The 71,379-nt window shown below is 37.5% G+C and overlaps 7 protein-coding genes across 18 annotated transcripts in view; 4 read left to right on the forward strand and 3 right to left on the reverse strand.

Moving 5' to 3' along the window:
* LOC133723863 (dihydrolipoyllysine-residue succinyltransferase component of 2-oxoglutarate dehydrogenase complex 2, mitochondrial-like) overlaps positions 1-1,466 on the forward strand; it is a 4,174-nt gene extending 2,708 nt beyond the window's left edge. For 6 of the 9 annotated variants that reach the window (XM_062150727.1, XM_062150728.1, XM_062150726.1 and 3 more), the window contains 2 exons: positions 397-487; positions 1,108-1,466. In XM_062150727.1, the coding sequence (XP_062006711.1) occupies positions 397-487; positions 1,108-1,308 (292 nt within the window). In that variant the 3' untranslated portion in view covers positions 1,309-1,466. The other 3 variants (XR_009853315.1, XR_009853317.1, XR_009853316.1) reach the window with 3 other exon arrangements.
* Positions 1,467-9,553: 8,087 nt separating this feature from the next.
* LOC133723096 (uncharacterized) lies at positions 9,554-10,909 on the reverse strand. Its single transcript, XM_062149927.1, has one exon. It carries the CDS (start codon positions 10,907-10,909, stop codon positions 9,554-9,556), a length of 1,356 nt encoding a protein of 451 aa, XP_062005911.1.
* Positions 10,910-13,875: 2,966 nt separating this feature from the next.
* LOC133723516 (protein PATRONUS 2-like) lies at positions 13,876-20,358 on the forward strand. The gene is made up of 5 exons (XM_062150361.1): positions 13,876-14,185; positions 14,711-15,277; positions 19,198-19,297; positions 19,387-19,846; positions 19,956-20,358. The coding sequence occupies exons 3-5, from the start codon at positions 19,294-19,296 to the stop codon at positions 20,113-20,115; spliced, it is 624 nt and encodes a 207-aa protein (XP_062006345.1). The 5' UTR covers positions 13,876-14,185; positions 14,711-15,277; positions 19,198-19,293; the 3' UTR covers positions 20,116-20,358.
* LOC133723097 (flowering time control protein FY-like) lies at positions 17,098-18,258 on the reverse strand. The gene has a single exon (XM_062149928.1). The coding sequence runs from the start codon at positions 18,256-18,258 to the stop codon at positions 17,098-17,100; it is 1,161 nt and encodes a 386-aa protein (XP_062005912.1).
* A 9,343-nt stretch (positions 20,359-29,701) lies between the features above and the next one.
* LOC133721227 (heat stress transcription factor B-3-like) lies at positions 29,702-31,856 on the forward strand. Its single transcript, XM_062147780.1, has 2 exons — positions 29,702-30,255; positions 31,123-31,856. The coding sequence occupies exons 1-2, from the start codon at positions 30,016-30,018 to the stop codon at positions 31,606-31,608; spliced, it is 726 nt and encodes a 241-aa protein (XP_062003764.1). The 5' UTR covers positions 29,702-30,015; the 3' UTR covers positions 31,609-31,856.
* Positions 31,857-33,445: 1,589 nt separating this feature from the next.
* Positions 33,446-56,243, reverse strand: LOC133721226 (ABC transporter A family member 1). 4 transcript variants are annotated; one of them, XM_062147778.1, is made up of 40 exons: positions 55,865-56,239; positions 54,626-54,705; positions 54,168-54,336; positions 53,544-53,626; positions 52,736-52,952; positions 51,264-51,481; positions 51,060-51,120; positions 50,818-50,904; positions 49,505-49,737; positions 49,281-49,395; positions 49,111-49,200; positions 47,901-48,118; positions 47,708-47,820; positions 47,260-47,366; positions 46,478-46,540; positions 45,973-46,059; positions 45,411-45,509; positions 45,147-45,331; positions 44,694-44,748; positions 44,528-44,599; positions 43,393-44,100; positions 43,078-43,256; positions 42,661-42,871; positions 42,020-42,103; positions 41,659-41,700; positions 41,462-41,558; positions 40,249-40,376; positions 40,056-40,160; positions 39,344-39,487; positions 38,262-38,522; positions 38,025-38,160; positions 37,538-37,617; positions 37,147-37,254; positions 36,775-36,925; positions 35,690-35,826; positions 35,523-35,597; positions 35,105-35,408; positions 34,296-34,429; positions 33,796-33,854; positions 33,446-33,716 (listed from the first exon to the last, which is right to left on the reverse strand). In XM_062147778.1, the coding sequence occupies exons 1-40, from the start codon at positions 55,949-55,951 to the stop codon at positions 33,635-33,637; spliced, it is 5,664 nt and encodes a 1,887-aa protein (XP_062003762.1). In that variant the 5' UTR covers positions 55,952-56,239; the 3' UTR covers positions 33,446-33,634. The 4 variants fall into 4 exon arrangements, 3 of the variants coding, with proteins under 3 accessions (XP_062003762.1, XP_062003761.1, XP_062003763.1); XM_062147777.1 differs by having other exon boundaries at positions 54,168-54,456; XM_062147779.1 differs by lacking the exon at positions 55,865-56,239 and adding an exon at positions 55,448-55,665.
* Positions 56,244-70,019: 13,776 nt separating this feature from the next.
* Positions 70,020-71,379, forward strand: part of LOC133723977 (protein PATRONUS 2-like) — a 2,140-nt gene continuing 780 nt past the window's right edge. Inside the window, exons 1-3 of the mRNA XM_062150839.1 lie at positions 70,020-70,144; positions 70,948-71,029; positions 71,120-71,379. The exon at positions 71,120-71,379 is cut by the window's right edge and continues 204 nt beyond it. Coding sequence (XP_062006823.1) covers positions 70,972-71,029; positions 71,120-71,379 — 318 coding nt within the window. The 5' untranslated portion in view covers positions 70,020-70,144; positions 70,948-70,971. The remainder of the gene's footprint in view (positions 70,145-70,947; positions 71,030-71,119) is intronic.

Genomic DNA, 71,379 nt, shown 5'->3' on the forward strand with positions numbered 1-71,379 from the left:
CTATGATTTAGTCTGTTATGGTCTTGCTTCAATCATATGAAACCTCATAATTGTAGATGCCTATGACAATGCTTCGGAAATGGATTGCTAAAAGATTGAAAGATTCACAAAATACATATGCAATGCTTACAACATTCAATGAAGTTGATACGTAAGTTCAAACCAACTATATGTCAGTCTATGCACTTCCTTTTGTTTTCATATTTGCTTATTGATTTCTAGAATTTTTGGTTGTGCCTGATCTTGAATTAAACTGACAGTTGTGGCACTTTAGTGAATCTATTGCTTCAGTATGCCTGTTATAGGGACTGGCTGCGTAAACTCTGCCTCTGAGTTGTACCAACTGTCATATCTTCGTGCTCTTTTCTTACCTCAGTGATCTTTTGCTTGTGATAGGACAAATTTGATAAAGCTGCGTTGTGACTTCAAGGATGCATCTGTTGAGAAGCATGGGGTCAATTTGGGGCTTATGTCGAGATTCATCAAGGTAAATGGGGCTAAATAATACATGTACAATTGCTATGAAGCGTAATGTTGTGTACAGTGTACTTGTATATCTTTGTTTTTTTTGTTAACAAGCTGCTGTCAGTGGGCTCCAAAATCAGCCTACTATTAATGAAGTCGTTGATGGGGAAGATATCATATATAGAGATTACATAGATATAAGTGTAGCTGTGGGTACTCCAAAGGTATGCCAGAATTATTTCGAGTATTATTAAATGTTCTTCTAGAAAACTTGCACAATGAATGTCACAGTAACTGCTTTTTTTTTTTTTTTTTTTTTTGAAATAAGGGCCGGTGCGGCTGCCCTCAAGCCTCCATAAATGAAACTGTCGAATACAAGAGGGGGACATTGAGCCTAAACCCCAGATTACAATAAGAACCTAGAGTACATCCTGAAAAGAGATCCAGTAACTGCTCTAGTGTAGAAGGATTTGTCAAAATTTTTAGATCTTTTATCTAGCATTTCCATTTGGAACTTTGGTTTAACAATCTTCCGTTTATAATGTCCAAATTTTTTTGCTATGTATGTATTCATTATTGCTAATGATTTTTCTTTAAAGTACTTGTGAACTGAGAATGCATCTTCAATTTATTTCCTTGCAGGGCCTTGTTGTGCCAGTTATCCGCAATGGTGATAAGATGAATTGTGGTGAGATAGAGAAGGAGATCAATTCGCTTGCAAAGAAGGCAAATGAGGGACGTCTTTCAATTGATGATATGGCTAGAGGTTCATTTACAATATCCAATGGTGGATTTTATGGAAGCCTTATAAGTACCCTCATCATCGACCCTCCTCAGGTCTGATTCTTTATCTGACCCAATTGACCGGACTTTGATCGTCTTACTGCAACAAATGGAACTCACATCAGTTCTATGCTTAACTATATACCTAGTGAAGCTTCTTTAATTTGTAACAAAAGTACCATTTCTATTATATGACAGCTAAGTACCTTTATACGACAGCCAGTATGTATTTGTTTCTTTTACTTCTGCAAAGTTCACTCAAGAAACTTCAGCTACAAAAGCATTGTAAATGTGATTACTCGAAGTAGTTCTCCATTAATATATTGCAATTTCATTTTAATTTCCTAAATTGATGCACTAGACCATGTTGAAAAAAATCGTTGTCTCTCTGGCTAGTAGACAATGGATTTATCCTATAAATCGTTAGTAATTTACTATCTTCATCGTCACCTACAACGTTGTCAATTTAGAAACCGATGCAACAGTTCCTCAAAACCAACGTTTTTGACGAGAAATTGTTGTGTAATGTAGTTGGAAAACATTTTTTTAACTAAAAACCGATGTATAGAATCCTTCAAGCCAACATTTTTTGGGTTAAGAACTGTTGTGTTTTAAAGTTGTTGAAGGCCAAAAGTAATGTCTAAATTGTATTACCACATCGATTTCTAAGTAAAAACCGTTATTGAATAATTACATACACAACGGTAGATTTAGTGCTAATGGTATGTGCTGTGTATAGCTACAATGGTTTCTAACTAAAAGTTGTTGTGCTTTATTATGTTAGACATCGGTCAGGTACCGTTGTTGAGTGAAACTTAAAAAGACAACACTCACCTAGACAACGAAAAAATATTTTTGCAGACAACGGTGCGGAACCGTTATCTATTTTCGATTTTGTACTAGTGTATGGTTCAGTCCGTTTGGCAAGTAGTTGGTATCCTTCATGAGATCGTAAAAGAAAAAATATATATATCAATTCCATTTAGCCTATCTTTCTTTATATATGTGAGCTTTTTGTTTGTTGAAAATATTATCATCTCTCACATATATTTTGGTGAAAAAGCTTTTAAGCATTAGCCTTGATTTGAGAGAAGAAAGAGTGGTGAATCTTGTGAGGTTGAATCATACTTTTGGATACATGCTGAGCTCTACTCATCACCATTGTTACCCCCGTGTCTTACATGCTCATATGTGGAGTATATGTTTTAATTAACTCTCGAATTACTAATGATTGAATCTTAGTTGTGTGCTAATCTTGATGCTATGAAAGTAAGAGATTTCTTAGACAACAATGTTGAAGGCATAGTTTGTTTTGAGTCTTTGTTTTAGTTTTCTTGTTTTGATTTTGCTAAGGGACTAGCAAAAGCTAAGTGTGGGGGAGAGTTAATCTTGCAGGTTAGGGTAATCATGGCTGAAGTTGAAGTCTTGCGGTCGGAGTTGTAGGAGTTCGAAACTAATTTTGTTTACTCTGATTTTATTAGACTTCCGTTTTGTGGTAAGCTTAGAATGAGCGTTTACTTATTATTTTATCAAATTCGTTAACTTTGGGTAATGTAACATGTGACTCTAAATAACCAGTCTATATTGCCACTGTGGGTTCTAGACATCATTGAGTGCTTGTTTTTAGAGAAATTTTTTACAGATATTTAGTCTTGATGTTCGAACCATCAGGCCCGGTGTGTTTGTGTTTATTTAATTGTTTATTAGTTATATTTGATAATCGAGATGTGACAATGATAATATGAAAACATTGTATCATAATTTGCAAACAGAGCATGATATAGTAGTCAACCATTTTCATACACTAAACATAAATTATCAAAGAACAGTTGAGTTCATCAGGCAAGAAGAAAAAAGTAGTTGGTCTGTCTTTATTAGAAAGAAAAACTGAAAATCCCTACTTTTTACAAGCCTTAGCAAAAGAAAGGTTTTTGTATCTACCTAATGATTGTAAAGATAAAATCTTCAGTTGACAGCATGAAAAGCATCTTTCACTTCAAGTAGCTATCCAAATTTTTTTTTTTAATCTTACAGCTAATCCTTACCCTGGTATAGGAGTCATCTATCATAGTACATTTTCTCATTATGAAGAAATAGCAAGATTACATATCTTATTAGCTACTATAGTATGAGAGAGTTAGGTGAGCTGTACACTGAGCATGATAACCATAGAGTTAGAGTTACTCCAGGTTTGTTAATAGAACATGGATTTTTAACTAGTTTTTATGTCCAAAGTGAGCATCATGTAAAGTCTTGTTCCCGTCAACTTAAAGATGCTATAAATCATTATATTAAACAATGGGGAGCTATAGAATTAGGTTATATTACTGTCCGTTTAGAGTTCATTAGTATTCCATCATATCCCAATTTTTTCTTTCTAATAAAGATGCAGACCAACTACTTTCTTCTTCTTGCCTAATGAACTCAACTGTTCTTTGATAATTTATGTTTAGTGTACGAAAATGGTTGACTACTATATCATGCTCTCTTTGCAAATTATGATACAGTGTTTTCATATCATCATACTGTGCTTTAAGGCTATTATATTGTGCCTAAATTCTAACATGTTGTTCATTTAACTTAGGAATCTCCTCATATCTAGTGAGATCACAATTATTAGCCAAAAATTCTTTCTCAAGTGCTCTAATTAAGTTTTCTTGACCTCTTCTCATGTCCATTGTATTTATTCAATATTCCAAAAATTATCTAATAATACTTTTTGTCTAGTAGAGAGTGGTGCTAAACTTTTATATCTAAGGAGTAGGTTTCTAATCTCTTTCACATTGTAGCTATTAAAGTTGTGACTAATATCTTCTGATCTTGCTGTTATGCTTAGGGGATTATACCAATAGAATTCTCATCACATCAAAATAGAAGATAAGACTCAAGCATGAAGATGAAGCTTCACACTTTTCAAACAGTAAACAGTTCAATTTTCAAGCATGAAGATCAAGATGAACATCACAAACAACTAAATATAGTTTTGTCAACAATATATAGGCAAGAAGAAACAAAAAAGCCATCCAGGAGGCAAGAAGAAGCGAGAGCTGTACTCAGCCCGTAGGACAAGAAAGATATTTGTCCAAAAGCCTAAGGGCATAGTTGTCCCTTCACGGCAAAAATTGAGTTATTGTTAAATACATTTCTGAAAGTGTATCGACTGGTAATTAGCCCTACAATGTATCTAATGTCTGTAATTGCTATTTTATTAAGCACAACCATATGAATGATAAAAATCAGACATATAACATTCCCACAACATCACACGCGGCCAACTTGATGCCTAGTAACCTCTATATCAATATTGAGCAAATTGTGTCACTAGTATGGTGGTTGTGTTATGTCATAGACCAAAACTTACCTTTTTACTAGTGAATGACCAAAACTTACCTTTTTACTAGTGAATTAGAGGGTAAACAACAAAAATCTTCTCTTTTGAAACTCGTTTAACACTTTTAGGGACCTATAGGAGTGACTTTATCTTTCATTTAGTTTTTGAATTTTGAAAGAACTTCCTTCGTGAAAGTTGTAGAGCATGTAAAACTAGAATTAGACACAAAGAATTGAAAATCAGAGTTCGTGTAAATGTATAGCTTGCGGAAGTTTGGTTATTGTTTAGGGAAATATAGAAGTTTCCTTTTGAAAACTTTCCAAAACTGTCAGAAAGTGAGCAGCCCCACAGGCGACCTATCTGATGACTTCTCTACATAAATTCAAAAAAAAAAAAAAAAAAGATCTCATTGATACCAATAGTTAAACTCATAATTTTTCATTTACAAATAAAGAAGTTTTATTGCTAAAAATGGTTGTGGGTTAATCATCCTTATCTCCTTATAAGAGAAAAAAAAAAATCTTAGCTTTTCGTTATGCTGGTAAACAAAAATGGTCGTGTTACTTTTAGCATCGATAGTTTTGGACATGTCTCTATTCCGATACTTTAATGTTGTGATGTGAAAGATGGACCGGTCTCCTTACTAACAAAAAAAGATTGACAAGTCTAGGTTCTTCAAAATAACTTCAACTATGTCCAGGTTGAACGTGATTCGAAACTTGTTATCAACAGCATCAATAATTACTTCGAGATTCTTTGGAGAATTAGATCCCCATCCAAAACATTAAAAAGCTAGCTGCTCATTTTGAAAATAAATTTTTTTACCATATCTTTTTGCAAACAAATTTCACAACGAATGCTATTGTAAACATGGGGTCATAAGTATCAAGACATCAAATTAGATCAAGAGGAGAGGTACATCATCCCACCAATTGTAACCCTCGTTTAGCGCACCATGATTAGCAAGAGCATCAGCCACGGTGTTCCCTTCCCGAAAAGTGTGAGAGACCCTAAAATGAATCATACGAGTGAGAGACAAGCAGTTATACCATGCAATCCGCAGCCTCCATGGGATCAAATTTGGATTCTTAAAATACTGAACAACAAGAATAGAATCTGTTTCAAGCCAGATGTGAGTCCAACTCTTAGCCCAGGCAATCCTCATAGCCTCAATAACTGCCAACACTTCTGCATCAATTGCACACGGAGCTTCCACTTTTTGGGCAAAAACGCCTCTAAAATGACCCTCATGATCTCTAAAAATCCCCCCAAATCCTGCCATCTCAATGCTGCGAAAGGAACCATCTGTGTTAACCTTCAACCACTGAATTGGGGGAGGAATCCATTGCACTGGAATGTATTTTGGGGCCTTTACAGTAAGGGAAGAAAGGCCAAGAACCGCAAACAAGCCTTGCATGGAAGAAGCATTAGAACATGGCATAAAATGAATGGATGCAGACTCTTTCAAAGAAGTGAGAAACCAATGCTTGAACCTTGCTAAATTAAAAGTAGCCTCTTGGAACCTGATTTTATTCCTCTCTGTCCAAATACACCAAAGAGCATTGCAAAAAGCAAGGCTCCATAGAATTTTTGAAGAACTAGCCAGCCCAATTAACGTGTCAGGGGAAATAAGATCAACTAGAGATGCACCTGGCAGCAGACTGATTCGGAAGAAAGAGGCAAGCCAAACCCAAAATTCATGAACTAAGCTGCAATAAAAAAAAAAGATGATGTAAAGACTCACCTTGAGACCGGCAGATAGAACACTGAGAGCAAAGATAGATTCCCCTTCTTACCAACCAATCATCTGTTAAAATCCGCTTATTTAAAACCTTCCAAGCCACCAAGCTTTTTCGCGGTTGCAAAGCTTTATTCCAAATCAACTTGCACCAGCTTACCTTCGGTTTAGGGGGTGAAATAAAATCAAAAGCTTCCTTTGAAGTTAAAACCCCAGCAGCATTATGTGGCCAAATAACCTGGTCCACCCCATTCTCCAGAGGCAACACCACTTTAGAAATTCTTGCAGCAAGGTCTGGGAAGAAAAAATTAAAGGTAGAAGGAATTGCCCATTGCTTGTCCCTAATGAAATCACTGACCTTGACAGGCATAAGAGACCGCACCACTGGCGTGATTCGATGCATGGATGAGATTGGAGTACCCAACCAATTGTCTGAACAAAAAGAAATTCTACTACCATCTCCCACCAACCATTGAACAGACGCATAGAAGGAATCCCATAGTTTCTTAAAGCCCGGCCAAACAGAGGAACGCTGATAATACTGCAATAGATGCAGGCCGGAGGAAAAGAATCGCTCCTTCAGAAAGGCTGCTGAAGGGGAAGAGGAATTGACAATGTTCCAACAATTCCTTAGGAGCAGAGCACGGTTGAAATGAAATAAATTCTTTAAACCCAACCCACCTTGATCAAGTGGACGACAGCAAGTATCCCATGCAGTAAGCGCTAATCCTTTCTTTAAAGGATCCCCAGACCAGAAAAAATTCCGTGTCCATTGTTGCACCTTCAAAAGAAGAGGCCACGGCCAAGAATATACTTGAAAGCTATGCAAGAGCTGACTCTGAGTAACAGAAGAAATTAATTGAAGTCTGGCAGCCTGTGAGAGTTGCTTACCCTTCCAAGAAGAAAGGTTGCATCTCACTTTGTCTGCAATGGCTCTGAAGTAGGACGGCTTCGGGCATCCTTTAAAAATAGGGACCCCCAGATAAGTAAAAGGCAACGATCCTTCTCTGATGCCCAAAACATGCTGAATAAAAACTTTGCGGCGCTGAGCATATTTTCCCAAAAAAACAGATGACTTATTCTTACTCACTACCTGACCTGAGTTAATTGCATATTCTTCCAAAAATTTCATAAGAGCACGAAGACTACGAGGGTTACCTTGCATAAACACCATTACATCATCAGCAAAAAGAACATGGGAGGGAGGGTTAACTCGTCGAGGGGCTGCAATGAGATAGATTTTACCCTTTGAGACCATCTTAGACAAACCTCGACTTAATACCTCTTCCGCTAAACAAAAAAGTAGAGGAGAAAGGGGATCACCTTGTCGAACTCCCCGTGAGCATTGAAAAAACCCACATGAGTTACCATTGATTTGGACTGACAACCAAGCAGACTGAAGAATTTTGTGAATCCAGGAAATAAAAGTTGGAGCAAAGCCAAAAGCTTGAAGGACCCGGAGTAAAAAAGCCCAATCTAACGTATCAAAAGCCTTGCTGATGTCTATTTGATTGCAATATTACCCCATTTACTTTTCCTGTCAAGAAGGTTCACACATTCAGAAGTAAGGATAATAGGATCAGCAATAGAGCGACCCTTTATAAAGCCACTTTGATTGGAGGATACAATTCTGGAAGCAACCAAACCAAGCCTGTCAGCCAAGATTTTTGTGATCACCTTGAAGGTGAAATTTCCCAGTGCAATGGGACGATAATCTGAGATACTATCAGCCTCGTCCTTCTTGGGAACAAGGATAATTAGGCTGGAATTGAAATGCGGAAGAATGAAGCCATTATCAAAAAAACTATTTACCGCAACAATTACATCCAAAGCAACCACTTCCCAACACTGCTGAAAAAAGATACCCCCGAAACCATCAGGACCTGGCGCACTAGAACCATCCAAATTCAAAACCGCCTCATGAATCTCCTCCACTGTGGGTCTAGTTGTTAGACTCAAATTCTCTGCCTCAGTTACTAGGGCAAGAATTGTGCGATTAACTAACCCTGTGTCAGTAATAGTAGAGTCCCTTCTGAACAAAGCCTCAAAATGGCGTACCACTTGTTGAGCAATCTGATCCTGACCACGAAAGACTTGAGAACCAACTTTGATTGATGTTAGAGATTTATGAACGCGACGTATCTTCACCAGATTATGCAGGAAAGCCGTATTTCTATCCCCTTCAATTAACCAACGAACACGTGCTTTGCTTCTCAAGAAAGATTCCTGCATTGATAAGTCTGTTTGGTAACTCAGAGTGGCCATCTCTTCACACCTAATTCTGTCCTCTGTAGGTCCCAAATCTGAAATTTCTTGCTGCACACTATCCAAAGCAGCCCTAGAAGCTTTAACTTTTTGATTAATATCACCAAAGGAATTAATGTTCCAGGCCTTGAGCATAGCTTTCAAAGCGCGAAGTTTAGTTGCTAGAATATACATTGGGCAACCATAAATTGCAAGACTAGTCCAATAATCTCTCACCATAGCAAGGAAACCCGGATGCTGCAGCCACATACCTTGAAATCGGAATGGAGCATGGGGAATAAAATTCAGCCGAGAACAAGAAACCATGATAGGGTGATGATCAGAGGAGGCCTTGGTAAGGGCACGACACTCAAAGGCTGCCCATGCTTCAAACCAGTCAGAATTTCCAAAAGCTCTGTCAAGTCTAACATCAGTTCTGCCATTCGACCAAGTATAGAAAACTCCTTTGGTGTCAATATCCAACATGCCACAAGAAGTACACATTTGCTGGAAATCTCGACAAGCTATAGCATTAGGCACATTTCCTCCCCGTTTTTCATGTGCACCAAGAACACAATTAAAATCACCAAGCATCAACCACGGCCCCTGAATTCCATGTTGATGAATAACCGACAAATCATGCCATAGTTGATGTCGACCCTGAATTGTAGTTCTGGCATAAACTGCTGTAATGGTACAATCAACACCATCGAGAGTGCAAGAAATTGTTATCTGTTGATCAGTTGCAGAGAGAAGAGTGGGCCTGACATCAATGGGACATAACAACCACAGATTTGGGGCTTGTGACCCCCGATCATTAGTAGCACATAAACTAAGATTTAACATTTTCCAGAGAGAGCTGGGAAGAACTTCAGGAACAACAAAAGGTTCCGAAACAAAAACTAATTTAGGCTTATAGCTACGTACCAGATTATTTAATACCCGCTGCGTGTCTTCATTTGCGAAGCCCCGGGCATTCCAGAAAACAATATTCATTTATAAAGCTTTTGCTTTGCCCCCTTGTAGAGAGGACAAACTGACGTTGCTTTACCTGCCTTAGGCTTCAAGACTGCCTCATATTTCTGCAATTTTTTGCTTTTCTTGGAGATGACTGGAGTGAACTCTCCCTCTTCCACTTCCACGGTATGGACACAGGCAGAACTCACTTCATCCAGGGGAACCAACTCTTGTTCTGTTCCCGGCAAAACTCTTTGAAAACCTGGAGGCACACTTAGCGAGGAGGAGGCCTGCACTTCCTCTACTCTTTGCATTTGTGCGTCTACTGCTTGAGCCCTAATGGGTTCTGCAGACGGCTCAATAATCTGTTCAGTCTGCTGTAAGGCATTGTGCTGAGAAACATGGGCAATGGTGCGCGCATCCGGCATAGAGGGTAGGGATTCAAAGCCTGGGATTACAACCTGCGTTGATGTAGATATTGGGACTGCAGCAGAATCAGCTGCAATAGTTTTCCTTGGCTCAGATGGTTGTGCCGATTGCGAACATATAGGGGCTTGGCCAGAGTCACGCTGCTTGCTCTTACGTGATCTAACTTTACGGCGCCTGCGAGTAGTCCGCTCTACTAACCGTCCTCGCAGAGTTGGTATATCAACACTAGCCTCCTGAATAACCTGACAAGAGGAAGCAACATGGCCTACAATCCCACACTTACTACAAACAGCCGGCACTGATTCAAATTCAACTCTAACTATTACCACTTCACCATTGGCTCGAGTTATTCTAAGTTTATCCGGAGGCGATTGCGAGAAGTCTACATCAACTAGGATTCTGGCATATAAACCATTCGTACGATTCTTTGTACGGGGATCGAGCTTCAAAGGAGTACCAATCCCTGAAGCAATTTCGAAAAGGGTTTGCTGATCCCAGTATGCAAAACTCAAATCCCACAAGCGAATCCATACTTGGGCAAAGGAGTTTTTGTACGTTATTGGAGAGAAGTCAGGCGACCACTTGATTAAGCGAAGCATCCCAGAGCTGAGACGGATAGAACCCAAGGACCAAACTCGTTGCATGTCAATCAAATTGCTAAACTGAAGCATGAAAAATCCACGTCCAAGCGGCGCTACAGTCCAAGGATTGAGATTAGACCAAAGCGATTTCAGTTGCTGAACCAATTCTGGAGTTTTGGTTGGTACAGTGGCGCGACCGATCAGATTGGTCTTGCAGCGATCAAGTCCCCAGAGGAATGGCTCTTCAGAAATACGGACAGAGACCAAGCCATCTTCTGTGAAGGGTGCTGGCAGATCAGCTATTGCAAAATGGAGAGGGGAATCAGCGGCTAGGGTGGCTGCATAAGAGGGCTTTGGGGTTATGGGGCTGCCAGCCGCCATGGAGAAGAGGCGGACGACTTCCACAAGGGCTTTGGGGTTATGCTATTACGTTTGACGACTAATTCAAAACAATCTGATTTATAGCTTCTTTCTATGTGAGTAAAAAATAAACCCTAGCAGAGCTCTGCTAGGGCTGAGAGAGCGCTGCCCCCTGGCCTCGCGACTCTGCACCTTCCTCCATTCTCAATGGCAGGCTATTTCGGCATCATCTTCGATGTCATATCAATCGAGTACGGCTGTGGTCGTCTTTCATCATCCTCTGAGTTTCTCGGAGCGATCGCCGCAGGCGCAGTCTTGTACCGCGGCCTTGGTTTTGCCAATCCAATCGGCTTTCGGTGGGAGATCTCTTCCTATTGTGCTTTGCCGGGAGGAGTTTCAGGTCAGATCCATATTTGAAGTTGGTCGTTTACGACCCAAACGTGGGCGACTAAAGCCGGTGTTAGGCGGCTGCATCACCGAGGTGGTAAAGGGCGAGGGTGACCCCGTATGGAGCGAGACGGCGACTGAGTCTTCTCCGGTGAAGGTTGGAGGCATTGCGATTCTGGCATCGTCTGCGGATTGACTCGAAGACGTGCTTTTCCAGGTCAGTCGCTCGATTGCTCTCTGGCTGAGCGACGAGTTGTTTCAAGAGGGGACGGCGGTGTTGCTGCTCAGATCGGTGATGGGTGGGTGGCCTGAGTATTTCCAAACGGGCTCACTCCTCTTGGGTGCCCCATTGCCTGGGTGCGCAAAGTAGCGCTTCTTGGGCTTGGGCTCTTTTTGCTGCATCAGTTTCAATTTTGACTTCGGGTCGGATTTAGATATGCATTTGGGACCCGGGTCGTACCCTAATTTGAATCTTGGATCCGAAACAGCTGCTCATATTGTGCTTGTATTGGTTCTGGTTCTTTAGTTCGTCTGCCAACATCCGAGTTTCTGACACACTCGGTTGCTTTCGATCTCTTGGTGAGCGAATCACCTCTCCTAGGTGGTCATATCATCGGCTACGTACAGTTACAGTTACTCTTCTATTTACACTGCTTTAGTGACATATGCAGTGCAGTGATGCCTTATGGCGTCAAGTCACATGGTTACCTGGTTACCTTTCATCTCGACGCGATTGTGCATCTAGTTATGCGTTATTTTTACTTTATCATAGATGCGTTTGTGCATCTCGTTATATTTTATTGCTTTCTTTCGATGTTTTATGCATTGTTCCATGTACTCCTCAATTTCACTTATAAGTTTGTCGTCCTTCTTTCAAAAAAAAAAAAAACAATCTGATTTGAAATTTTCTTAAACTAAATTCATTGAATATTTTGGTGTAGTTATTACTGATTAAGATCCAAGATCAACTTATTTTAATTAGATTTAATCAATACATATTATTTATTTGAGAACCAAAGTATTTTCTAGAACCATCAATTGCAAAAAAAAAAAAAAAAAAAAATCTATGATCTGGATTAACAAAAAACCTTTATAATTTTTTACTTGTTCAACCCCTCCAAGAATCAATTTCTAGTTCCGTCAATGAAAGTACACCAAAAATGTAGTAGACAGCTCCCTCACAAAATTCTTCGTAACTGAATTGAAAGAGATAAAAAAAAAAAAAAAAACAAATTATTCAAGATACAAATTTAATTGTTCAAGGGTGTTTTGGTAAAATTAAGGAGGTTTACTAAGCTTGTACTTAGCTTTTTAAGTATTTAAAAAAGTGAATCGGAGGTTTATATAGTAGGAGAGGTGAAATTATCAAATTTGGAGGTCCAACTATAACGACTCAAGCAAAAAAAGAACGAATAGAAAAGAAAGTAGAAAACAAAGGTTGGCCTTATCTGACATGATCTGGTGTTGTTGTCCGTTCCATATGGAGAGTCATCAGTTTGGCTTTCTTTCTTTACTGGCGTTGATTCTCTGCTTCTTTTTATCTTTTATGGGAGAGGATCCTCTCCTGAGCATTTTATTTACCTGAGCTGCCTGAGCTTTTCAGAAGATTGAGACACATGGCAATATCAGATCTAATGGTCTACAATACATCTAAAATTATTTCCATCTCTTTTGGAGATGTTTTGAAGTAAAGAGATCAGACACTAGAAACAGAGAAACATTAGATCTGATATTGCAGGTTCTCACACTGAGAAACATGAACGGATTGAGTTGAGAGATTCATGTAAAGAGATCAGACACTAGACACTGAGAAACATGAACGGATTGAGAACTGAAGGTTTTAGGAAACTAGCTCATTGTCAGTTTGTCACCCACTCTCAAACCCATATATAAAACAGATTGTGTGATGTAAATAGACCCATCATTGTTATTTAAAAATACTTAAATCCAGTCTCGTTGCTTGTTCTTTCGTTATCCTACTTTTTATGTAACCGAGAGGTTCTTGCGTACGTCAGCCGTACCACGTGGCAGACTGGCGGTGAGGCTGACTAATTAGGATCCTAACAGGGGGTATTTTGGGTATTTCACCTTTAATAAGCAGGGGTAATTTTAGAATAAAAGGAAAATTTTCTGATTTTTGATTGGTCAGCCTCACTGCCACGTGATACGGCTGATCCTACCCAAGAATTTCTCTTATGTAACCCTATTAATAGGTTCAATACTCACACACCATTTCGCGCTCACTCGTTATTGGAGAGACATCTCTCCCTAGTGATCGATGAACAACTTCTCAAATACAAATATACAATCATCTTGGCTGAGCACCCCACTGGAATGAAAGACTTGGCGGTACCTACCGTGCTAACTCTAGCCTATTTAGAACCAACCAGGGCGAACACATTGGCTATATGTATTTCCTAATTGTAGAAGGACAAGCCTCAAGTCTCATCCTGTGACTTCCATATTGCCTAACACCTCATCAGCTCATTCTCTATTAATACGGGGTTATACCACCTCAGATATATGATTGATTCTCTTGCCTAACACTTAAGCCGTATCAAATTTGTGATTCAGCTGCCCAAATCAGATTCATGCTCCTCTGATCGTAATTGCAGGCTCATCACGATCAATTCAATGACCTTTACCTCGGCCTAATGACCTTTAGCTCCCATTTAATTATCGACCCTGATAAATATGGGGCTTTTAAAATTACAAATTATAACTGCGTAGAGTAAAACAAAAAGCCTGCAAGGCCCATGTTTTTATTTTGTTGGTTGATGCTACAAAACCCCCAAGAGGATTGCTAAACCCCAACACTGTCTCATTGCCAAACAGACCATTCTGGGTTTTGAAGGTTTCTGAGTCCGCCGCACCTGCATTTCCAACTTCTGATTGAAGCTCCTGAATTCGGTACGTCGTCGTTACACCCCTTTTGGGTTCTTCTTCTTTGTTCGAAAAGGGGGAACCTTTTTGTGTTTGGGAGGTTTTTAGCTATCATAGTTTTGACCTTTAATACTTCCGATGAACTGGGTTTATTTAATTTTGCGTTGAGTGTGGATATCCATTCCATGGAATTGATATTTCAGATTTTGTAACCGGAAAAACTGATTCTGTCGGAAATATCTTGGAGCTGATGTGATATAGATATTGTATTCATGTTTGAATTATTTAACCAAATGCTGAATTCTGTGTATGCATATTGTTCTTTGCTTCTAGGCAAATGATTGGTCAAATGTCGATTTATGTCGTAATCCACCGGGAAATGAAAAGGAAATAAAGAGTCATAATCATTGAGGTCATATCCTTCCTCTTGGGTTTGGTCATGTTGGTAGTTCATGAATGCCCAGAAAGTTAAACTGTATATGCTGTGCTGCTTATACATGCTTGAAAAGTGTATAACTAAATATAAACTTTTGAAATGTGTTTTCTCTTTAGGAGTTTTTGTTCAAATGAATTTGATGAACAGACCCTAAGTAGTTGATGACCAAAAAATCAAACAAACAATGACCAAATCGCAAGCATTCTCGTGGTCTGGTCTCGTCTTCAATCAAGCAATCAAGAAAACCCCCAATGCTCCACTCCCCTTGTACCACCAGTAGATCTCCTCCACCTTAACACACTTGCTCAGGTCCTCATCTTTTTCTTCATGGCAGACCCATTACTATTCCACGGTATCAGACAGAGTAGTCCACGACATTCTGGCCGAGGTCGAGAGAGAAAGGCACAGAGAAAGAGAGCAGAGGAAAAGGGCTGGTCTCGACACCAAAGACATTGACCAAGAAGATGAGGAGGACTACATGCGTGTCACACCATTGATAGAGAAGCTTGAGAAGGAGAAGCTCAAGACCACTGGGGATCTCAATTCCTATGAGGAGCCCTCCGATTCTGATAGTGACGATGACGAGGAGCAGTTCAGTCCCGATGCCATCAAGAAGAGGGTTGATGAGTTTCAGAGGAAGTTCACGCGACATGAGGAGTTGCTCAAGAATTTCACACAGGCTGGTACTACTCTTCTTCATTGTGTCTTTTATTTAATTTTTCATAAGATTCATCTTTCTTATTCTTGTACAATGCTTGATTGGATGCAAAGATTCGTCTTCTTCTTTTTCAGATTCTGTCTAAATGAAATTTTAGAAACAATGCAACATAGACAATTTATGTGTTATGTGTTATGTGTAATTATTGTTCTGTTTAGTTCTTCACGGCACGGGGAGTAGGAGATAATCAATCTGTGTATAACCTCTACTTGGTGCTTATTGTCTGGTTGTTGGTTCAGGCTTGATTTTCTCATTTGCATTTAATTGGGAGCTGTCTTTTCTTAGTAGTTGATAGGTAGACACACAGAAAGATAGTTAATCTAGAATGGAGGTTTAGTTTTAATGTTGACTTTACAATCTTTGGTGATAGGCATTGTTCGAATTTAGAAACTTACAGCATTGTAGAGGTCAGCATGTATGCATTTAGTTATCATTTACTTTTGTTGCCTAGCTTCAGTTGTTTATTATAAATTTTTTATTTCTTTTGTATGGATTTATTTTTGCACGATATCTTAGAGCTTTAATTAAATTGTTTTGTTTGTGTAATGTCTATAAAAGAATGAAATTTTAGAAACGATCCAACATAGACAAGCTTACTGAGAATCAAAATTGGGGAAATGTCAAAACTTGACTTGTCCGGACCACAAGAACATAAAAGAATGAATTTATTATTGTAGAGTGACTGGACTAAAAGAATACAGAAAGTCAGAAAGTAATATAGTTTTTTTATTTTATTTTTTTATGTGAAGAATGGTAGTACACAAAAAAATTGAACTGAGCAATGCAAAGAATTTGTCCACTTTTTCACATGATGTTCATTTGTCAGAAGCTATATATGCACAAGAAATACAGTTTTCTCTTTCATTGAATTCATTTAGGGTCATCAATAGAACTTCTGGATCTGTCACAAGTGATGTTGAACTGTGAATGCAGGTACATAGCAGCCATACCCTATCCCGAATGGATATAGAACTGTGAGATTGAGCTGCTACTCCTGCTAGTAATGGTAATTGGAATAATAGGAAGAAATTGCTTCTAGTAATGGTAACAGGAATAGCACCTCTTAGTCATATGCATGCAGAAACCCAATCCTTTATAGAAATTACTGGTATGCTTGAAGTGTGCCTCTTATTGAACAAGCGGTTAAGTAGCTGATCCAGATTAAAAGGCTGGAAAGTGTTCATTTGTATTGAATATTTGGTCTCCTTTCTTTGTTCATCTAACTATTCCAGATTAAAAGGCTCAACTTCATCTCGGTTTTTCTTTGTTTCCTTACTTTTAATCAGACATTGCTGGTCTGTATTTTGGTTTTGTTTTGTTCCTCATTTTTTCTTTTTTTGTTCTTTTTCTTGTTTGAACTTTGAAGTAAGCAATGTTGATTAATTTTTGGTATATTTTTTTATTTGTTTGTTTTTGGCTAAGACTAACTAAAAGCATATGGGGGCCTTGGAAAATTTGATATTTGAGACGGTTGATTCACAGCCAGTTTTTGTGGGGTGGGAAAATTGAACTTGGTCTCTTCTGGCTGGAAACTGTTCTTTTGTATTGAATATTTAATCTCTTTTGTTTGTTCAACTAATTATTCCAGATAGTTTTTCTATTTTCTCTCTCTCTCTCTCTCTCTCTTGATCAGACACTGTTGGTCTGTTTTTTGGTTTTGTTTTGTTTGTCATTTTTTTTTTCTTGTTTGTTTTTTGGTTTTGTTTTGTCTGTCATTCTTTTTCTTTTTCTTGTATGCAGTAGCCGATGTTGATTAATTTGGGTTTTTAGATTAATTTGGTCTGTTTAAACCGCAATTCCAACACCGGGTATAATGGTTCCAACACCTCCTGAACCAAGGGTTCCTTGGTCTCGAGTAGCAATAGTTGGTGGTCCATGAAATGGAAAGGGAAAATTACTTTGATTCTGACTGAATTTAGATTTATGTCCTGTTGTGCACCAAAACTTGGTGGTGCGATCATTGCTACCACTACAAATCATATGACCCATAGGATGCCACTGGAGATCCCACACACTATTATTATTGTAACTGTTAGTGTGTGCGTTAGGAATTTCAACCTGGGGAGTTACATGGCCAACAAGCCAATGGAAAATGGATCCATCACTACTCCCACTGACAAAATAGTCTTGAGTAAGAGGATGCCAAGCTAGAGCAGTCACTTGGTTCTGATGGCCGCGGAAAGATTTAAGTTCCTTCATCGCCCTCAAGTCGTAAAGCTTAATGACATGATCCTTGGAAGCAGTTAGCAGCCAGTTACCATTTGGGTTCCACTTGACAGAATGCACCCAATTTTTGTGATCATAAAACGAACAGAGTTCTCTCCGTGACCTAGCATCCCACAGTTTGACGACACTGTCTTTCCCACCCGAAGCTATTAGAGAGTTTGTGGGGTGCCAGTCAACACTGGTCACATTCCAACCATGGCCGGTCAATGTCTGCTCCTGTTGGCACCGTTCAAAATCCCAGATTTTAACACTAGTGTCATCCGAACATGAACAAAACTTCAAATTACTCCGACAGAAGCTCAGGTCCCGAACCGATTCTTGGTGAGCAGATTCAATGACAAGCACATTACTCATGTTACTGATCTTCCAATACCTGATTGTGCCTCCATCATCACCAGAGATCCAATCTTCATCATCAAAACTCCACGCCATGGACCTGATTGGTTGATCATGAGCCTGAATCCTCAATTCGTGTTTGAATGACTCACCATTCCAGAGAGTGAACTCCCCGTTTTGAGAGCCTGTAATAAGACGCCTCCCAGAAGGTGTCCATAAAACTCGATTGATCGAAGAAGCACGGGCTCTGTAATTTGTACAAGAGTGCACAAACTCGGCAGCAAATGGGTTATTAATCGAAGAACAGGCAGCCGCCGGCAACGGATCTGAGGACCACTTTCGATTCTGTGTGTATCGGACGACAGAGCCGGTGTAATCAGCCATCTTCGATTTGATTTAGGGCAAAATTTAGGGCAAAATTTTCGCAGAACCTGTTGCTAACTCTGTAATTGGGAAGAAATGCTTCTAATTTATAATAGAGGCTGCGTCTGGGCTACGCCACAAATACGCGTAAGAATTTGTTCTACGCCACAATTACGCGTAAGAAATTTTCTAATTTGGTAATTTTCCCAATTTCTTCATAATTTTTCAAGAGCGTCCAGAAGCCAACTTCGATCCTAATTTGGTAATTTTCCCAATTTCTTCATAATTTTACGAACATCAAGATTCTAGAATTATGACTTTAATGACATGGGAAATTGGAATCAGTGGGTCTAATGGAAATGGGTTTTCTTAAACGAACATCAAGGCTCGGATGGTTTCCATTTGTGGTTCTGAATTGGGTTTGAAATTATGATTCTGATCATGAACCCTGATCGAACAGGGATGAAGAATGATGGGTAATATGTAAATACACAATGTTGTTATGTAGAAATTTTATGGCTTTAGGCTTGTTGGCCTTAAAATAATGAAGAATTTGGTCTATGTTATATTCTGAAATGTTGTAATTTATGTTCAGCTTTATGGAATTAAACCGATAACTATGAACTTATAAGAAAAGTTAGAATTTTGGCCTCTAAAATAATTTCAAATATTGGACCTTGGATTTGCCCTTCTATTCAACTTTTTTGGCTTGAGTTTTCAGGTTTGAAAATAATCAAGAATTTGGTGTATGATCCTTTTTGACATTCAAACTGGTTACTATGTTTTTACTGGAAATGTGTTGCATATAAGGGGTTCAGTTAGTTTTAGAGTAGTGAATGTCTATTATCTTATTGTATTCAAACAAAATGGGAAAGAAATAGGTTAAGAAGGGATGTGCTAGACAAGTGATTGTGCATTATATTGCATGGTTTAATGTTGTTCTTTCAATTGTTTATACAGATAACTGAAAGAACAGATTGAATTGGCTAAACAAAGCACAAATGGCATCAACAATTGGTCGTTTGTTTCAAGATCAGAATCTCAGTGTTCACTCTAATGGGTACTTATCAATTTATGGCTATGTCTTTCCTTAAAATATAAACTTCTTGTCTGGATATTTTGGTCTAACTTATATAATATCTACAATAGGAAATTCTACTGTAGGAAAGGGTGGTGCAAAAACACAGAAGAAAGCTGGGTTTGGTGGAAGGAAACCTCTAGGAGATGTATCGAACACTGGGAAGCCTGATTTTTCCAAGGTGTCGAAAAAGCCTGCTCTTACCAATGTTTCTGAAATCATTGCTGATGCAAGCAACAAGAAAGGCCTTTCTAAAGCCTCGGATAAAGTGCAGACTCGTGGCAGTCGGAAGGCACTATCTGATGTGTCTAACACAGTCAAGCCACCTGTGCATAAGAAGTCAAGTGTTGCGGCACAAACACCTTGTGGTTTTGAGGAGGAAGGTTTCCTGCATGACCATCAACAGTGCATCAAATCTATGAGAAAGGCTAATCACATGGATCAAATGGATTTTTTTATGATGATACAAGGATCAGATTCATCCAAGAAGCTTCTGTCTCCATGTGCAGTTTCTCAGTTTCGTAAAGTTGAGGCAAGTTTGCAATTCCTTTTTTTTTTCATTTCCAGCACTAGCTTTGTCAGTATGGATCTTTCTAAACAATGCTGTTTTGTCATCATTTTTTTTTTTTTTTTTGTTTCTGCTGGATAATCCCATGAAGTACTTGGATTTGAAAGAGATGCCTGAGCTGTCTATCAAGCTTGACTCTTCACCTCATTGCAAGTCTCCACTATCACCAAATCATAAAAAGTCCACTTGGGTTTGGGATGATTGTGATTTTCAGGTGATGGAAACACCTTAGTTTCCAAGGCACTGATTCCCCTGTAACTTTCAAACTGTGTACTATGTGATGCACCATTAATCCACTTGAAATTGATGTAGCCAGAGTCATTCCAGAGGATTTGGTTTTTGTTAGTCTGTTTCTAGTTTTTCTTTGTCCTCTGTAAATATCATTTCTTATGTTTTCGCCACATTAATGACACCCTCATTGTGGATTATATGGATGATCTGACTTTTGGTGATGAGTATAAGAGTGAATGTGATGTGAATTACCTGTCATACTTTACTTGTTTTTATCATGCCTTGAGTGGTTTTTAACTCCTTGCATAATATATGAATAGAGTAAGATTACAACTTGCAGAAACAGTCAACTCCTTTTCTTTCATCAGACCCCCGGAAATCTGATAGTCATTCAACGTGCAGAAACTGTTAACTCCTTTTCTTTCTTCAGACCCCCGGAAACCTGATGGTCTTTGCTAGGTGACAACGATCGAGGTCAAATCTAGCTAATAGGTGAACTAGACCCAATCACTTTCATTACTCAAGCCTTAAGTACCGAACAAGCTTACAGATCACTTCCTTCAGTAATTTTGTCATCTTCTTTAGGCAACAAAACAAGTAATAGCAATCCTTTGGAAAATTTTGAGGAGCAAGTGCCAGGCAACTGATGGATGGCTAATAGTAATGAGAACTTCTAATTTTGTCATCTTCTTTAGCAGCAAAACAAGTAATAGCAATCTTTCGGAAAATTTTGAGGAGTGAGTACCAGGCAACTGATGGATAGCTAATAGTAATGAGTAACTTCTAATTGTTCCTAGGACGAGTTGCAATTTTGTAGAGTTCACCCTATTGTTTTGCCAAGTTAGCATTGGAATTGGTCGATGTTGTCATTTTGCTAACTAAGAGCATTCTTTACAAACCGATGGGGTTTCATCCATAGGCATAAATCAAACTAACAAGAACATACCAAAGGAACCAAATTGAATAAACCTTCTAAGCTGCAGAGAGAGCAAGCACATACCAAGTAGGCTGCCAAAAACACAAAGAAACCAAAGACAGACGAGCAAAAACAAGTTATCCAGAATGAAAAGGCAGAAACAGCTGCAGCCTCCAGAAATTAATCTATAACGTGGCAGGCTTTTTTTGGTTACACCAGTACATGACTAATCAGCATGACAAATATTTTCCTCCCATCTAACTTACAATGCGAAAGTGATAATTAAGTTCTCAAAATGCGGCTAACACCTGACTACTCCTTTGACAAGTAATTCTATGAATTCCATTGATCCTCAAATGATCTTTTGTTTTTTGGTCAATATCTTCAAAGTTGCACAAAGTTGCTCAAACTGAATAAATGATTCTCTTGCAACATTGGCATAGCCATCATCCATAAATCCGCTCGTACATCATCCTGACAATGATGTCTTTAAAATTGCACTATAGATAAAATGGTATGGAAATGAGATAAAACCTTATCCTGTACAGATTCATGCTCATTAAAAGAAAGCAACTAGTAGGGGAAGACAGCTACCATGAGGCTTAAAAGAAATTGGCAAGCACTAGAAAAAGGAAACTTTACATGAAAGAGAAAAAGTAAGGAACCGTTTTGTGACTTCATTCCTGCAATCCTGTTGTAGCTGATATATCTTCCAGCCAACAAATGTCCTATATGTCCTATATGCTGATGAAAGAGTTGACAGGAAGCTCTATGCTGATGAAATGTCCTATATGTCTGTGACAGCCTGAATCTCATTAGTATTTATTCCGAGACTTCACTAGATCGAGCTCTCTTTATCTGGAAGCAGGTTATGTGTCTGAATTCTATTATTAGAGACTTAGAGTTCGCAACCTTGATTGGATATATATGTTGCATATAAACGACATTTGCCATGATGGTCTGAAGTGGTGTACAGTTTTTATTTTCACTTGTTGGTATCTGTGGAAATGGAGGAATAAGACTATTTGATGATAGTTTCTTGTTTCCTTATAATCCTGCCAATGTGAATATTAATAAAGCTGCAGCTTGATGTAATGCACAGGGAAGTTGCAATAAGGGACCTGACAGAACCCTCCTTCTTGTTCTTGGTTTTAGCCTAGTACTGGATGGTTCAAAACTTCAAACTAAACATTGACGATGTGACGTATTCGTGGCAGAATTGGTGCTGGTTGGCGGGCTTTTGAGTGTATATTCTGCCATTCTGGTGTTTGGATTACTCTGCTTACATTTTTGTTGGACTAGTTCTTGAAGCCGAAGCTTGGAGCTTCTGTTGGGATTGAGAATGCTAATAGACTCAAAATATAGGCACTGATTGTTGAAAGTGATTCTGAGGTGATGATGTCTTTGAGCAGTGTGTGAATGAATTTGTTCCTCTTTGAAGTCTTTGATTGGCTCATGCCTTCATCTTCAAGCTACCCTCAGTGAGCTTGCCATTATGTCTCTAGAGAGATGAACAATGTAGCTGAAATTCTCTCAAGGTGTTCTGGATGGTGATTTGGTTTTCACTTCATGAAACAGCCACATGCTTCTGTCTCTCAAGATCCTCTGGATGATTTTTTATTTTATTTACAAGAACAAATTGCACTTCACAAACTACTGTCCTAAATCGAGGACTTCCACACAAGTCATCTAGCAGCACAATGAGAATCAGCATAGAACCAACTGTACCAATCAAGTTGCATAGTTCTGGAGATAGAGTCCATACATATAACTTACTCCAAATCCCTTGAGCTACTGAACAGTCTCTGAGAAGGTATGGAAGATTTTAAGGATGGTCATGACACACAGGGCAGAGGCAATCAGAGATCAACCTTCTTTTTCTCTTCTCAACATAAGTGATAATCTTACCATGACCAGCCAGAAGAAAGACTTCAGTTTAGGTGGTAAAGGAAGTTTCCAAAGAATGAACCAAGGGAAATCATCAAAGTTCTCTTGCTTAATTAAGGTAAGGTAAGCTGATCTAACAGTGAATACACCATTACTGTACCGCTCCAACTGATTCTGTCAGAGCCACTACCGTCAAAGCCAACAGGAATTTGAACAACTCTGTTAATAATTTCATCACATAGATGCATTTTAACAAAACTCAAATTCCAAGCACCTCCACTCCAACATTCATTAACCTTGACATTGAGGTTGATATTGGTAGTATGAGCAATGGAAAGGATCAAAGGTATTATCAAAATCGTTAAAAATCAATGAACTTTTGCAAGTCATCCCTCAATGCTCAATCCTTGAGGACCTTTTGTTCTCAACCACTGATCAGTCCATGTTTACCATGATTACCATTACCAGTTAGTTCGCATAGATAGTTGAAAATGTCTTGAATAAACTTCTTGTCTTGGTCTCTTACGAATTGAATGATCCAACTTCACTGTAATTAGTAAATGTAGTCCCAAGTTCCAACTATATGTATCACGAAAATGTGTACTCACAATAACAAAACTTTAATCATCAGAACATTCGTTAACTACTTTGTATACATTAGCAAAATACACGATATCAACACACATATACTGATGCAAGGCATTGATTACATGCATTTCTATGCATGTAATTATATCTTAAACACTATAAATAAGTAAATCCTCAAGTCAATTATTATGTAATTAATTCATTTTTATTTATTTTGTAGTAAATAAGCGAAGTTGTGGATTTCGGAAGAAATTGTGCGAAAATGGAGTTAATTGGAATTACCGACAAAAAGACGAATTGTCGATGTGGTCAACCAAAGTCAAAGCCAAGAAAGAAGCATAAGGCAATTACGCATAGTTGTGGGTATGTGCGTGAAATTACAAGAAGAAGAGGGAGGAAATTGAAGAACAGTGTTAATTAATCACTGATTTGATTGATTAACTATTGATTTGGTTAATTAATCATTAATTTGATTAATTAAGTAAGAAGTTGAGCAACATTGCATGCACGTGCAGATTTGTATATAATTGGTTGAAAACCAATTCAGCTTTGACATGTGGCACCCATGGTTTAATTAAACCATGATTCTCATCTCGTCCATCTCTTCTTCACGCGCCGATTTTCTTCCCTCTCTCCCTCTCCTTTCTTGCCATGTGGCCCTTATCTCTATTCATTCCATTTGCAGCCCTTTGCAGTCACATAAGAGCATTTCCACCGGTTGTGTTTTGACCGGCCTCCACATGGGATTAGTGAGGTGGTGACCGGCCACATCCAAAAACTCTCCTCCACCGGCTTAAATCTGACCAGCCAAGTTTTGGCTTTTGGTGACCGAGTCCAAAAAAAAAAACCAACAGACTGACTAAATTTTTGACCTAGCATGCCCCGCTACCAGCTCGGCCCAGCATGCAACGTGGCTGACGTCAACGACAGACAAGCAGAGAGAGACATACCCCTTTTAATTGCTCTCTCTTTAAAACTGTGACGACACAGACCAAACCCTATTCTCCATCCTCTCCTTGAACAGCCGCACACCCATATATATTCCCTTCCCTTCTACTATAGCCGAAACCACCCCCCAATTCCATCTTTTCTTTTCTTTGTTCACCGAGAACCCACCTCCATATCTCTCCATATCTCTCTCTTCCCATTTTAACTTTTCATCACCAATTTTCATTCTTTCAAGGGAAACTCAAGGGGCTTTCACTACACATCAATGACATCATCAAGGCTTCATCACCACAAAGAGATTTTAGCTTGGTAAAGAGTGGGGGCTTAATCTCAAGTTGGGTTCAAATACTTTCCTTACTTGACAACGATTCGTACGCTTGCGAGAGTATATGAGTCAAGTCAATAGGTAGATCAGATCTCTACTATACATCTTTAAATACCTATAATGTAGGTATATAAGTATTCAATATTTTTATGTTTGAATTTTTGTTCATTCGTATGTATAGGTAGATCAGATCTCTACTATACATCTTTAAATACCTATAATGTAGGTATATAAGTATATATTTTGTGTTTGAATTTTTGTTCTAATATTTTTCATCCTATAATGTAGGTATATAAGTATTCTATATTTCTAGACCTACATTTTAGGTATATTGATTTCATAGGAATGCATTTAGTCTTACACGTTTGAAAATTATATATTCATTGATGAATTATAGATTTTGAAATTTAAAATTTAGAATTGAGCTAAAATTAATTATTTACCTTATTTGGTTGCAAGGGTAAAATCAACTATTTAAAAAAGCAAATGAACAGCAATTAATAAGAAAAGATACATGGACTGCATCCTCTATAAAAAACTAAAGCAGTCACCATTTATAGTGGTATGACCCACAAATCAGCTTACTATAGTTTTAGTAATGAGTATCTTGAGTATATGTCACGGAGGTAAAGCAAACCATTGGTTAAATAGTTGCTAAACCGTAGCTACTGCTTCTTCCCACCAATCAATAGTGTATTAGTTTCAAAACATACCATTCAGAATGGTGTGGTGAACCCCATTTTGTAGCAGTCATGATTACATATATTGAGAAAGATATATCTTTCTCAATATATATTTGATTGTATTGATAATGAAACCATGCATCATGAATAGATTTCAAAATAAGAGCAATCGTGTGAACAATTATAATTGGTTTGGAATGATATGTTATGTTTGAGTATTGTAATGATATATAATTTTTATTTTATCAGACAAATGATTTACAAAATAATAAGTGCAAGGTACCAAGCCATAAATTTATAAAATAAAATAAAGTAAAATAATATTCACAAGGTATGATATATTACCTTGTGGATCATAAATTAAAAGTGATCGAGTACGTTGTACATGTTTGACTAGTGATCACTACCAATTACCAAATAGTTTGGAAGATATGTATACAAGTCGACAGTCGATGATGGCAAATGTCAAAGCTAAGCTACCACGGCTCCAATTTTTTCCATTAGGTCAAGCAAGTAAGAGTGGCTAGGGTTAGTTTATCTTGTTATCCATTGCATATACATTTCCAAGGAAGGAATGAATGAGCTAGCTTTCACACTTTTCCAAATGGAAAAGGAAAGGAAAAACAAACCTGTGGTTGGTGACTGAGGACAAAACTCACCAACAATTTGAAAATGATTAAAAAGAAGAAGAACGACTGATTTGATTAAGGTCAAGTCAAGAAAGCCCGGCGGCCAACAACGATCAGAAACTTCCCAAATGTCCAAATGCCCTGAATTTCAGCTTCTTCTCCCGTTGCCACCGGTATTATAACACGCGTTCATGTTAATCTCTCCAATTAACAACACAAGCTATATCTATGGGTATATCTGCTTGTGGTATACCAAAAAATAGTAATTTGACGACGTATTTAATGGTTTATATTTCATTTTTCATTAACCGTTATCACCGTATCTTTTATTGTTAAATGCCAATACGAACGACTATATAAGTTTGGGGTATCTATTTGTGTTTATGGGTCGTGTTTGTGTCTCTTATCAAATACTAATAACCCTTAATTCAATGAGATTAACTATCATTTTAAGTGTGTTATATGTTTGGAATGACTTGTGCATGCCGTAAATTATCATTTTAATTGGATCATTTTAATCTAGTATGTGGATAACTAGATTTTTTTTTTTTTATCGTATCATAATTTTTAAAGGTTAGATCAGCCTGTAGGTAGAATTAATTCGTAGCAATTATTAGTTAGTTTAAGTTAATATTGATTAGGGCGTGTCGTACACGAGCTTAATTAGTAGACTACACTTGCATTTATAATTCTCAAAGAAAATGAGACATGGAAAAGCACAAAGTCAAAAAGTCACCTCCAAAAGCAATTAGAAGATTGCGGAAGAAACTGCAAAATCAACATCGGGAGATAGAAAATTTGGATGGAAGAATTAGGACGCTAGATGATAGGCATGCACACATGAGATGGATCCATCCCCACTTAAATTATAAAGAATGGACGACTCGACTTTAGAAATTAACTAGAAGGTAGCAGCCCACCTGAAATGGAATTCCAACTGATCAACCCTTTAATATATTCATGGAATAGTGTTGCAATGAGATAGGGAATAATGGAATATGATCACACTCCTATGCACTCACATAGACCCATCTTCATTGTTCCTCAAAATAATCATCAACTCATGGATCACTGACATATTGTGGTTATTACTATCTTAGTGTGTGTTTTTTTTTTAATAGAAAATATGCTTCATTTAAATCGATATAATATATTGGTGAAAATTAAAAATAATTAAAATTTTGAGACAATCAGCGGTTATGGATATTATGATCTAAAAACATCAAAGTCTAAAAAATAAATATCAATTTTCATATGCTATTAAAATCATGTAATTTTGAGAGTCACTATAAGTTGATAATTATTCATAGATAATTTTGAGAGTCACTAACTCGCTTAAACCAATTGATGAACAGAATCTGTCCAAACTGAACCGTACTAGCTTTAAGGTAGTTTCAATGCCTTAACGATCATCAATTTGGCTGAAATTTTACAGAGATGATCTATACATTAGTACCTAAAAACTGAATGGTTGAGATGTGGATATGCGACCGAAAAGTGACCCTAAACACAAACCTCACACTTTAATTTCAGAGCGAGGCCTCGCTCTGGATAGAATCTGATATACACCATTTTCACACCTTATCAGAAACGGGGCTCACCAATGCCATAGCTGATGAAAAGTAATTGGATTAAATACTGTTTACTCTCTATACTTATAGGGTTTCATCATTTCAGTCCCTGACTTTCAAATTTCACCTAAAAAGTCTCTGAACTCTCAATTTCCTCCCAATTGGTTCCTGCAGTCAAAATTTTCTGTTAAAGTTTCCGAAAATGTCTATTATGCCCTCACTTACTTTTTTTTTTTAAAATTTTTTTTTCTCTGTTTTTTTTCTTTTTTTCATTTCACCTCTTGAAGGTCTGTGGATTGGAACCATCTTGATGAGGAGATGAACAGAAGGAGGCGAAAGAGCCGGAAGAAAAAGAGGTAAAAAGAAAAAAAAAAAAAAGGAAGAGAAATATATATTTTTTTAAAGTAAATGAAGGTATAATAGACTTTTTAGGGGAAGATAACGGAGTTATTGACGCATGCTTGACGTTGACGGTAGGGACCAATTGGGAGGAAATTGGGAGTTCAGGAACTATTTAGGTGAAATTCAAATGTCAGAGACTGAAACGATGAAACCCTACAAGTATAGGGAGTAAGCAGTATTTAACCCAAAGTAATTGGTCTCCAGGGACAACACCATAGCCATGGTACATCAAATTTAAGATTTGGGGCTATATTAAGGCCGGAACACAACAAGAAGACCACCTGAACAAAAAATCCATAAACCCTAAATCAATAGAGTATGAACAAATTGAAACTAACACAAAAAGAAAAACTTTATAAAGAAAATGAAAAATCCATTCCATCGTTGTTGCTAATACATGATCATGCCACATAGATCCGCTTAGATATATAACAATTAGTCACGTTGCCAAACACTAACAAGTCCGTCAAATACATCTGGGGAAGGCTATAGGAGGATAGAGCACCTCTCTAACCAAAATCCTGAAAAAGAACAAAACTCCAATAAAAAATTCTGGCAACAGAAGAAATAAAAGAAAGAATAAGAAAGAAAAAAAAATTCCGAAAGATGAACCATCCAACGATGCAAAGAAGATGATGTCAGACAAGAAGCAAGAAAGAGAGAGGTGGGGCTAGATGTTTTTTTTTTGGGCTAAATACTAGTTAGTACCCTGTGGTTTAGGTCCAAAATCAATTCAGTCCCTAGACTTCTAATTTCATCAAAAACACCCCTGCACTTTCAATTTTGATCTAATAGGTCCAATTCGTTAATATTCTGTTATGGGTTCAAGTTATAGTTGGATTATTTGTTGAAAAACTATTTATTTTTAATAGTAGGACTCACTCCTAAATTGACTATGCAGACCACCTCGACACCACATCATAAAACATAGGCCATATATGAGCCACATTAACAAGTTAAATAACTCAATTGTCGGAAAACTAACAATTTGGACCTATTAGATCAAAATTGAAAGTGCAGGGGTGTTTTTGATGAAATTAGAAGTTCAGGGACTGAATTGATTTTGGACCTAAACCACAGGGTAGTAATTTGTATTTAGCCCTTTTTTTTTTTTTTCCCGACTACTACAAGTACGTCCTCTTTGTCAATGATGCTTTTAAAGTACATTGTACACACGACATAACCAAAACGGCAAAACCATAGCCATCCAAAATGGTGATGCGGATTTAACAATAGACGTCACCAAAACCATAGCCATCCAATAATGGTGATGAAGAATTAACAATAGACGTCTTAGTTGTGAATTCATTATTGACAAAGTATGCTATATGTCAAGTGCATATAGATAGTGTATATAGATAGTACATATATATATCACGTAAAATTAATGGTTACAAATAAACTTTCGTTAATTTGACTGAAAATGTGCATAAGTGATCTATACAAGGAGTTTTAAGAATTGAACGGTTAAGATGCCAATATATGATTGAAAAGTAGATCTCACAAAGAATCCCCTAAAATGACAAAAAAATCCCTTAATAGGAGGCCATATATATATATATATATATATATATATATTTCCCAATATTGGGGCTGATGGTCATGGACCCATATATATATATTACCATAAATTTTCAAAAAAGTATATAAGAAGGGAGGTAGGCTTGGTTCATACGTTTTAACAATTTCGGGGTAGCTTAACGAGAGAGAGAGAGAGCAGAAGAAGAAGAGGGAAACAAGCCCCTTGCATTTCTCATGAACTGTGGAGTCGTGCTGGGTTTCTATTGTTGGGGTTGGGAGTTCTTAACGGCCCTTCTTCTCTTCTCCTCATCCCTTTATTATCTTCCTAAATCTTCTTCTTAAGTCTTCTCAATCCTTGTTAGCTAGCCTCATCTTCTTGTTTCGATCCAGCTCAATCCCTAGCTCGCTTATCTCGAAGTTTCATTCCATCAATGGAGGGTGTGTGTGATCAAAAGGGTCTGTTGGAATACGTGAGGAAGTCGAGCCCGCCGCCTTTCTTGTTGAAGACGTACATGCTGGTGGAGGATCCGGCAACCGACGACGTCATATCGTGGAACGAGGACGGGTCTGCGTTCGTGGTGTGGCAGCCGGCCGAGTTTGCCCGAGATCTCCTCCCAACTCTCTTCAAGCACAGTAACTTCTCTAGCTTTGTCAGGCAGCTAAATACCTACGTATGTATAAAGCGTTCACTATTAACTATTATGCATGCTGATTTCTCTAGTTGAGCATATAATTCTTTCACCTTAATCAATCACCATTTTTATCTTTCTGTCCAAGTGAAAAAGGAAACAAAAAATGTTACCATGGGTAACCTAACTATGACAGTATTGTGATGCAGTGACCTAGAAGAAGAGTTTCCATTAATTTGCCCAACTTGACATAAGCTAGTTTCATAGATTTATGCTTAAGTCAATTTTTTTGGGGTTAATATATATAGAAAGGTCCACTGCTCCTGTCTGACCTAACTATGATATAAAGTTTCGTGATGGAGTGACCAAATTAAAGTCATATAATTCTGATTAACAAATAGATGTGTTTGTTGGGTATGAACTAGGAAGTTTCATGGTATGTTCCTAAATTGACTAAGCTCTTCTAATTGGAGACAGTTCAACCATTAAAAGTTGGTATAAATATAAAATATGTAACGTGGACCCTTGAGTAAGACCTCGGCGATGCCTACTCTATTTTATGAATATTTACAAATATTAATTATAGTAAGAGAAGAAAGACACAGAAATTGTCACAATTAGCAGAACAGGTTCACACGTACGTATCTGAGAAAATCTTAAAATATTTTATCATGTTTTCTTTCTCTGGTATTCTGCTCATGAGGACCCTCTTGCCTAGTTGCCTTTTGATGTTAGGGAGATTTTTGTAACATGGGATTTAATGATGAAGAGAAAATCAGTCAACTAATATCAATTGGTTTCTTTTTCTTTTTCTTCTAACTTGCTTTGCTAGCTTAAACATTCTGGTTTGGAATAACCTCTCAGGCGATCTCAACTATGTATTAACCCAATAGCTACAAATATTAACAGGGATTTCGAAAAGTTGCAACAAGCCGGTGGGAGTTTTGCAACGATAAGTTTCGAAAGGGTGAAAAGGATCATCTATGTGAAATCCGACGTAGAAAAGCATGGGCGAACAAGCAACAGCCAAATGCGGCGCTAGCTCAAGGCCAAGCAGCAGCAGAAGATGATCAGTCTGATGAAGACCATGAAAGGTCTTCCTCGACTTCTTCTTCGTCCGAGTACAGCTCTCTTATTGATGAAAACAAACGGCTAAAGATGGAAAATGGAGTTTTGAGCTGCGAGCTTACGAGCATGAAAAACAAGTGCAAGGAGCTTCTCGATTTGGTGGCCAAGTATGGCCGGGATTCGGAGAGAGGTAAAGAAGAAGACGACCAAAGGCCAAAGCTGTTTGGGGTGAGATTGGAGGTTGAGGGAGAGAGGGAAAGGAAGAGAAAGAGGGCAGAGATACTTAGTGAGAGCGCAAGCATTTTGCTATCTCAAGCATGCAAATAAAATGTTGCATATAATCAAAGCAAGACTACATATATGATCTACTTAAAATCAAGTGGCTTGTAGTTGGAGTACGTACGTAATATATATTACCAGAATCTATGCATATACGCATGAAATGTTTGTATCTAGCAATAAGATCTGCAAATGTTTATATATGCATTACTTAATTAGTAGAATCAAAGGTGATATAAACAGGCACAAGCCAATGAAATATCACCAGTATTAATCAAACATGCTTTATTTATTTATTTTGGAATGGGTCAATATAACCACGCCTTTCAGTCAAGCATTATCTTCTTTTTTCTTTTTTCTTTTTTTTTTTCGTTTTTTGGCACGAAGGAGATATATATTAAAAAGAAACCGCACTTCAGCAGCATCAAATAGAAGAATATATACGAAGTAAAGAGGAAGGAGGGTTCTGGACCCAGTCCAGAGATCACATCCTCTTGTAAACTAACTTAGTAACATAGTCAGCTGCTAAATTTGCTTTTCTGCCAGACCACGTCCAGCTAACTTTAGGAAAATTAAGAAGCTACACTAAGCTCTGGATTTCAGCAACAAAAGGAGCTGCAGTTCAGTGAACAGAAGAATTGGAGCACCGCATGAGAAGATTAGAGATAAAGAATCATACTCCACCATCACCATCATATGAAAAGTGGGAAGAGTTGTGATAATAAGTTTCAAACCTTCTAACATTGCCTGAGCCTCCGCTGCAATTGCCGAAATCGCTGAAGTGAAATGGGCATTGCCTGCAAGAAGAGAACCGGAGCTATCCCGAACAAGAGAAGCCAAACCACATTGAAAAGAAGAGGCATCCCAAGAAGCATAGGAATTAAATTTGACTGATCCTACAAGAGGGGGTTGCCAAAGAGAAGAAACAATTGGGGACACCGTCACAGGTCGTCAAGACCGGTGAGTTGTGGTACCCAGATATTCCTGAGCAGCAGCAAATGCTTTAGATGCAACAATTGCCGGGAGCGGAACGACATGATCAAAAGTATAAGTACAACGATGCTCCCATATATGCCAAACCATGAAGGCAAGATGAGTAAACAAATATGATCGATCCAAAATAGGCATAGACTGATGCTGAAGACACTGAAGCCAACGATCGAAAGAAGTAATCTCAGTAAACGGCACACGATATCCCAACGGATGACCAAACTAAGCACTAATCACCTAATGTCTAGCAACAAAACGCTTGAAATTGAACGTCAATAGTGCAAAGACCCCAAGCTTACCAAATAATCCGCATCCGAGGGATCAAAGATCAAGCAGCAACCTAAGAACCGTGGCAAGTCGGGGAAAAGAAAAGGGTCAACGAGAGGCCACATTCCTTTACAATAGGAAAATACAGGAATCCATTCGAAGCACAAAAAATTATTAATGCTGATGTGGAGCGAGCATCGCCCGATCGAGAACTTTGGTAGTCATGAAATGAAACTTATTAGAGGTGATAAAGTGATATTTGGATTTTAATTTTCAATCAATAAACTCCTAATAAATATAGGTACTGATCTCCTTTTCAAAAAAAAAAAAAGTACTGATCTCACAAGCCAAATTTTGACGTCCAAGAAACCAAGAAATGAGCTCATACTTTGGAAATGATTGAATATCACTATTATTGCTGAATAAGGAGTTGACAAATATTAATATTCACAGGTCAGAGTATCGCCACTTTCAATCTTGGAACTTTTGCACGTTACTTGAAAACCTTCGTCTGAAATTGTACTTGGTTCCCCTTGTTTTTTTTCACAATTTTCCGTAACACAGTGCACCGTCCAACGAATGCATGGGCGCTAACGAGTAATGCATCATAGCCTATGGTTATCAAGCAGACCCGTAATTTTCAAAGATTGCATTTCACCAAAGTTAACTATGTACAATATGCTGTTTCTAATATTCACAACTCATCAGACGAGCTCAACTCTAAGAAGAACAAGAGAGCTGCTTCTACTTGTTAACAACTTGATTAGTTCTGTTAAACTATGCTGAATAATATATGTTCCAATAGATGATATAGATCTCAAGAGTTGGCTGCAAAATGATTGAATATGGTCTCCAGAGTGGACTGGCTAATACTGTACTCTGCGATGCCAAGGCGGTTTCTAAAAGAAGAGAGATATCAACATTGGTTAGGGAGATACAATAGAAAAGGAATTAAACAAAAAGGCATGACAGATTCACCTTTTCCGTTCAAGGTGTCCAAATACATCAGCAAGAGAGAGGTGCGGACCACAAGGCAACTGAAAACAAAATCTGATTTAAATTCCAAAAGATTCTGATGTGCTAGCATAAACATGAAATACATGATGTGTATGTGTCCATAATATGTACACTCTATGCTGGAGACACCAATTATCTTACTGACCCTATTACACCAAGAAAAAAGGACTCTCATTATGAATATCCTAGAATGTCTCCATACAAGAAATGCCATTCCCTCTCCTGAAAGTACTACCGAGAAATCGGGCAAAAAAGTTGACCCTAATAGTAAGGTTCCAATTTTCATTTGTCTTCAAATCACTACATGGATATTTTGACTTGCAGCAGAAATACCAAGATCTTGTATATTACAAACACACACACCACACACACACACACACATGTATATATTAATAAATAAACCCAGGTGAAACCATGCAGAATTACCATAAATAAGAACCTTAATCCAAGATCAATGTTACCTGATATTTAACACTCAAGCCATTCATTCCCTGGAACATTGCACCAGGAAATGATGATAGGACAAATGAATCGATTGCTGAAAACTTGTCATTGAACAGCCACCATTCAGAAAATATTGGCAACGGTATCCCACCTGCACAAACTCCAATAGTAAGTGAAAAGAAAGAAAAATACTAGATGTAATACTAGAATATATATTTACCAACATCAACATTCCGAATAGAGTTTAGACCATCAACTACATAGTGAATTTTTTCAAAAGTTGGGAACCGGGGATGTTAATTAAAGAAGCATAACCAAGAGCATTAAGGAAGTAAGTCGGACTGAGAAAATTATAAATGCTGTTTGAAACTCGGTAAATATCACAAATTAAGAAAATTCCCCTGCATTTTTGGGGGCTAACACACTTCACAATACAAAGGAGGGTAATTCCTCACATGTAATTAAGATTACCACCGACAGGTGACTAAAACACTACAAACAGGGATTGTGGAAGCTATCAATAGAAGCTAAAACATAACATACTGGATTTGATTGATTTTTAGTACAATGACCCTTGAATGGAAACTAACATAAGGATATTTCATTCAGAATTGGGTCCACATGAAATTCCTTCTGGTCTTCATACAAAGTGATCCCTTAGTGAAAACATGCTGATATTTTTCTCTTTCATAAACATATTTGAGAATTGGGACTTCTAAATTTGCACATCCTAATTTTATACCCAGAAAGAAATGCACAAAAGAACTTCAAAGTAAAAACAACTCAGATAATTAATGCACCGATTTCAAAGTAAACTTTCTCATACCATCTCGATCTAACTGCTCAAATAACTGTTCACCAAGCACCCCATCTGAAAGTGGTGTTGAAGATATAAGCGGCTTTATTCTTTCTTCATTCCCAAGCCATCGTCCAATCATAATTATCATTTCTCGTGATAAACTAATCTCTGCCACCGATGCATTTTCTGCCACAATGGAGTCAGTGGCACCAATGCAGACTTCAAGGCCATCAAGTAAGCTCATTGGATGAGAAGGAACATATGAGAGGCTTTCTTGGATAACTCGGCAAAGCTTGTCCAAGTCCACAGAGCTGACTTCAATAGGTTTAACCTAAGTAGGACAGCAACAGACGTTAATATACCAAAAAATATCATATCATGAAATAATATTTCCCACGACCCCACTCCACAAGCAAAGGACAGAAGGAAAACCAAAAAGAACTACCTCTAGCTCAAGATGATTTCCAAATCGAGTTTTTAAATGCTGGGGACTTCCAATGCACCGTAATTGGCCTCCAACCTTAAAGCGAAATATAAAAGAGGTTATATTGTTATCTGCACGCTGGAACTAACAAGTGCTTCAAGTAGCTAGTAAGCAAGGTAAATTGATACCATGATTCCGATACGGGTGCACAGAGCTTGAGCTTCATTCATACTATGGGTAGTCAGTATCACTGCTGTCTTTCCTCGTCTGGTCGATAAACGAGATATCACTTCCCACATGAATCTTTTGGCAATTGGATCCATACCTAATATAACACTAGTTAGATGAATTTTGCCCATAAAATAGGTAGGAGTCTAAATCAAGTAATACAAGTGTCTTGTTTCATTTCTTCATTTATTTTTATTATTATAAGTATTTATATTATATATAATTTTGGAGGGGGTGTTTTTGGGGGGATGATGCGTATCAAAAACGCCTGCAACAATAAAGCGTCAAAACACTTGCATTGACAGAATATTTCTGGCGAACATCTAGACGTAATTTAGTCACAAAATTGTCCGGTCAAGAACCTCATATAGGAAAAATACTTAAATTCAGTATTGTGCCTAGTAAAGCAGTGCATGTGATGACCTTGATCCTACTATCCACTATATCAAAATATTTCCAGAGAAGCAAAACATAATATCCTTGTAACAAGAAATTTTAAATCCAATAAATGGAGATAGGATGGGTTATGTTGGATTTGGAATTGGAACGTGATTGTAGATGAAATCCAAACATTAGAATTATTCTTGTATTAAATTATGCTAGGCTATAGAGAAAGCACTACTTTCTAGGAGGCTTAACCTACTAAAGTCCATTTTCCGCACCAAAAAAAAAAAATGGGTAGAGCTATGCCATTTTCATCTTCATTAACAACAATCTCACAGTAATAAATAAAAGATAATTTCCTATTTCTGATTTCCTTATTTTCCTTTTTCAGAAAACAACAGTACCAACTATCCTTATCCTCCTTTTCTTCCTGACTAACTCTAGAGGAGGGCAAGATCAAGGGTCGGGGATCTAAGTTCCAGAGTCCCTGGGTCTGATGTCTCTTCATTAATTGCTTCTTAATGCTCTGTCATCATTTACTTGTGGTTCGGCTGATAACGTTACTTAGATCACATATTAAACCCACAAAAAATTTATTTTATCATGCATGCTCAGCAAGTTCACAAGAATTTATGCCAAAATTTGAAGGCAGCACATATACCTGTTGATGGTTCATCAAGAATAACTATAGGAGGATCTCCAATCATAGCAATTGCAACAGATAATTTTCGCTTGTTTCCCCCACTGAGGGAAAATGATGGTTTGCCGGCATGCTTTAACAAGTCAAACTCCACCAACTTTTCCATTACAACCTGTCACATATTTTCAGGCAGAGGGGTTCACCATTTGACTGATCATCTTTTTATTTTTATTTTATTTTTATTCTTATTGTTCTTTTAAAAGAAACAGATCCTATTAAAAAGAAAAAGAATATAGGAAGAGTGCTAAAGTTATACCCACAACATAAACATGCAGGGGGTTTGTTTGCTAAAGAGATAATTAATTGCTATGAGCTTCAAATTTAGATATGTACCTCAGCTATCTTATTATCTGGTACTCCTTTTATCGTGGCATAAAGCTCAAGATGCTCTTGAACAGTTAAATATTCTAACAGAGCATCAAACTGTGGGCAAAACCCAATCTGAAATTGATTGATAAAATAAAATTAGGGTTTTATAGCTATTTGATGCAGATTGAAGAACATATATATGAAAAAAACTTGAGTCCTCTTCAAAGATCATCATTGCATAGAATCAGTTAAATAATAAAGTCTAAGGATAAAACCGGCAATCAAATGGCTAGGCTTAGTGGGACTGTGGGACCTATAATATATTTCTACAAAGGGTCTCTTAAAAATTTTAAACTATTACAGATAGTTCTGCACAAATATACGCAAAAATATATGAAGAAAAATAAGGAAATACATGTTGACGAGCAGCCTTGGGATTGGAGGAAATATCCTTGCCAAATATACAAGCAGTCCCATCCGTAGGAGATTCCTCACCTGCTTGCAAGTTCTTTCATTAGAAAAGAAGAAAATGACAAAATGGTTAAGTATTGGAAGTATGCAAAAGCACATAATGCCACAAAATTTTAGCAATCCAAAAATTGAAAATTGTTTCCCTAATATTTTATATAAGATTGACAACTTCTTAAGGAAACCGTCACGTGAACTGTAATAAAGATAACTCAGAATATTTGAATTAGGAAAACCTAAAAGGAAATAAGGAGAGACCTTGATGCACTTGTAACATAATATTTCCTATTATCATGATATGCAAGTGGTTGGTAAGAGGTGGTTTCCTCCAATTTTGTTTTAGAAACAAATTTGCGACTAAGAGAAATAACAGGCCAGATGGCATATAAATATTTTAAATTACAATAACCATCCAGTGTTCAACTATTATATACCAGTCAACATAGACAGAGTTGTGGTCTTCCCAGCTCCATTTGTTCCTAAAAAACCGAAACATTCCCCTTCTTGAACTGAAAAAGTCAATGAATGTACCGCAACCTTTGTAGCATGCTGCTGTCCTCCTGGATACACCTGAAAGTTGACATTATTGCCATTATCCAACAAGATTTGAAAGTATCGCATTATTCAACTGAGACAACCACAAACATCCTTCAGAGCACATATAATACTACCTTACGAAGATTACGCAAGTAGATGATGGCATTGTCAATGGAACCTGAAAGTACCCTAGTTCTTTCTGCCTTCACATCTGTGTCCTCATCAAGGTCCAGAGTGACAGATTCTGCGGAAGAAGTCAGAAGGGGCTCTCGATAACTTGAAGTGCTAGGTGGGATACTTTTAATACTCTTCCACCACTCCTTGAGTGTGGCTAGTGTCAATTTATTGAAGGGCAAGATTTCAAGACCAAGTGCCAAAAGGAAGTAACAAATGCTCTGTAGCAGGCGAGAAATTTGTATCAGATCAGAGAAACCCTACTTTGCACATTAATTACAGTTTTCATTTCAATCCTATATTTGATTATCTAATCAGTAATAATCCAAGATATGTTGCACCTCTTTCTTTAAATTATGCACCGGTGCACTAGCAGATGTCAAAGGTAGCTTCACTACAATATTATATACAAAATCTATTTTCTTACTACGTCAAATGCAGCAAATAGTATACATCGCTTAAAAGAAGGAAAATATGAATTTAAGTAATTAACCATCTTTTGCTTTATTTTCAATACATGAGAAGAGAAATAGAAGACAGGAGAGGGGACCAGAAAAACATACCATCCAAGCAAGGGTCATGGGAACATGACTACAGCTATCAGCAAAATTTTCCAGAATTGAGTTGGAAGTTTTGGAAAAGTAAAGAGAGTTTTACCTACTAATCTTTTTCTATATTTTGATATATGTTTCTCCAAGACGCTACATACCATGACGTGTTTTAATTGTAAAGTTTTTCATTACACTCTCCTATATTTTTATTTTTGTATATTCTTGGTTTAAACAACAGGACATGATCAACAACAAAGATTTGTAGAGAGGTACAAAGTGTGACCCTCCAAAGATTTTGACTGTAAGATTTTACCTTGCAAACATTTAACTTTTGGAAAGGTTCAATATAGAAGAGCACTTAAGTAACACACTCTAAGGACTAGAGTTATTGCTCATTAGCAGACCTCAGTTATTCATTAAAATTTCCGCATAGAAGAATTTTAAGCAAATTCGCAGAGTTTCATGCAAAATCCCTAAAGTAAAATACGAACCTCAATACAAAGGTAGCAGATTGAGCCACCAGTAACATTCCAATCAAAGGCCTTATTGCTTTTATTTTTCATATCTTGACGTAGAAGAGCCAGTGAAGCGAGTCCGTCAGCAAAGCAAAATCCTGGAGATAATCTGAAAAAGTTCTGGAAGCATAAACCCAAAAAGTCAGGGGAGCTATTTGCTATTATCATATTATCAGCACTCGGTATTCTATAATGAACCTCAAGATTTACGAAGAGGTAAGTTAGAACAGAATACTAGCAAACAGTTTCTGACTCGTGCTCTCAGCATTGTTGATAAATCACACCAACAGAATACTAGCAAAACTACAATACTAACTAAATACTGTATAAGACTTTGATAAAAATAAAATTAAAATTAAAATAAAATCCTTAATGGATTACGACATTGCAATTTGTCCTCCTTTTTTAAATGAGTCAACATTGTAAAATTAACTTCGAACTTCTACAGAATAAAGTACGCTAGCTTCAAGCTATCAATTACCATTTCAGATGTAGGGTATTTTTCCCTCAACTAAAGTAGGTGTCTAACTATTGAAAATAATAATAATAATAATAAAAGATTAGAACGCAACAAGGAAACATGACACATATATCAAAATCCTTATGGCACAAATTGATGATAGAAGTTGTAAGAATGACAAGAATAACAAGAAAAAAATAAAAAAGCATTTGAATATAGGAATCCAACCTTAAGAAAAGAATTTGCACTTGTCGTCGTCTTTATAAGCCCCATAATGAATGAGATAACCATAAGAATGAGTCCCGTGAAAAAGTGGACCAAGAGAACCACATTCTGGGTATGATTAAGTAGAAGGTTAATAAAGAAGAGTACAACATTCATAATTATGAACATGAAAGCTTAATGCCATACATTACCCCACCTGAGCCATAGTGTGATCAGAAAAGAAAAACGTAAGGCAGTATGTTGATGATGCAATTGCTAATCCGTATGCTAAAAACATGACGACAGTCGACAGTAAACATCCCCTTCCAATAAACTGGTCCAGACCTACATACAGTTTTGTACTTTCATGAGTATTCCTACGACAAGAAATTTATAATGGAACTTGAAAAATAGAATAAAGTTTAACAGTGTGTCCATGACCATCAACGATTCCAGATTAGAGTTGACAATATTTTTGAGTTGGTTGGAAGCCATTGAAACCAATTCCCCTTTAATATTAAAGATTTCTTTCGTAATTTGGAAAAGAGTTTGTTGACCTGCTCAGCATTCAATATACTAGTCTTTGAGATCTATATCTGACACATATGGAGCCAGAAAGAGAGTTAACTTTCAGATCTTGCACACCTATAAGTCTATTAACTTTATTTCAAGTAATTTGTCAACATACACATTAAATTAACAAAACAGAAACAATAATAATAAAAGTTTACTTAGTAAAGACTACGGCAAAGCCCGAGTATGACAGTTGGCACACATGCGCATGCACAGACACAGAGAGAACCAGTAATTTGCAAAAGCGCCGAACAATTATCTTTTGAGAGGATAGGAACTTAGTCAATTATCTTCTAACTTTGTATTCAACATCCATATAAGAGGTTATGTTCCCCCCTATCCCTATATCTCCAGACACCAACGAAACAAAATGGTATGAAGCAAACCTGTTTCTGTCTTATTATTATACAGTATTTTTATTTTCTTTTTAATCAAACATTGCATTTTTATTTGAGAAGTAATATGCATTTCCACACTTTCTAATATGGTAAAGAAAAGAATGTATCCTACAAAATGTCATGGTAGACTGAAAGTCCATAGATATTGATTCCTCTCCTCCATCACTGGATGATATTATATATATTATGTTCATAGTTTAAATAAGATATAAATCGTGAAACATCGTAGCATGATAAAATGGAGGTCTGATATGTTAAAGGATGACATAAAGCAGATGAGACCCCCACATCACTTCTCATTTGACATTTCTAATGCCAGGCTCATTTTCCCAAAAGGATGGCCCTCTCATCAATAATATAACCAAAAATATGTCAATCTGAAATGATATTGAAAGCTCAGCTTCCTAAAATAAATATTAAAATTTAAAAATTTAAAAAAAAAATCCTTTAAGGACATACCAAATATGTAAAAAAGAACTATGGCAAAAGATGAAGGAAAGAGGAAGCTGATGAAGTCCCATATGTATGTAGAAGTCCAATATGACAGTACGGAAACCTGAGGAAGGATATATCACAATGCAGTTAATCTTATAAGTACCACAAACAAAAATACAGAATCATAGTCAATAGTTGGTTTGCCAAAGAAGCAAACATACTCCACTAATAAGTTGTTGGTGTTTAGCTTTTACTTCACGTTCCTGCAACAACCAACGAAACAAAAGTTACTCTTCTAGGATAAAGTATAGAGCATATAAATCTTAATTTGTTTCACTGTGATCACACAAAATTGGATTTCATTGTGATCCATAAAACTTGTTTAAAATAAAAATATAAAGTACATAACAAGCAGAAGGAACGACTAAATTAAATATCTAAGCAGATGTCATCTTCTTAAAAATAAGGCTATACGCTGGTCATTTCCATCTTTTTCCGTTTGACATCGATCTAACATTTCTGTTTTTGATGTTTTTGCTTTCAAAAATTGGCATTCATCTCATAGATGGTTTGGTACGGTACCTTCACTATAGGAACAGCAAATGACGCAGGAATGAAGGAGAAGGCGATACTAACAATAACTGCAGCAGAGAAAGCATCCAAATCCTACAATATTAAAAAGTTAACTAAAATTAATGTTCACATATCCTGTCATTGGTAACTGAATCATATCAAACAAAAAGAGAGGTTAAAACATAACTATGCTATGATGGAAATTTTCCATTAATTCAGCAAATTTCAGCTTTACATAATTTCAACAAAAAGTTATTTTACATTTACTTGATACCAAAACCACTTCTAATTTACCCAGCTTCTTGCAGGCAGCTAATGGAAATTGAAAATGACAATCCAAGTCCAACACAGAAAATTACCAAAATCTACACAGACTGGCTTTTACTTTTCAAAAAAAGAAAAATAATAACAATAATAATATAGGGCGAACTTTAAAATGAAATCCTTGTAAAAAGAGAAATGAAATGGATGATTGGCTTTTACGTATAGATTTTTATATTTTATCGTACACTTAATAAATTAGAAGAATTAAATTCTTATTTTTTGCTCACCTAGTGAAGAACAGAACATTTTTCTCCCAAAAAAAAAAAAAAAAAAAAAAAAAAAAGGGAGGTCAAGAACAGAACAAAAATAAGAAAGGTGGAACATACATGCCGTTGCAGATGTTGACTTTTTGTCATTGGCAAAGGGTGATTGCGTGTTTGAATTGTCACATTCTTATTACGAGAAGCAAGCCGAAGAATTGCAGCATTTACTAAATTGATAAAGGTTGGGGCAGCATGCTGACAGGAACTGTTGTGTAGCACAGTGTACCCTAAACTCCCATCATCACTCTGATCATCCATCACAACTGCGCCATACCTAAACCAGGTTCATTACATTAAAAGAAAGATCACCAAATTACAGGCTCATTATAGTAGACCAAGACATTTGCTGGTTTTGTTACAAGAAATCATTTATTCAATAGTGCTGTCATATCGACTTTCATTTCAATGAAGCATTCTAATCCACTACGATAGATAGAATTAGTAAACAACGATAAATTTTTAGAATTTGGTTCCACACACCTTGACTGGTAAGATTCATTAAAGCTGGACATCAAAAATTCACTCATTGAAAGTAAAGCAGGTCCCAGAGTTTCCCCTGCTACCTCAATTGCATCATTCAATGCCTTCTCTGAGTTGGGGAATTTATACCCACTAGGTTTGAAGGTTTGTATCCAACCCCCTTCTATGTATTCTGCAACCTGCAGCATTAGTAGCATTTATAAGGAAACCATTGATTTTATAGACTATCAAAGCCAGGGGATACGGCAACATAACCATAGATATTAAATAATAATAAAAATAGAAGGTTAAAGAAAATTGAAGTGATTAACAAACCTCCTGTGCAATAGGCCGGGATAGATCAAAAGGAATTGGACCACCACCACCACCACCACGTAATAGTGGATTAAAATGTGAAGTTGTGAAGGTAACAGACTCCTGATCAGGATGTGGCTTGAGCTTGAGAAATAAAAGGCCAAAAAATAAGAAAACTGCAGGAATTACAAGCTGGAAAACAATTGTTTTACGGTCTCTGCGGGCAGATATTGCCCTCTTTTTGAATAATGCTTTAGAATGCCTCCAAAATGTTGACCTTGAAATGATACAACAGCCACAGCATTGCACACCTAAGAAGTTTAAGAAACTTAACACTGTAGCAAAAATTAAACCACAGGCTCTTCCCACCATTGTAAATAAGACCCCAAGAATCTCTTTATAATAAGCAAAAGATTTCTTCGAGTGAAGAATCTGTTTGTGGGTAGGATCATGAGAAGTTTGAGAAATCAGAGACTCAGGGCACAGTGGACCATTCTTCTGGTCAAAACAAGCAGCTTCGTCATAATCGCATCCTGCAACCCTCAGGAACACCTCCTCCAAAGTTGTGACAGATATGCCATAACTTTCAATGCCAATATAGTCCTTCTCATCACAACTTGTTTCTAAGTTTGATGTGGATGATCCCATGCAACTCTCAATTTCTCTAAACATACTTTCGAAGGATGTAGAGGATGCCAATGGAAGCTTAAAGGAAATCTCAGTTCCAACCTGCATAGGAATATAAAAACCACATATACAATTTAGTATTATCAAATATTATTTGCTAGCTAATGGACTATTATAATGTAAACGGAGACATCCATTGCCTTTCCCTGAAATTCCGGACCAACGGCAGGGAAACAACCTTATCATAACAATGGGCATGTTGAGGAAACAAGAACTATTGCTTAAAATAGTAGTCAACTTATACTGACACATAAGATTAATAGTAGTCTACTGTAAAGTACCAAATATTGTGTACATAAATTACTAATTTGAGATCTCTTTCTTATTAGAGCTTCATTAAAAGTTACCCTGGACTACAGGGTGTACATATTTCTCGGACTTAGTATAATGTAAAATACTCAATATAAGACAGCTTTTTGCTAATTAGCAGCAATGGTACAGAGAATCATGGAATGTGATGGACGGATACCTCACTCACACACGTTGCTGATGGGATATGGCGGTAAACAATATCAGCAGCCATAGAGGCAGTGGGTGCAGACTGAAATGAAAAGGACATAGCATGTTATTGTTTCTAATGATAAGAGAAACAATTCAGTACAATCCAACAACATATGAACAAAAAGGGTCATTACCTTCACTAGAGTTAGAGTATAACCAACCCCATACTGATGCTTCAAGAAAAGGGAACTGTTGAAATAAAAATCAGAGGTGAGATATTCATGTAATATGTTGATAAACCCAAGACAGGTATGCATGCGTAGAAATAGATCTCTAATAAGATCTGTTTAAAGCACTAGTCCATCAAACTGTTAGGTCATATAGGCAAAAATGGGATATACGCCTCAACCATTCGAATCATCACCACTCACCAAAACATGAGACAGTACAAAATAATTTAACCCATAACAGGATTCCCAAAAACAAAAAAAATAAATAAACTAAAATAACAGGGACCAACAGTGATGTTAAGTTAACTAGAAGATATGACTTGAGCAGAACACAGAACCACCTATGGACTAAGTTAACATGCATCACTCAAAAGCACAGGAAGACTTAAGAATGTGATAAGCTTTCAGGGGTGAGACCTTCCGCAGCATTTCAAAGAACCATTGGCCATGATGGCTATGCGATCTCCAAGTGCCTCAGCTTCATCCATTGAGTGTGTTGTCAGTAATACTATCCTGCCCTTTCTAATCTTTTTTATTAATTGCCAAGTCAAGCGCATAGAGTATGGATCCATTCCACTAGTAGGTTCATCAAGAATTATAACCTGTACAAGAAAAAAAATTAAGTTTTCGAGTATATTCCCACGGGGAAAGTAAACAATTGCCTTTGAAATGTTGCATTACCTTACTATTTCCAATTAGTGCAATTCCAAGAGACAACTTCCTCTTCATTCCTCCAGAAAGAGCCATAACAGCAGTGTTGATTTTATCGGCCAACCCTACCTGAGCATAATGACAGAATAGTAAACAAAAATCCTACTTTGATCATGAACCAAAAAAAAAAAAAAAAATGCCCCAGAATTAACGTTCATAATAATCAAATTCGCAGATGAGGGTAACAGGTAGCACAAAAACGTTAATGCAACATAAAGCCACCAGACTACAGAGGGACCAGTGCAGTTAAAAGTAGTAAATTAACAAGGGAATTGATTAAATTGCATAGTCTGAAAATCAAGAAACCAGATTACTAGTTCCATCACAGATTTTGAACATGTAGAATGAAATAGTAAGAAAATCAGATTTTGTATTGCAAATTCAAATATAAAATAGGAAGAAGTCAATATGCTATATATTATCAGTTTTAATGATTGGCAACCTGTAACTCTTTTGAAGAACATATAATTGATAAAATTGGCAAAAACAAACAAAGAACATGCGAGAACCCAGTTATGCAAAAATAACTCACTTGGTCAACCATATCAATAACAACGCTGTTCAGAAAATCTTCCTGCACACCTTTCAATATAGCAAATATTTCCAAGTGCTCCTTCACCTGGATAAAGTATCACAGCAAATCAAAATGAGAAATTACTGTAGAACCAGAGTTCAGAAAAGTGCCTGTATGCATCAACAAAATTTCTAGGAACCTAATGAAATGAAAGAACAGAGCATAAAATCATAGTGAGAAAACCATTCAGTTAGAACCGGAAAGTCATGGTTTACAAGAATGAAGATTCAATGACACAAAAAATTATTTATTTACGTATTGTTTAGAAGACAAGAGTATAAAGACAAACAAACCAGCGCAAGAAAACAAGTACCAGGCAAGTGATCCATTCTCAAATATACAACAATGAAACAAAGACAGAGCACAACGCAGCTTAGGATTAGAAAGCTTCTATGTAATAGTAGCATTCAATCAAAGACATTACTAGATTTAAAGTGGGAAATGAATTAAACGACAAACTTACCGTCAATTCTGGAAAAAGGATATCATGCTGAGGGCATACACCCAACTCTTTCCGTATCTCCTCCTACAGATAAAACCACATACAATCAAACAGAAATCAAACTGGACTAGAAGAAGATATTAAAAACATCTAAAGAGAAATTAAATGACACTGAAAGATTCATATATCTAGTGTTCCTTCCATCCGTCCATGTTATACACCACCATGTACACAAAGAAAACGTCCACACAAAAAACAGAAGATGAAGAAAGGAGCTAGGAGGAAAAGCTTTGGCATCGCTAGATATTATGACTTGCTTGTAAGCTCTGGCATCACTAGATATTATGACCACAGTAATACAATGATTGGCAGCACATTGCCAGGAGGAGATTTACTAGCTCAAAAATCGTGATCTCCAAACCCAAATTTCCGCCCAGCCCATTACCCTGGTCCCTGAAACCATTAGCCCCAAACCCTAAATCGTGATCTACAAAAACCGGCCCACTTCATTCAGCACTCTTTTTTATATTTTAGTCAACTGAACAAATCCAAATTATTTATTCTGAACAAATCCAAATTGTTAATGAGTGGGTCAATGGTATTTAAAAATGTAGCTATCAAACCCAATAATTTCCTTTAGACTTTATCCCTACAATTTCGGTCCCCACTGACCCAATGGTATTACTTATACCAGATACTAATCATAGAAAAGAGTGAGCTACAGTCAAAAATCATATTAAGCCCATAATTGATCCATGTTTCATGCTCGTGTTATGCACTGATGCATTGAAAAGATAATTTACCATGTCTGTCATAATATTTTTTCCAAACACCATAGCATCCCCTGAAGTAGGACGAAGAAGGCCAACAAGCATTGATATCGTTGTGCTTTTACCGGCTCCATTATGTCCTGTAAATTACAAAATTTAAACTTGGTGCAAAACAAAAATGACTCATCCTAGTAAAAGTACATCTCTCTTTTCAGCTACTACAATATGCTAAAATTATACGGCAGTCTGTAGTGTGAAACCCTCGAGAACGGAATATGAGTTCAAAACCTCTAACCACAGATGCTAAGAAAATATGAAATCCAAACTCCAGAAAACTTAACAAGCCAGAAGATGAGATATTCTTTTTCAAGGATATATAGATCAACTCATATATTAAAATCATATTTCAGCATTTGAATATTAAGACTCAGCTAAAAGAGAATAAAATCAAATAATTATGTAAAATAGTGAACATACTCACCTAGAAGAGCAAGAATCTGATTTTCATACATGGTGAGCTGTAATGAGTTGACAGCACAACATTTCCCCTTTTTACTAGCATAAACCTTATGCAGATTCCTTATTTGGATGCATCTACAAGTTGACAAATCGTTAAGCTAAGAGTAAATCATGGTGTATAAATACCGAAGCATCCAAAATTTTAGCACACATACCTATGGTCAAGCTCTTGTTGTCTCATATCGAAGGTTATTGCTTCCACAGCAGCTTTAGCATTTTCTTTCCGAGAAAACATTGCCTTCTGGGATTCCTTGTCACGAATATGAACTTCTGGACTGGAGTTGTGGTGTTTGTTAATATTTGGATTCTTCCAAAAACACTTCTGAAAAATGAAGTTCCAGGGATACCTAACTCCATTCTCTCTCGGAAGTACCTGATGACAATAAATTTTTCCAAAGAGGGAGATCAATTTCTAGCATAAAAAAATAAAAAAATAAAAAAATAAAAAAATAAATTATGAAAATGGAATAACCAACACTGTGGAGATCACGGGTTCAAATCACACCAGCATCATGGGATGAGTGGGATGGGGATAAAATAAATATATAAATAAATAAAAAGGTTGAAAGGTCTCTCTGGTTCAAGCAAATTTAGGCTCATTCTCAGGTTCAAGAAAATTTAATCTAAAGTTCTCAACCAAAATGGGTTTAAGTCTTGATATTTTAACCTCAGTTCATTGGGCAAGTTGATCGAACCAACAATGACTATAATATCCTTCAAAATCTTAATCTATCTTGTTGTCACTGGAAGAGGAAGAGGAAGAGGTCAGAGAATACCAAAGTGAAACCTACACCTCTGTCCTACCTCTTGGCAAGAAATTAATACAACAAGAGGCTTGAAAACAACGATGTACAGCACAGTGTTCCAAATTCCAAACATGGTCTTTATCACTACCACATAAATGGTTATTCCATGAAAAAAATGCCAAAATCATTCTCTTCCATCCTATTTTCAGTCTTAATCCTAAACCTATTTCAAAGAACCAAAGGGCCACTATAAGTTACGAGCATTTATTCCCTACCAGGATCCCAAATGAACCAGAAAATAAATCATCTTGGGCACAATCGTTTCCTCCAGTAGTGAAACAAGTTTGGAACACATGATTAATAGGATTATACTATACCATTCTGTTTAACCTTGGCAAAACTCTGTACAGTAAAAAGGTAATAGGGCAGTACTATACCATTCTGTTAAACATGATACATGAAAAGCTTTAGGGTAATTCTGCATGATAGAACATTAATAAAGAAGCGCAAACATGAGATGCTGTTGGCACAATTTAGGAAACTCTAATTCATAAAAAATAATAATAATAATAATAATAATAAAATAAAAAAGGAAGAAGAAGATTGGATTAGAATATACCTTATCTAGGTAAAGACCAATTACACAGTACAGCAACGCATCGAGCAACATCATCAGGAGACAGACTGAAAAATTCACTCCGGATGATGCCTACAGAGATAATAGCAATCAAAATTCAAACACCTTTATACAAATCAGAATAGTTTTGGCAGGGAGACCCAAATACATACCCGCCATATATTGCTCCAACGAAGGCCAACATGAGCACGCTCATAATCAGCAAAGTTGATTGACCCCAGAGCAAAAGCCGTAGGTGAAAGCAGAGAGGCAATGACCTTTAGAATCCTGAAAGCGACAATGTTAATCAGTCCCACATGCATTACAGAATTTGCAAATTTGCACTGATAAAGAAGGGTAGGGTCAACTATAAAGATCCACAATGTTCAGGACTTACATAGGAACAGACTCGTCATTGACAGAGTAGTATGGGAAAAAAGCACCCAAGAAAGCAAGGGTCCCAACCGCAACCGCTGTCTTCGCTCGTTCGAAGAATGTAGAGATTAAAAATGACAGCATAATCGCGCTTATTCCGAAAAAGAAGAAGTAAATGAACACCACTGACTTGTCACTATACTTGAAAAGGTTATCCATCGTGCAAACTGTAATAATAAGAGAAGAAACTGCGAACTGCAGAAGAAGTCAAAACTATTAGAAACTAAGAACCTGTAAGAACATGTCAAAATATGCCATACACTGAAATGACAAAATTTAAATATTCTGATACTATTTCACAAATACAATCAGATACAATCAGGTTGGCTATTTCAGGCCAATGAATCTGGTGTAGGGATGGCTGAAGTACCCAGATGGGTACCCATTAGTCATCATAAACCTCCCTCTTTCCCCTCCTTATAATGGCGAAGAGAGGAAGGAGAAAAGGAAGTTGATGACTGTAGGTCCTTGAGAACTTTTGCCATCATCATGGGTCTTTGGTGTCAAATTTGTATTATATTATTTGAAGGTAGGGGGATGCAGACTCTGAAAAACCTGAGGGAGGTTTTGGGAGACACTATTACTTGAGCTCAAGGGGCTCTTTCAAAAAGGGATGCAGATTTTGGATGAAATTCTAATCACCAATGAGGTAGAGTAGGAAAGAAGGGGAAAAAAAAAACAGAAAGGATGGGTGTTCAAGATTGATTTTGAAAAGGCTTAGGACCAGTTGACAGGGATAGTTTGGATTTTGTTTTGGAAAAAAAAGTTTACAGAAAAAGGGGGGTATTTGAATTGCTTAAGGACAGAGGATTGTCTGAAAACAGAAAACTTATTTATTCTGCTATTTTACAGACATAGTGGAAGACGCATCCCTTATCTTGTAGTTTAGTCTTTTCATTCAAGATCTGTTCTGCATATATATCCAAAATACAGTTTTTGGATGCTGTCTGTATTGCAATTGAAATTGTGAGGACGCAGAAAAGCGAAGAAAAAAGGTTGGTCTTCATAATAGAATTTGAAAAGCGATTCTGGATTTTTTGGTGGAAAAGGGTTTTGGTGGCACTGCTTTTCATGCAAACTGATCGTTTGTGAGACACAATTACTGCACAGCAGTTACTAAACCCATGCCAGCATTAGTTAGTAATCTATCCCTAGAGGCAAATCACTGAGACTCCGAAGCAAGATGTTTATTCTATATGTCTTCACATAAGCAAAATAGAACATAGAACATACAATAATCGCAATTCAATGAAAGCTGATGGATTTAAAACCAACCTGCAAAGCATATGCAATGAACCACGATAGATGGAATACCCCATCTTTCAGCCCCATCATATAAAGACCTTCTCTTATCTTTTGTTCCTGAAAAAAAATAAAACAAAAAATAAATGGATTGCAGTCAGGAATTAAAATGACAAACAAACTAGCATGACTTGAAACAGTTATCCAACCAAAAATAAATAAACAGAAACAATTTGGGACTATTGTCAGCTGTATCATCATAACAATCACCAAACCTTCTCAAACACAGAATAGCTGATCAAGCGCGAAATTGGATAGAGAAATCCCAAAAGATACCTGCTCACCCAAGTACAAGAACAACAAAATGGAATTTGTCAGGATAGCTGACAAATATTGATTGTGATAATTTGAACATGAAATACAGAAACAAAACTAAATAAACAAAAGATACAGTAATACAACATTCAAGGGATACATACAGTACACCCATGACACTTTTTATGATGGACTGGAACTCATCATCAGTGTATTCACGAGTTGGAAACGGGACTATACGGATGTTTGACGGACCATATCGCGTCCATGGAACTTTGAGAGAGGAAGGTGTGCTAGAGGACAGCGAAGTAGGAAGTTCTATATTTCTGGTATCCGATTGCTGGGCCGCAAAAATTATAAAAGAGTCTAGTGCTTGCTGGAGCTGCAAAATTATGAAGAAATAAGAAAACATAAGTTTTCAAATATATGGAACCTAACTATAGTGGATGCAGTTTCACTTTAAATTTCATTGAAGATGAGGGGTTTTTCAAAGAATAGTTTTTCAAAATAAATAAATAAATCAAATAAACACGAAAGTCATATTATAGAGATAGTAACGACATAAGGATGGAATTTTGAAGGTGGATTATTCTTCGGTGAAAATCAATGGACTTATTTAAAGGCGAACGCATCACGTTTCAGTATGAAGACTGGTGAATGATTTGATAACATATCTGTATTTAGTCATTATCTCAAGATTGCGAGTTTTACAGTCAAACATAGAGACGTCTGAGAAGAGAGGGGAAAAAATATCAGTAGCCAGTATGAGTATAAAGAAACCTTATCCAGCCAACTACAAGGATAAATATCATACGAGAAAAACTATTTGGCTCAAGCACAAGGTATATATTTTGCTTGACGTTATGATTATTCAGGTACAACACAGAGAAACACTGCAGCATTTATCTTATATCAAGATTGCGAGTTTTACAGTCAAACATAGAGACGTCTGAGAAGAGACAGGGGAAAAAATATCAGTAGCCAGTATGAGTATAAAGAAACCTTATCCAGCCAACTACAAGGATAAATATCATACGAGAAAAACTATTTGGCTCAAGCACAAGGTATATATTTCGCTTGACGTTATGATTATTCAGGTACAACACAGAGAAACACTGCAGCATTTATCTTATATGTTAATAGAGATAGCATGTGCTAATTTATATTAACTGATTTACATCTGAAAAGATGAATCAAAATGTTGCACTTGTAAGGGATAAACAGAGCAATGATACTTTTTTCCAAATTATCACTTTCATCCTCTCTTATTTCTAAGCTATAGCAAGAATAACTTCATTAAGAGGCCAGGAAAAGAGAATCTTGTGTGTGTATACAATTATCAGATTGATTTTCATCTTAACATTTAAAGTGATTCTTTTAAAAAGATGTAATAATCAGAAAATGGTATTCATAACCAGAACCTTTTACATAAACAAAATTAAAAGTACAAACCTAGTTTTATATATGGACAAGTATTGGGAACACAATAGGATAACAGAAAGATTTATAACAGATTTTAAATGCTTCTACCAACTAACCAACATATAGTTACAAAGAAGCTCCATTCACCGACTAAAGGAACAAATAAAACCTAAATAAAAATGCAAAAACTGGAGAAGGAATGAAGCAACCATACAGTTAAAAATCCACTGCAGCTGTATTGCATTGTCGGTACAGTACTCACGCCCAGTTCCAAGTCATTTAAGTAAGGACCATTTGTGTCCATGATCGATTTAACATCAGGAAATCCCGAGAAAGCCCATGTGTGATTAAGACGTATGCTATAATCAAAAAGTTGAGGACCTTGATCGTGAAATACTACCGCTCCTTTGATTTTTGGGTTCGAGCAATTCCTAATTAGAAAGATGAGTTTATTCAGTAACACAACTAAATTCAATAATGTGACTTTCATAGAATCGAACAGCTTGATCTCATCACAACATAATCAAACAGCCATCAAGTTGGTTAGGTCATAAAGAATGCATTAAGTTTCCAGCTACTCAGAGAGATTAAGAAAAAAATTGAAAAATAAAAAAACTGGTTCAGGTATGCAGATACGTTAGACCTTAGATCATATGTGTGCAGATATGTGAGTCATACAGACAATTCCTGGAAACCAACGAAACAGTGAAGATATGATCATAGTGGATAAATTCGAGTAATCAAGGGAAAATTAAAAAACTGAAATACTTTAAGACATTGATTCAGGTTATGACTTCCACATAGAATCAAAGCTTATTCACACAAATCACGCATATACATATATCTAGTTATGAATCCAAGATATTAGGAAGGCAACATTTGACCAGCACTAGAAAACTGTAAAAGAAACAATTCTGGTATCTTCATTGGTCCGGTCTTCCAATGTTCTTCAGTCTCAATTGTAAGACATATTACAGTTAACAAAACTTCCCTCAAAATTGTAACACAGAAGTTTGGCTTACATGATTTGATTGCAGGTACCATAGAGATTTGAGCGTATATAGGTTTCCAGCTCCTGCTCATCTTTGTAAACTCTAGAAACACGCTGCAAGTATGAAATATAATTTATTTAGGTTGGGTTGTGAAATCCCTGCTCATTTTGGAAACCTGTTATTTCATTTTCTATCTTATACACTAAAATTCAAAATATACAAGGCCTAGCTTAATTGAAAGTTAAGTGAATAATATGGCAAAAAAGAATTATTTTGCGATAAAAGATAAATTTAAAAGGAGTGAGCAACAAAAGAAAACAAACCAACAACAATGAAGTCCACGCGTCATGAGTCATGAGTCATGACCATTGTGTCACTCATCTGAATGTCTAGTAATAACTAATAAGAATACATATTACACATAGTCATGTCATTCAATGCAACCCCTTTTTTATACTCAATAGCCAGCAGAACCATATGACGGAGGTCATACAGTTCTTAGATCAATGTCGCATATATGCAGAGAACAGTTGTAAACTTCATGCATTTGCCCAATTTTTGCACAAAAACGAAGAAAAAAAAAACAATTATATATTAACATTAAGCAACTACAGAACTAACAGGGTGAAAATATAAGTAGACAACAATGGGTACCTTCAAGAGAGGAAATTTCATCGACATCACGTTGATCATTGACCTTGTCTCTTCTGTGTCTGGTGCAAAAGCCAAAATCTCTTCCTTCTTCAATAGTAATTCCAACACTTGCTCAAAATTAGGGGATATTCCTTTGCCCACTTCCACCAACATCCCTTTCCGGATATATCTGGATCGATTAGAACAAATAGTACTTCTCACTTGAAAGCAGCATTCCATTGAAAACCAAAAAAAAAAAAAAATGCCCATAGTATTGTGAGGTTTCAATTTCTTTTGTTCCCTTATTTCCCTCAAACGTATTAACTTGAGAGATTATAGATGAGTATAAAGACTGTCTAGACATGCCTAGTAAAAAAACACAACAACCACACAAGGTAACAAGCATAGACCTGATGCACACACTAGCATGTGAATCACAACTGCAAAACATGAATTAGCCAGAGTTTTGCAATACTTACGGCTGTGAAGGGTGAATCTGCGTATCAACATGTGTCCTTACAGCTATGAGCATCAACATTACTACAGTGGGGAGTAATATCTGCAAAAAATTATTAAATAAATTAACACTCAGATATTCAATTTACATAAGTGAAAGAATATGATTAGAACAATAATGCAATTTGCAAATATCATGAATAAAAACCTGGGATAAACTGCGAGTTTGCAATTGTTCAAAAAAAAAATGCCAGTTTGCAATCAAATTATCAAAATCCTCTGGGCATGTTTTGGCCTCCATATATCCAAAAAAAGAAAAATTATCAAAATCCAAAAAGGAACAGCAGTCGATTGTAATCACTTACCTTTACAATTAAAGTAAACATACGACAACAAAAGAAAAAAGGGAAAAAAAAAAGTAATGAGCAAACATCGAGGGCAGAAACAATGAACGCAACAGCAACTATAACAACATCACCAACATAGCGTGATCTCAAGCCGAACCCAAGTCTCATTCTTCCTATTGTGGGTCATATTTTTTGTTCAAGTCACGCGCTATGATATTATTCCTAATTACCCCTGTCCATGTGATTACTTGACTGCTGTTCTTCCTAGAAGTACCATCTGGTCATTCTTGTGTCCTTGTAATTGGTGATCAATTGATGATTGTGGACCATGTGCCAACCAAATTAGTCTCTGAACGGAGCTAATTCAACCCTCCCAACTTAATCTCAAACCATATCGTTTCTTGTCCTCACACGCATCAATCCCTACATGCTCATACATGTCCATCACTCTGTTCCATAGGGGCATAGCTGGTGTAATAGTTGCTCAATAAGCTTTACCTTCAATTCTCAAGGCATATGATGATGATGACCCATTTTTCTCTGATTCCACGAGCCACATCACAATTGATGTAGACAGCGAAAGCTTTCACTGTTTGCTATCTCTTTAGACCACCTCCCTATTTTTCTTTTGTTAACTTACATTCCAAATATTCATCCCGAATACATACTCATCTTAAAATCATCTTATTCTAAAGCTTCTCTTGATAATTAATCACTGATCCCAAAATATAGCAATTGAGAACCAAAAATGATCATCCTCTCAAGTCAAAATAGAAATTCCGCAGTAAACTCCAGGAAAGTAAAAGAAAGCATAGCTAACAACAAGAATCCTGAATAACCGATGATGATCGCCGGAAACCGAATGCCAGAAAAAAAAAAAAAAAAAAAAAAAAAAAAAAAAAAAAGGAAGGAAACCTCAGCGCAGGTGACGAAAGGGTGACGAATTTTGAGAAGCCAATTCTTGCGAAGCATAGCCTTGAGCTGTCTCGTTCCGGTCCCCATTCTCCAAAGCCCTAGCTAATTCTGATTCTCTCTTTCGATTCTCTATTTCTGTGTTCTGATTCTCTCTCTCTGTGTATGGGAGACTAGAGAGAGAGAGTGTGTGGCGTAGACTCCGAGGGAAGGAAGGAGGAGGTGGCAACTGGGAAATGCTTTTGTTAGTTTGAGGAAGACATCTGTGCTGTGGGAGCCTGAAACTTGAGAGCTGAGCAAGAGAGAAGAGAGAGAGAAGGTGAAGAAAATTGTAACGGACAAAAGGGAGTGGAATTTTCCTTTTTGGTTTTTGACAAGAATAAAATAATATTATAATGGGGAGGGAGAAGCCGGGAAGGAATAAAGTAAGGTGGGTCGGTTTGAGACTTTGAGGGATTAGGCGGGGGGCCGGGCACTTCACGGTGGTTGTTCAAACGTTGACCGTACTACTGTCCTCATTCTTACCCACCAGTCACTACACCATGTGAATTTTAACCTACGCCAACATAGGCAAATCCGAAAAATATATTTATACCTATTTTATAAGGTGTCACTGTTTAATTGAATGAAATATTTATGTAAATATTTCCGTCGTCGTCATCTGTCACATCACATTAAAATTCATGAACTTTTTTTTTTTTTTATCGAGATCACACGGTTCCTTAAAGGCTTTCTAGGCCTAGAGACTAATCTGTGCCGAGAGATCATGTCAGAACGCTTCCTTCCTCCTGGCTACCAAGAATATATTGGGTTTTAACTCCAATAAGTATCGGTGGGATCCTAACTCAAATACATGATCTTATTCTTACTCAAAAGATCTTTGCAGTTCTATCGAGATACTATCAATAATTAAAAAATATCGGTACACATGAAAAATTTTATTGAACGATCTTACAAGTTGAGCGGGTAAACCTAACTATATATGATGCTTCATAAATATTCATGGAAATTGCAATGTGATATTATTTTTTAACCTGCAACCAATTTGTGTTGCATATGGCATAGCCAGGGAACCGCTATAATTTGGTCAATTAGGAACATATGTAATCATGTTTAGCATATTTCGGAGTTTTATTTATTATTAATTTAGCAATTTGATACGAGAGAACCCTAAAGCCCGGCGGCGTCCCGATCTGAGCAATCATTCTCGTCCGGCAGCGCTCGGACGAATGGGCTGGCCTCTGGCCTCGTCGTCGTCGTGGGGTCTGCTGCCGGACCGGTAGTCATGGCTATTGCTCTTGTTCCATCAGATTGAGTTTTGCTCGAGGCTGCTTGGTGGTTCTGGCTGGGATGGTGAGAGGTGGTTGTCATGCTAACAGGTCCGGCGATCGAACCCTGATGACGGCGTCATCGGTCTGAACTCGGTGGTGGTGGGAGATGAGTTCCTGGATCGGGGTTTGGTTTGTTCTCCGTGGTGGCGTGGGTTGAGGCGGCGTGGTCTGTGCAGTTTGGGTCGTAGGCGGTGGGCGCTAATGGTGGCGCAGGTTGTGGCGGAGTAGATTGAGGCGGGCGCAAGTCGTGGCGGCGTGCAGCGGACGGAGCAGGGTTGGGCTGGTTCGTACGACGGGGATGTGGAAGTGGGTGGACTGGATTGGATCTGGCTGAATGGGCCTTGGGTGGACTTTGCTTTGGTGGGCTTTGAGTTTCTGGGCTGGGGTTTCTACCCTAGTCCAATAGCTTCTAATTTTGGGCTAGGGTTTAGGCTCTTGGCCCAAACCTATGTTTTTAGCTTTTGTCTAATTACAATAAGTTTCTTGTATTAGGAACCTAACGAATGTAGTTTGGCTTGTCTATTCGCTATGTTTTTCCGTAGCTTATAGGCTCGTTTTTAAAGTGAGCGATAAGTTCAAATATAGTTGGTCTATCCTATGTACTACTGTGGCTCCTCCACGAAATCTTGCTTTGGCCATTGTTATGTGTCAGTAGGTGAGTATGTAATAGCCTTCTTGGCATGCGCTATTATCAATGGAATTACCATTATTAAAAAAAAAAAAAAAATTTAGCAATTTGATCGTCTATTGGTTTTTTTTTTTAATTTTTTTTTTTTATCTTCCCTTCCATGATTATGGATCATTGACATACTTTTACGGCTGCTAATGATGTGTCTTAGATTCATAATGTCAAAACTTGCTTGAAGACTTGAACTTCCAATAACTTGTAGTTAAGAATAAGCATGCTACTTTCTTGTACCTAATCTTCAAGTAGTACTTCAGCCAAAAGACATTGAGAAGGAGACATTGGCCCCTAGCGTGTGACACGGAGGATTTTTTGGTACAATAGTTGCATTATGAATGGAGGATGATTAAGAAAAAAAGCTTTTTTCTTTTTTCTTTTTTCTTTTTCTGATTTGGTGGAAAAATTACGAAGGCTAGAGCTCAAAAGTCGTCATATTATAAAATTAAATAATGTAATTAATGTTATATGACTTCATCGTTGCTCTAGAAGGCAAAGAATGACTCAATTTCATAAAGTATCTACTAGAAAAGTGATTCTTACTAAAACACAACTGTGCATTATGCGTGCATTGTCTATCTTAGCAAAATGGTGTGATGTTAGTATTATTAGATGGACAAAATCTCATACTGGCAAAATAAAAAAACTTGTAGCCAAAATTATATATGGTCTATATTGTCAAGTTGGTTTATTTGTTTTATGTCATATATTGTTATCTTTTTAATATGTCGATATTACTATAAAGCAAATTGAGTAGTTTAGTAATCGCATTCTTTGCTAATTTATGCATGTTTGAATACATAAGATTAGTAGAGAATCATGTTAATATTCGAATTCACTCTTGATATATACTTCTTGTAATTTGGGATTTAGGTATTATATCCTCTCCTATCTTTGGCAATTTTCACTAATAAATTCTTGAAGGCAACCTCACCGTCCAACACTAATGGAATGTATTACCTTCAAATAATATTGTGAAGGTGTTAAGAAATAAATTGGTTTGTTTAATGCCCTAAATCTAAATTTATAATACATTTTACAATAATTTTCAAACCTTGAAATGAAACTCTCGACTCTCCAAACACTTGAATGTGTACGTAAAAGAATTGATTTTCCTATCATTCTACTATACTCTATGAACAAAAAGAGAATCATAACTTGGGTAGGACCGCTCCATGTAGGATTTATCCAATGAGGTGAATTTCTAGGGAGTAGGTGAGAGTGTTTATGTAATTTTTCATGTAAAATGAGCTTCCTCATTTGCTACTATAGAGAAAACCATACCCAAGTTACACGTACAATACATAATTAGCAGGAATTCAACGATAGATTACCCATTCACCATTTGAATTTATGATCGAAGAAGAAGAAGATCGTGAGAGTAGCGAGAATGACTTAAGGGAAGAGATTTTGGCGGCTGCTGCCTATATACAAGACCTTATTCAGAATTTCAGTTTTTAAATCTATTCATGCCTCATTATGGGACATATGTCAAAGTTTGTAACATTAAGAATTTAAGATAAATCCTTTAAAAAAAAAAAAAATTTAAGATAAACGATTGCTTAATTTCAGCTTAAAAAAAAGGGAAAATTTTGCAAACAGTACATCAAGTAAATGCCACTAATAATTCTTATACATAAAGTTCCAAACCAATCATTTCGGTACACGAAATCTGAAACTCGACCCACTATCAGTACACGACGTCAATGACGCCGTTAATTTGACACCAAAATGTCTATTATGCCCTTAGTTTTTTTTTTCTCTTCTTTTTTTTTTCCTTCGTTTTTATCTCTTTCTTCTTCCTTCCAGCTCCACGAAACCCACCTCTGTTCTTCATGTGAGAAGAAGCCCGAGCTCACCCACTTCGAAACCCACCTCTGTTCTTCATGTGAGAAGAAGCCCGAGCTCACCCACTTCGAAACTCACCTCTGTTCTTTAGTTTTCCTTTCTTTCTTTCTGATTTTTCTTCATCTATTCGATTCCTCCTTCCTCAGATCCTTCTCTCTCTCTCTCTTTCTTGCTGTGGATCCGGAAGAAGGAAGAAGAAAGAGATAAAAATGAAGGAAAAAAAAAAGAACAGAAAAAAAAATTATTAAAAAAAAAAATTGAGGGCATAATAGACATTTTGGTGTCAAATTAACGGCGTCATTGACGTCGTGTACTGATAGTGGGTCGAGTTTTAGATTTCGTGTACCGAAATGATTGGTTTGGAACTTTATGTATAAGAATTATTAGTGGCCTTTACTTGGTGTACTGTTTATGAAATTTTCCCTTAAAAAAAAAAAAAAAAGAATTTTGGTGGCTACGTGGACACCACACAGGTTTTCATGGTGCATATATTTTTCAACTAACAAGAAATTAATTAAAAAAAAATTAAATGTATTTTTTTTTTATGACAATTTAAATGTAGTTATCATCTTCATCATTCTTAATTAAACAACAGATAACATATTCAAAGCAATTAAGGCAATAAAATATGAACTAAGTTTAATTTTATAACAACAAAGAGGATGATGATGATGATGTACTCGTGGATAATGTGGCAGACACAAGTTGGCCAAAGTTTCATCGTGCAGAACAGAAAACTAAGCAGGTTTTTTTTGAAAGAACGAAGCTTCATCGAGAAAATAACAAAGTGTTGTGGCCCCACAAGAGGCTTGGAATTATCAGAATGTTTCTTACGAGTCGAAAGCATATTCCTTTTTTTTTTTTACTATTTACTATTGCCCTATTTACTTTGTCTTAATCATCGGAGTTTCTAAATTAAGGATATGTATAATAATTAATTTGGGGCCGTGACAGTGTATCCAATTTCAGCTTAAAAATTGTCCACTTACTCCACTAAGAGTTTTTTGCTTTCATTTACCAAATCTAACATCTATTGACAGTTTTGTCCTCATTTTAATTAACAAACTACACTCCTCTCTCTCTCTCTCTCTAGCAGGACGACCAGATGCTGAGTGACGACACATTCAACACCTTCTTCTCCGAGACCGGTGCTGGCAAGCACGTCCCACGCGCCATCTTCGAGCCCACCGTCAAAGCTTCTGAACAAACGATCCTGACCGGAGTTAGTGAAGTAGTTGAACAAACGATCAAAGCTTCTAAGATTTGTTCGATTGTTTCTCATCAAATCATGACCTCCAGCGTTCCTCGACCCAGACGGCGACGAGCCAGACCTGCATCGTTGTTGCTGATCTGTACAGACCATCAGTCGCGCCAATCACCAGTGTCTTCGTCCCCAGAACCGGGGGGGGGGGGGGGGTGGAAGACTGAAGTTTTATGGGTGCCTAGAGAAATCGCCAGTGTCTTCATCCCCGGTCGATCCGATTTGGTGCCCAGAGCAATTTTTGGGTGGCCAATTTTTTTTTTTTTGGTATACTGTGAGCTCCGAGAATGGGGAAGGAAAAAAAAGTGAATGTGTAGAATTGAACAAATAAATTTATCAATTGTGTCTGTAGTGTATTCATTTTGGTTTTGGGAGTTTATGTAATTCACTGGAGGGCAATAATATGATTATTGGAGAGTAATAATATGATTATTGGGGGCAATAATATAATTATTGGGAGGCAATAATATGATTATTGGGAGGCATTAAAAAGAGTATTGGGGGGCAATAATATATTTATTGGGGGGCAATAATATGATTATTGGGTATTACTAGAGGGCAATAAAATCGGACGCCGGAATTCGGCCACCGGGTCCGATGGCCGGATTCCGGTCACCAGTTGTCGGATTCCCGTCACCGGAGTCCGCGGCAGGCGACCGGTCACCGGAATCCGGCAAGGTCTCCTCCGATGACTTCTCTCTCTAAGTAACAAAGAAGGAGAGGGCAAAATTGTCCTAAAAATAAATAAAAAGCAATAAAAAAAATACTTAATTGGGTATTAGGGAAAAATATATATAATGTTTAAGTAAAATAGATTCGAGAGAGAATTGTAGAGAGAGATGTGTGTTATTATTGAGAATAGGAGCCCTATATATAGGGATTACAAAGTACTAGTTCTAATGTTACAAGGAATACCAATCCGTGTAGGATTGGGAAATCTAGAACCTTCTCTCCTATTGCTACTCCTAGTTTGATAAGGCACACTAAATCGATATTCCTTCAACACTCCCCCTTGTGCCGCTTCAAACTTGGTGGTGACGCTTCATCCGTTGCCTCGTTAAAAACCTTGCCAGGTAACAAAAACCCTGTGGGATAAAAATAACCCTGGTCGAAGGACAAAAAGAGCACAACACGTCCTTCACTCTTCGAGATCGAACATGTAGACATCATAACTCCCCCTGATGTCGATATCTCCCCCTGATTGCTACAATCGTGGGAGTTCGGATAACTTTCTCAATCCGATGTTCTTCACATGTTTCTCGAAGGTGGATTTAGGTAACGACTTAGTGAATAAGTCCGCTACATTATCCTCTGATCGGATTTGATTCACTTCAATCTTTAGAAGTGATTGTTGTTGCTGATTATAAAAGAACTTGGGCGATATATGCTTGGTGTTGTCGCCCTTGATGAAACCTAACTTCATTTGTTCAATACAAGCTGCATTATCCTTATAAATACATGTAGGTTCATCTGTGGTAGACTTCAAACCACAACTTCCTTGAATATGTCGAATCACAGACCTTAGCCATATACATTCACGAACGGCTTCATGTAGAGCAATAATCTCTGCATGATTCGAGGAAGTAGCAACAAGGGTCTGTTTCGTAGACCTCCAAGATATCGCAGTGCTTCCCATGGTAAAGACATAACCTGTTTGGGAGCGACCTTTGTGAGGGTCAGAGAGGTACCCTGCATCAGCAAATACCATCAAAACATCATTGTCGTTTTGATGGAGGGGAGTAGGGTGAGGCCGGCCACCCTTGGTGTTGGTGGCGGTGTTGGCGGCAATATGGCCGGCCACTTTGTCATGGTGGACGGTGGCTCCATGCCTAATGGGGTCCGATCCCATTCTTCCGTCATTCATCTTCTCTCTGTAGGGATAAAATAAGCCCATATATATCAATCGTACCTCCTAGGTATCGAAAGATTGTCTTTACACCAATCCAATGGCGGCGTGTTGGCGCAGAGCTATGTCGAGCAAACAAGTTCACTGCAAATGAGATATTCGGTCTTGTGCATTGAGCTAAGTACAATAATGCGCCTATTGCACTAAAATAGGGCACTTCGGCCTCTAATGGTTCTTCGTCCTCATCCTTTGGACGAAACGGATCTTTTCCGGGCTCAAGACTACGACCGATCATGGGAGTACTCACAGGCTTTACTTTATCTTCATTAAAGCGCCTTAGGATTTTCTGAGTATATGCAGACTGATGGATCAAAATCCCATCACTACGGTGCTCGAGTTCTAAACCGAGACAAAACCGTGTTTTCCCAAGATCTTTCATCTCAAATTCGGATTTCAAATATTTAGCAGTTTCCTTTAACTCATCTAGAGTTCCAATTAGGTTCATGTCATCGACATAAACTGCTACGATTGCAAATCCGGAACTTGTTCTTTTAATGAACACGCATGGGCATATTTCATTGTTAATATATCCCTTCCCAATCAAGTAGTCACTTAGACGGTTATACCACATCCGTCCGGATTGTTTTAATCCATATAGTGAGCGTTTTAATCTTATTGAAAACGCGCTCCGTGGTTTAGAGCCACTTGATTTGAGTAATTGAAGTCCATCTGGAACCTTCATATATATCTCTGAATCTAGATCCCCATAGAGATATGCTGTAACCACATCCATAAGCTGCATGTCAAGTTTTTCGGAAACTACCAAACTGACAAGGTAGCGGAACGTTATAACGTCCATTACGGGTGAATATGTCTCCTCGTAGTCGATTCCAGGGCGTTGTGAGAAACCTTGCGCCACAAGGCGGGCTTTATATCTTACCACCTCATTTTTCTCATTACGCTTTCTAACAAAGACCCATTTATGGCCAACAGGCTTTACACTTGGGGGTGTCTGCGTTACAGGCCCAAATACCTGTCTCTTTGTTAGTGAATCCAATTCAACCTGGATCGCATCTTTCCATTTAGGCCAATCTGCTCTTCGTTGACATTCTTCAACAGAGCGAGGTTCGATATCATCATATTCTATGATTCCTTTTGCAACATGATATGCAAACGCATCATCAATTGCCATAGAATTTCTATCCATCATCTCATGTACACTAGTGTAATTTATGGAGATCTCTCTATTCTCTGGAGTTGGTTCTGACATTGGAGCGTCCCCCAATGATGTCTCTTGGACATAACCATAATCCGGAATATTCTCATGAGATGGATTATTTACATCGATGATTAATGGATTATTTTGTGCCAAACTCGCTTTCTTTCTTGGGCGAGAATCCATCAAACCTATAGGCCTCCCGCGCTTCCTGGCAGGAGCCATGGGCCTAGCCAAAACGTCACCATCACTGTGAGAGGGGACGTTGGCGCCATGCTCATATCCTCTTGAGTTGGCGTCATGTCCTCTAGTTTTAGGGACATCAATCCTTGCAGGCACGTTTGCAGCAGGTATGTGTGATCTCGTCACTTTAGCGATATCAGAAAACTCATCAGGCATCGATTCTGCTACGTTCTGAAGATCGAGAATTCTCCGCACTTCATTTTCGGACTGTGCGGTTCGGGAATCAAGATGAGACAGAGTGGGGACAGACCACGACAATTCCTGTCGTTCCTGTTGAACATTGATGTTCTTATCTCCCCCTAACGACGGGAAGACTGTCTCATCGAAGTGACAATCCGCAAATCTAGCGGTAAAGAGATCGTCTGTCAAGGGTTCTATGTAGCGGATAATCGTTGGAGAATCATATCCAACATAAATGCCTAATCGTCTTTGAGGACCCATTTTGGTGTGCTGTGGTGGCGCAATTGGCACATAAACTGCACACCCAAATATGCGTAAGTGTGAGACATTAGGCTCATACCCAGTCACCATCTGGGACGCAGAAAATGGTTGAGTGGCAGTGGGCCTCAGACGAATAAGCACAGCTGCATGCAATATTGCATAGCCCCAAGCAGAAATAGGGAGATTGGTGCGCATTACCAATGCCCTAGCGACCATTTGTAGTCGTTTAATGGCGGCTTCTGCGAGACCATTTTGGGTGTGAACATGAGGAACTGGATGTTCAACTTCTATCCCAATGGACATGCAATAAGCATCAAAAGTTTTTGATGTAAACTCCCCAGCATTGTCTAATCTTATAGACTTAATAGGATGATAAGGGTGGTGAGCCCTTAACTTAATTATTTGTGCTAGGAGTTTAGCAAATGCAGCGTTCCTTGTGGACAATAGCATGACATGTGACCAGCATGTCGATGCATCTACCAATACCATAAAATATCGAAATGGTCCGCATGATGGTTGAATAGGTCCACAAATATCACCTTGGATTCTTTGCAAGAATGATATATTTTCTTTGGTGTCCTTTGCATAGGATGGTCTCTATCCTAATTTTGCTAAAGAGCAGGCTTTGCAGAACGAATGATGGGCTTTAGAGACAACCAATAAGGATTTTGGTTTAGCCATGAAGTCACAATTGACTTTAGAAGTAGAAGGAGGAGTCAAACAATGATCCATGGCGTCAATGCCATGTTGTTGCCGTAGGGGGTAGACGGCGCCGGCCCTAAGTGGTCGGTCTTGCACAGTCTTGGCGCCATGAGGCGCAGGTGCATCTCCTCGAACCAATTTTTGGTTTTTACTTCTCTTCGTTCTGAAGAATGGATGTCCGTGTGAAGTCTTTAATATACGGATCATCATATCACGACCTGGGTGTCCCAGACGGTCATGCCAAAGCCTATATGTGTCAGAATCCATAAATCATCTCTCATGACATGGTTGGATTCAATTATTCGAATAGTGGTTGCGTACAACCCACTAGAGCGACACATAAGTTTCTCTAAGACTCGTTTATGTCCGTAGTCATTAGAGGTGATGCAAAGGAACTCTTGTCCATTCTCACAATGTGTTTCCACATGAAAATCATTGGCACTTACATCTTGTAAGTAATAAAGTTCGAAAAATATGTCCATGACATGAGATAAAATCAATCGATACTTTATTAATAATAGCCAATGATTACATCAAAGTTTCTTGACCAAAATCTAATCCAACATAAAAATCAAACCGTAGACAAATCGTAGTCACTCAATCCGTTCGGTAATTTCAATTTGGTTGTGACCAGGTAAGGTAAGGCGAGATTTTGGTGGAGCGTTGCTCACTTTTAAAACCGTTCTCTCAGATCAAACCTTGCCTAGACATCACAATTACTCTTGAGTACGCCTAGAGGGAAAGAGTTAATACAATAAGTCATTTTATTGATTTAAGGCATAATTGCCATTACATAATTCTTGGAAATATAAAAATCTGCGGCATTTTGTCTTCATCGCCAGATTTAAAGTTTTTGTGAACTCGATGTCTTGATCACCATGATGCGACTACCTTCGTAGGTACATTGCAAATTCAGGTCCATTGATCAGACGTTCCATATCAGAAATAGACACCATAAAGAGGATTCTCCCTTGATTGAGGCGCATTGGCGCAATATGCATAGTCCCTAGGACTGGTGGCGTTGGAAAGTGGTGCCCATGGCCAAAGTTGGCTCAATGGTTTCCAACCCTATTTCCCTCAAAATCACGCCTCCTACGGTCGTGAGATTGTCGCCTTGAGCGATTACCTTCTTGAGCATTTTGATCGTATGGATCATGACGTCTATGGTGACTTTCTCTAGCCATAGGACGATGCTCTTGATAGCTATCTTGAAGCCTATCAAATCTTCTTTTCACAAGTTCATTGCCATGTCTTTCAGTAGTGCCCATAGCTTCAATAAGCTGTTGAAAACTTGTGATCCGTCTTGCATTTACATGAGTCCGGAGTAAGTCAGAGGACCTCATAGCATAGACGGGGAAGGTATTGAGGGTTTTCTCAATCAATTGGTCTTCTGTGATTGTTTTTCCACAGAGACGCATCATTGCTCTGATGCTGAGAGCTTCCGAATAAAATTGCCTGACAGTGTCAAATTCAGAGAAGCGAAGATCTTTCCATTCTGCTTCTGTATTCAGAAGTATGGAGTCACGAACATTGCCATATCGTTCGCGAAGCGCATGCCAAAGCTTTATGGCGCTATCCTCATTTATGAACTCAAACTGTAGGTCACTATCCATGTGACGTTTCATGAAGGCAAGTGCCTTGGAATTTTCTTTCTCAGTTTGAGGGTCTGGAGCTGTTTCTATAGGACAAAGCTCTCGGATTGTATGCAATAAATCACGGGCAATAAGGTGGATCTCGACATCAGTGACCCAAATTAAGTACCTTTTGCCTGCATAATCCAATGGAACAAAATCGAGTTTGTTCATGTTTGACATCCTGAAAGATGAAACAAGAACAAGTTAGTTTTGGAGTCAATGCTTCCACGAAAACTAATAAGATTTCCGAGCTATGCTACCAAGAAATCGATTTCCAAGAATGATTGGATTAGACCGAAACAATGATGTTTGAATGGTCAAAATAGATGCTCACGAACGCTCTTAGTCTGTAGCATACGAACGCTCTTAGTTCGTTAAATCGATGCTTACGGACGCTCTTAGTCCGAAGTCTTACGAACGCTCTTAGTTCGTTAATTGCGTGAATCCCCACGATTCCGCTTTTCAAGAATCGAACCCACGTTATAAGAAAGGTAGGATGTAGAAGAAGGGAGGTTTTTAAGTCCCCGAGAAAAAGAAGAAGAAATATAAATTTCGAATTATAGGAACTTCAAAACTTACTCTTTTGAATACTTACATGTATTTGGATCACGCGCGTGTCGATGCATGCGTGATGGAGCGAAGCAATCCGAGTAGAGTCGTGCAGCGAATGCGGGGTAGCAGGGGCTGCGGTGGTAGTAGTGGTGCAGGAGCAGCGGAGGCAAACTGCAGGGGCAGCAGCAGAGGTGTAGGGCTGCAGGTGCACGGGTGCGTAGGCGAGGCAGCAGCGTGCGCAGGTGCCTCGCAGCGTGCGCAGGTGTGCGCGGGGAAGCAGTAGGCGCACGGGCGCGCAGACGAGCAGCAGAGTTGCAGGGGCAGCGTGGGGTGGACGCACGGGCGCGGGGCTGCAGGGCAGCGACGCAGGGGCGTGTGGCTAGAGTCGTGCTGATAACGTGTTTAAGTAAAATAGATTCGAGAGAGAATTGTAGAGAGAGATGTGTGTTATTATTGAGAATAGGAGCCCTATATATAGGGATTACAAAGTACTAGTTCTAATGTTACAAGGAATACCAATCCGTGTAGGATTGGGAAATCTAGAACCTTCTCTCCTATTGCTACTCCTAGTTTGATAAGGCACACTAAATCGATATTCCTTCAACATATAAAATATTGTGTAAGTGGGCAATCTCTTAGAGTGTTTGGGTAAGTGGGGTTAATTAACCCCAAAATTGAGTAAATGATCATTTTCCCAATTAATTAAGGACGATAAGACCAACCAAACGAAAATAAAAGATGGTCGGCAAGACCTGCCATTCAACAGGGCCGATCCAAAAAATAAAAAAATAAGGTGAGTACCATGCATCTGATTTTTATTACTTTCAAGAATTCCAACCATTAATGTATGGAAATTAAGAACAATTAACTGGCACGTGCCATGATCTTTCTAATAAGGGATTCATTTGTTTTTTTTTATCATTTTAAGGGATGCTCACAAGACTCACTTTTCGATCACATATTTACATATTAACCTGTTCAGTTTTTAGATATATATGAGTAGATCAACTTTGTAAATTTTAAGCTAAATTGATAATCAATAAAACATTCATAACATCGATTTACAATTATGAACATGAACGGTTCAGGTTAGACAAATTCGGTTCGTTCATTGATTTAATCTACTTTGATACCTTAACAATCATCAATTTGGCTGAAAATTTGCAGAAATGATCTATACATTAGAACTTAAAAACTGAACAGTTGAGATGCCAAAATGCAATCGAAAAGTGGGTTCCATAAGGAATCCCTTAAAATGGCCAAAAAAGAAATCCCTTAATGGAAGGGCTCTATTTGTGGGTAGACGAAATTTTAACAATAGTACTTGCCTTTATGAATCTTTTGAGCCTCTTAATCTTGCTCAATTTATCTAGCTCCACCACAGAGTAGTTAGGCGCTCCTAAACCCTTTCGCAATAAATATTAAAATAATACTTGCTGACTATATGCTTAACCATGCTTAACGTGGCTCTCCCAACATTAAACATATGTTCCTTTTCTTTTTATTATATCCTAATTATTTTCTCTTGTAGTTCTTCTTCCCCACAACTCTTGGTTATGGGTTTCTTCACCGATTAACATGACCGAAAATTGTGCTTTGGCGTAAGAGCTTATGCCCAATCGGAGCCTCCAGTATTTGCAAAATGAATGTGACCCACCACAGTCCACGACAATGTGAAGCCCAACAATATACCATTAGAGCTGGATTTTAATGGTAAGATTACAGATTTAGGATTGGTAGGGTTAAAAATAGAGAGTGATGGAAGAGTGATTGTGGTGAAAGAAGAAGATGATGGAGAGATTGAGAAAGTGAGAAAAAAAGCGACACTTATTGGATTGTGGGAGAGACATGTCGTGGTTGGTTAGGAGTGGCTGATCATATATGGTTAGCCAAGTATTATTCTAAATTTTATTAGCCTTTCATGACTGTAGGAAACATACATGCGTTATGTTTTACTCCATTACTATGGGTCTATGATATGTATGTCAATCCTTACTTGTTTTCTAATGATTATAAGGTACGGTAATCTATGAGAATAGTTTTCACATGAACTCGTTTCAAATTAGGAGATAATGATTTTTGACTTAGGGTTAAGGACCCAAAGTTGATGTAACATGACTGCAGATGCTTTTGCCAAGAATAGCATCACTCAGGATCTTGGTTTGATCACCTTTTAAGACCCCCATCCATGCTGCACCATCTAGTGCGTTCGAGTTCCTAGTTTCTTTTCTGTTTCTGTCTGGGCCTTTTAGGTCCCTCTTGTAACCAAAAAGAAAAGGACCCAAGGTTAATGCCACCTGTACTGTTTCAGAAAACGTAATACACGTAATTAGACGTATGCCACTATCGTAATAAAATGCTGAGACGAGGTGCAGTAGCGTAATTACACGTCAAGTTACCGTTGGAACCCCTTTTCAGTTTGCATATAGACGAAGGAGGAGAGAGAGAGAAAGCAAAACCAAGAAAACTGAGAAAATTCAAGAGCGCCCAGAAACCCACATTCCTCGCCTACTTCGATTCTAATCTGGTGAGTTTTCCCAATTTGTCTCTTGATCTTCTTAGGGTTTTGTCTTGAAATTCTAATCCTTCTTTTTACTCCATGGAACTATGTGATTGGGCTTGAATTTTTTTGAGAAAATTTGAGGAAATTGGAAGATGAATTTGGTTTGCGTTAGGGTTTAATGAGATGGGAAATTGGAATCTTAGTCCAGTCAGTGGGTCTAATAGAAATGGGTTTTCTTAAATGAACATCAAGATTCTAGAATTAAGACTCGGATCCATTTGTGGTTCTGAATTGGGCTTGAAATTATGATTCTGATCATGAACCCTGATCGAACAGGGATGAAGAATGATGGGTATGATTTGCATATTGGTGATACAGAATGTTGTTATGTAGAAATTTTCTGGCTTTAGGCTTGTTGGCCTTGAAATAATGAAGAATTTGGTGTATATTATAATCTGAAATTTTGTGACAGTCATCTTTCTGTGTTCATCTTTATGGTATCTATCCGGAAACTATGAACTTAAGGGAAAAGTTAAAATTTTGGCATTGCCCTTCTTAACTTCTTTAACATTTTTGGCTCGAGCTTTCTGGTTTGAAGAATTTGGTGTATGATCCTTTTGATATTTAAACTGGTTACTATGTTTTCACTGGAAATGTGTTGCATACAAGGGGTTCAGTTAGTTTTGGTCTTTTAGAGAAGTGAATGTCTATTATCTTGTTGTATTTAAACAAAATGGACAAGAAACAAGTTAACAAGGGATGTGCTAGACAAGTGTTTCTGCATTATAATGCAAGGTTTAATGTTGTTCTTTCAATTGTTTACGCAGATAAATTGGCTAAACAAAGCACAAATGGCATCAACAATTGGTCGATTGTTTCAAGATCAGAACCTCAGTGTTCACTCTAATGGTACTTATCAATTCTGTGGCTATGTCTTTCCTTAATATCTAAACTTCTTTTCAGGATATTTTGGTCTAACTTTTCTAATATCAACAACAGGAGATTCTGCTGTTGGAAAGGGTGGTGCAAAACAACAGAAGAAAGCAGGGTTTGGTGGAAGGAAACCTCTAGGAGATGTATCGAATACAGGGAAGCCTGATTTTACCAAGGTGTCGAAAAAGCCTGCTCTTACCAATGTTTCTGAAATCATTGCTGATGCAAGCAATAATAAGAAAGGCCTTTGTAAAGCCTCGGATAAAGTGCAGACTCGTGGCAGCCGCAAGGCACTATCTGATGTGTCTAACACAGTCAAACCACCT

Source organism: Rosa rugosa, chromosome 7, assembly GCF_958449725.1.
Source record: "Rosa rugosa chromosome 7, drRosRugo1.1, whole genome shotgun sequence".
NCBI lineage: Eukaryota > Viridiplantae > Streptophyta > Magnoliopsida > Rosales > Rosaceae > Rosa > Rosa rugosa.

What these genes read in the sequence shown, in the direction of transcription:
- LOC133723096 (XM_062149927.1), bottom strand. Translation starts at nt 10,909, where the DNA reads ATGGCGGCTGGCAGCCCCATAACCCCAAAGCCCTCTTATGCAGCCACC.
- LOC133723097 (XM_062149928.1), bottom strand. Translation starts at nt 18,258, where the DNA reads ATGGCTGATTACACCGGCTCTGTCGTCCGATACACACAGAATCGAAAG.
- LOC133723516 (XM_062150361.1), top strand. An exon ending in TCTCAGTTTCGTAAAGTTGA is followed by an intron (nt 19,847 to 19,955) that starts GGCAAGTTTGCA and finishes TTTTTTGTTTCT; the next exon opens with GCTGGATAATCCCATGAAGT.
- LOC133721227 (XM_062147780.1), top strand. Translation starts at nt 30,016, where the DNA reads ATGGAGGGTGTGTGTGATCAAAAGGGTCTGTTGGAATACGTGAGGAAG. An exon ending in TCAGGCAGCTAAATACCTAC is followed by an intron (nt 30,256 to 31,122) that starts GTATGTATAAAG and finishes AAATATTAACAG; the next exon opens with GGATTTCGAAAAGTTGCAAC.
- LOC133721226 (XM_062147777.1), bottom strand. Translation starts at nt 55,951, where the DNA reads ATGGGGACCGGAACGAGACAGCTCAAGGCTATGCTTCGCAAGAATTGG. An exon ending in TCATTGCATATGCTTTGCAG is followed by an intron (nt 49,738 to 50,817) that starts GTTGGTTTTAAA and finishes CTTCTTCTGCAG; the next exon opens with TTCGCAGTTTCTTCTCTTAT. An exon ending in TCTGCTACCTTTGTATTGAG is followed by an intron (nt 38,523 to 39,343) that starts GTTCGTATTTTA and finishes CGCCTGCTACAG; the next exon opens with AGCATTTGTTACTTCCTTTT.